The sequence below is a fragment of the Ambystoma mexicanum genome, chromosome 3p (assembly GCF_040938575.1).
Source record: "Ambystoma mexicanum isolate Mex_15411 chromosome 3p, UKY_AmexF1_1, whole genome shotgun sequence".
NCBI classification, from domain to species: domain Eukaryota; kingdom Metazoa; phylum Chordata; class Amphibia; order Caudata; family Ambystomatidae; genus Ambystoma; species Ambystoma mexicanum.
This window is the reverse complement of record NC_090925.1, coordinates 90884896-90956984: the sequence shown is the minus strand read 5'-3', so window position 1 is coordinate 90956984 and position 72089 is coordinate 90884896. Positions and strand designations below refer to the sequence as shown.

At 45.0% G+C, this 72089-nt stretch overlaps 1 long non-coding RNA gene across 1 annotated transcript; it reads left to right on the top strand.

Moving 5' to 3' along the window:
• The first annotated feature begins 32444 nt into the window (after positions 1–32444).
• On the top strand, positions 32445–62632 carry LOC138580125 (uncharacterized). Its single transcript, XR_011304179.1, has 2 exons — positions 32445–32718; positions 60815–62632. It is a non-coding gene; the product is annotated as an uncharacterized lncRNA (long non-coding RNA).
• The last annotated feature ends 9457 nt before the right edge of the window (positions 62633–72089 follow it).

The following is a 72089-nucleotide window of genomic DNA, read 5'->3' as shown; positions in this document are numbered from 1 at the left end:
TTTCCAAATATGTGCACTTATACGTATTATAAATGCAGAAAGAGTTGTTTAAATGTTACAATAACTGTCGACAAACACCACACTCAATACCCATTAAATAAAATCCACATTATATATTTTTTCAAACATTTTCTATAGCCGCGGCTATCAACAACCCCATGGCTCCCCATGCTATTTTGCTGTGCCTATAGCAGCGCCTGTATTTCTTTTGGTAAATTGAGTATAAAACATTAAAGGCAAAAGAGACACTAAAAAAGGTACATAAAAAGAGAGTTCTTTTTCTGCATTGCATCTTTAGCCACGGGTATAAATAATCAAATTTGCGGCTAGGACCCCCCAGTCATTGCTGCGATTATTTGCATCTCCAACATCCAACAACCTATGGGACAATAACATAGCCACAGATATTCATATATATTTTTTTAAATAATATATTTTCATCTGAAATAAAAGAAAACATGATCAGTTCAACAACACACACTTTCATAAAGACAATTTAATACACACGTTGTTATGACCCTCATATTTTGTATGCAGTGTATCACATGCACTATGTGAGATACAACATTTGTGCATACAACTGTTTTGTTCTCTTTGCACATTTTAATCATTGGGTCATCGGAAAAACAAAATCCAACTTGGATTGAAAAAGACCATACAACAATGTAAAAACGTAATAAACAGGAATATATAAACTGGGTGAAAATATACACAGAACATTATACTCGCTATTTGCAGCACAAAGAATGGGGAAGGTTGAGTAAACTTGGAGAACAATGATATATACACTGGGTGAAAATAAACAAAGAACATTGTACTGGGTGGTTGCAGGAAGAATTATGGGAAAGGTTAAGTAAACTTGGATAGCAAGACAGAATAGGGTTGGACAAGTAAACTTGTAGGGATCGAAATTTTAAAAAAATAACACCGCACAGATACTTGACAATATTGAGCCATTCTCTTTTTAAAGTTGTCATTTTCATATTCTTCCCAAGTTGAACATTCCAACATGCCAACCACACGAGTAGCTATAGTGATAATGTCATTATTTGGGTTCCAAATCCATTGACATCCAGAATGAAACCCACTTTTTTAAAGTCCAAGAACACTGTTCCAGAAAAGATGCAGAGGACATATTTTGCATTTATATAGCGCCTTATATACCATTGGTATGGTCTGAAGGCGCTGGTAGGTTGAACGCCCTTGGGAACTGAAGTTCAGATCAGTAGAGAGAGTAGCGCGAGTCAAAAAGGTGCGTGTGAGCACCGGGTATGTGTGCAGCTCGTGCAGTATCCGTGTAATAGCTGCTTTTTAGCGGTAGGTGTGGTGGTTGAGCGATCAGGAGTATGTGTTCGTTCCGGCCGGGTTTATCCAGGCCGGATGTGGCTGCGTTATGCCTGAGGAGAACGCCTGGCTGGGGGGTGTGTAACCAGCAGTGATTACTTAGAGTGATGTGGAGTGAGCGGTGGATGTTGGTATGAGAACAGTTATACAGAATGGTGTCATAGTATCTCTGTGTTCTAGTTGAGTGGTGATGTAAAGTAGAGAGTAAGCGTGGTGGTGTGATATGATGGGTTATATGCTCTTTCCAACGTTCTCTGCATTCTAAACCATACTATATACGTCACGCAATTCTATGCGCTCCAGTCCGTTCCATGCACTCCTATCCACTCCATGCATCCCAGTCTGCTCCATACACCCGGTCCGTGCCAAGTATTTATGCATTCCGGCTCGTGCACGGGTCCGCTCCGCTCGCTCCAGTCCGCATGCGTACTCGGGTCGGCCCCATGCATGTACTATTGTCTGCCCCACGGATGTACTCTTGTGTGCCCCAAGCATGCATTTTTGTCTGGGTCACGCATGCACTCCTGTCTATCCCACGCATTCACTCCTGTCTGCCCCATGCTCTACGCATTCGGCAGCTCTACGTATTCATCTATTCTACGCACTCATCAGTATTGGATGCAATTTGTGCTTGTTCGTTCTACGATCTCGTCCGCTCTACGCAACACGTCCGTTCACTCTGGCACTCATTCACTCCGGTATTTATCTGTTTTAAGCCCTTACATGTACTATGCATTCACCTGTTTTACGCACTCATCCCCTCTACGCACTCGCCCCCTCTATGCACTCGCCCCCTCTACGCACTCGCCCCCTCTACGCACTTGCCTCCTCATCCGCTTTCAGCACTCATGCTCTACATGCATTCGCCAGCAATATCTTGTTCTATATATCCCTCCCTACACTCATCTGTTCTATACTTTCATCCGTTCTGAGCACTCATCCTCACTGAACACTTGTCCACTCATCCACTCTATCCATTCGTCCACTCTATCCACTCATCCACTCTATCTGCTATATCCACTCATCCGCTCTATCCACTCATCCGCTCTATCCACTCATCCGCTCTATCCACTCATCCGCTCTATACACTCATCGGCTCTATACACTCAGCGGCTCCATACACTCATCGGCTCCATACACTCATCGGCTCTATACACTCATTCGTTCTATCCACTCATCCACTCTGTACATTCGCCAGGTCTGTACAATAATCTGCTCCAGCGATCTACATGCTCTCCGCACTTCCATATTCATCCGTTATACACACTCATGTGCTCTGCATACTCATCCGCTCCACATACTGACAATAACAACATACTTTGCACATTCTGCAACAAAACTTGTGGTCCTTCTGATGTTCCATCTCAAAGCCTAGGAACATCAATAATAATAAACCATTCAATGCGAGTCCATTAGTTTGAGATGGATGATAACTATCAGAAAGCATATGAACATCATAAAAGAAGAATGCTTGGAGCCCATTCTTTGCATAGACAGAGATCAGCGCCTCCTTCCACCAGTGCAACAACATTACCAACCGTAAATGAAACCTCATCATCAGCAACAAAGTCAAGTAGACACACTCTTCTTTTACTGACTCCCTATCCTTCCATGATGCAAGTCATGTGCAGACGATGCCACAAATGGGTAGTCAAGAGAGCAGCCACATTTGAGAAATGTCAAACCATCTGTTGCAAATCCACTGCAAATATGTGCATGATGCCTATCAATAAGCACACAAGCACCACAAAATAAAGATACACGGGGCTCAAGCATTACGTGCAGAAGAATCAGCACATCAGCCACACACCTGCCATCTCCACAGTAAGAATACTGGAATCAAACCATAGAATTGAAACAAATCCAATTCAACAATCATCAGACATGCTAGAGAGGCTCAAAAAGAAGGCTTTTCAAAACTGTCTACAGATGTGCTGCTCCCATCTCCAGCAGTAACACTATGTATTTAATATTGGTTGACCTTTCACAGACGTTAACTGTCCAACATCTGGTGCAAATCTCTGGATGATGAGAATGATACAGCTACAACAAAAACAAAAATATACAAAATTACTAAAAATGAATTTACAAAACACCATCAATTGTACGACCTTACAGAAAGCTCATGACAGCTAAGAGTACTTATTTATTTTTTATTTATACTTGTGTATAATCATTAAGATTTTTACAAGTTCATTTGTAGATACAGAAAGAAGAAGGAAGAAAGAAGAAAAAGAAAAAAAAGAAAAGAGAAATGAGGGAGCAGAAAAGCGGGAACAAAAACGATGTCTCCTTGTGGGACATTTTTAGTGATCGAAAGTTTACATAGGGAGGGTCAAGTCTTTAATGGTCATGTTGTTATGCAGCCTAGTTTCCCTGTTTGATAGTATGCTTTCAGTCCTCAGGTCTCAAATCGGCTTGGCCCTTGTCATTTTCATTCCCGCTTCCAAGATCTTGACGGTCGCTATAGTCCATCTCATTTTCTCCCCTGCTATCAGACGACCCCACCATGTCTCTTCTTCACTGGTGCTCACGTCTCCAAAGAGGGGCGATAAGAATGCTACGCGAAGTTGCCTTGTTCTTGGGCAGGTCATTAGTAGATGTCTTAAAGATTCCCGTTTTGACTCGCCTTCGCACAGTCTGCATTTGAACCCGTGCATTATTGCTCTAATGGTGCACATTTCTTGCGTTGTTAATAGGTTCAAGCGTATTCTCAATAACATTTTCTGAAACGATTTATCAGGAAATTTTGAGCAATATGCCAGGGGTACTTTCAGTTTGTTCGTGGTGGGGGGTAGTCTGTTTGCTGATGCCTTTTCACACGTAGTGATTCAATCTTGGTTCTCCATTTTTGTTTTGACTCTTTGGGGATTTAAGATCAAGTCTTCATGTGAACAGGATAAGTTGTTTAATTTGCTGTTTAGGCTCAGCACCCACCGGTTAAGTGCTTTACAGCAACGATTTTTGTTTTCGTTGTCAATAATTTGGTATATTGGAAGGCTGCCTGGAGTTAGAATTTTTCTAAGCAGCTGCATTTGGCTTTGCTCAACTGAGGCCGCAAGGGATAGGAGGCCCAATTTGCACCTGATGGCAGCCATCAAGGTTGACTTCGGGAGGCCCAGGACTGATTTCCATAAATGACCTTCCAGCTTCGGCCAAAGTGTGGCATCAGTCGAGTTTGAGTTGTTAAAGTTTTTGTTTTGTTCCACAGGGCCTGTTGCATAATCTTTTCATTTCCCGAGGCGTCCACCACTATCCCCAGGTATTTGAAGTGGGGGACTACTTCTATTTTTGTGTTATCAAGTGTCCAGTGCCATTTTTCCATTTTCATTTTTGTTTTTTTCTCCAGGATCAGTATTTTCATCTTGGATATGTTTCTTTCAAGGTTGTTATCGTTTTTATATTGAGCCACGTTGGTTAGCTAGCGCTGGAGTCCAATTTGAGTTTGATCTAGTAAGATCAAATTGACTGCGTAGAGAATTCGGGATATGATACACTGACTGATTTTTGGAGGAAAAGAACTCACGGTCTCTTCAAGGTCTTTAAAGTCCCCCAAGAGAGGAAGACAGAAAGCAGAAGCATAAAGGAAAGTCTTGAGTTGCTTCCGGAACCGGAGGTGGTTCTGCTCAAGTTTGAGGGAGGCAGGGAGACTGTTCCAGAGGGAGGCCCCTGCTGAGGAGATAGATCTGCCCCCAACTCTTTGCTTGGAGAGTTGGAGGTGGATCAGCGCAGAGCTCAAGAAGGAAGATGTTTTGGAAGAGAATGTTGGAGGTAGAGTGGTCCCAGGCCCCAGAAAGCCATGTAGACAATGCATAGGGTCTTGAAGTTAACACTTGCAGCCATGGGGAGTCAGTGGAGAGATTTCAAAGCTGGAGAGATACGATCCCTGGGCTTGAGGCCAAGGACAAGTCTTGTAGTCTGGTGCAGGATAAGTTGTGAAGGTCGTAGAGTACAGGGTGGATGATTTAGAAAGAGGATGTTGCAATTGTCCAGCCTAGGGAGGACCAGAGCTCTGGAGACAGTGGGGTCATTCCGAGGTTGGAGGTAAGGGATTACCGGCACCTGTAGGGGCACCGATGGCGGTAATCCCTTACCTCCGTATTCCGAGTTCCCTTTGCGGGTCCCTCTTTACCTCCTGCTTTTAGCAGGAGTAAATTACGGGACCCGCAAAGTGACCTTGGAGTAAATTACGGCACCGTAATTTACGGTGCCGTAATTACCTCCTTCCCCATTCCCATTGAGCCCTATGGGGGCAGAAATGGGGATGGGGAAGGGCTATGGTGAATGGGGAATTACCGGTCCATCCAAACTTGGAATGGACCGGTAATTACTCCATTCACCATGCCGGTATTCCATGGAGTAAATAGCTCCATGGTTGCCAACCATGGAGCTATTTACTCCATGGTGTAGTCCTAACTCGGAATGAGGGCCAGTGTCTTCTGAGGGAAAGTGAGAAAAGTAAGAATACCTCTGTGGAGGTGCAGCTGATAGTTTGACTTCTTAGAGACATCAGATATGTGAGGAGAGAAGGAGCGGGTGGAGTCGAATATGACACCAAGGTTCTTAGCCTCACAGGACCGAGAAGGAAGAGGGCCCAGAGTGGGCAGCCAGAGAGAGAGAGGAAAGGAGGGAGCGAGTGTCCCAATGCGGAGGATCTAAGTCTTAATGGCAGCACACCATTTCTGAATTGCAGCCAGAAGATGTGGTATGAGAGAAAAAAGCAGAGGTGGCGGAGGGGAGCATGAAAGGAGACTAATGCCCTTGCAATTGACTTGGCAGTCACAGTCTTCAGTGGGATGGCTTCAGGATATCTTGTTGCATGATCAATGACCACAAGGATAAACCTACTGCCAGAGGATGTAAGAGGTGCAGTGGGACCAATAACGCCTTCCCAAATGGTATACCCACTATTGGTCATGGAATGAAGGGAGCCTGGATTAATTCAGCATGTTTGGCAGAAATCTGACAAGTAGCACAACTTCTGCAGTGACTTTCTCCCTGTGCTCCCATTTTAGGCCAGTATAAGTTAACCTCTCCCTAGTCTACTTGATGCCTAGATGGCCTGCAAGGTGAACCTCATGCACCAATTGCAGGAGGAAGGTATCACCTGAAGGGGAACCACCAACCTCGTATATCTTCTTCAAAGGGCCCTGTGGACATACTGTACATGCGTTCACTTTCCAAATAAATCCTGTACTTCCCTGGGCTTCTCCCACCAACTGGGAACGTGCCTGTATCCATAAGCTCTCAAGTGATGGACACTCACACTGGAAATTATGATAATCTGCACTTGAGGGACTCTGAGGTTCACGGTGATCTTAGGGGTTGAGTATTTCAGTAACCCCACTTCCTCATCAGGCTCAGAGGCTCGGCCAACAACCTCCACCTCAGTGGTGGATAATTTGGGGGGAATATTCTGTTTTTCTCTTCTATGTTTTTTCTCTTCTTAACCTTAATTTCCCCTTTGGACTTGGCTGGGTCTTAGGCTTGTCTAAGGCAGCCTTGGTCTGACACCTAGTCTGTGGACATTCTGCAGTGCCCCCCACAAGACCCAGGTCTCTACCAGAACCTTTACAGGGTCTTGCCTCTGCACACTAACAGGTATCCTGACCACCCCACCATTCACAGCTACGGTGACTGGCATACATGGAAACTTGAGAGCGGGTCCATCAGCCAACATGAGGGCATCCGAGGAGATCTGGTTGGAGCCTCTGTGTTTACAAAATTGGAATCCTCTACAGTTCTGGTGGCCTGAGTGTCCCTATTGGCATATGTATATACCTTATACTAATAACACACTATTTGTAAAATAATGCTTGGGAATATTAGGTTTGGAGGCATACGTTTCAGCAATTCGAGGTTCCAAGGATCCCTTGGAAACTAAAACTACATCAAATCCTATCCCACAGGGTAAGGAGTCTGGGAGGAAGGATTCCTCTGTCAGGATATCTTTCTCCTCATAAGGAAAAATGAATGGGCAATAGCTTTCTTTGTTGTTGACGGGGGTCCTGGTTCTAGAAAGCAAAGAAAACATAGGAAAAGAATAGGAACCAGACTGTCCCACCCTTAAACGCACAAGGCGGAATATTGGCAGCTAGAGATTATTCAAACTAGCTAATGAGGATCACACTTGTAGTCATACAGATAAAACAAAGTTTAATTACAAAAGCATAATGTTAAAACAAACAAACAACAGGACAGAAAGTTACTGTTGTCAACCATACAGACAAACATTCATGTGTCATGTCATAGATGCTGAATCAAAGGACAGAGCGATGTGTAATGAACAATTCTAAATACATTTTACTGTCAACACATTTAGGGCCGATTCATGGAACACATGTGTGCCGAAATTCGTGGTGCAAGCTGGCGCTAGCGTGAAAAAGCAAGCGCATGCACACAAGTGCGATTCATGGAAGGCCCTGCGCGTGTTTTTCACGGGATGTGTGCCAAATCCGTGGGTGGCGCACACTGGCGCACAGCGAAAGTGCACAACATGTAGCGCCCACAACAAAAAGGGTGCATAACATGCGGAATGCGGAACAACGTGTGAAAATGAAGGCGTTACTGGGGAACTACTGCTGGGAAATACATGGAACGCCCACACCCGTGCGAACAACACGTATTCATGGAATTGAATATGGGAAACCTGCACAAGCCAAAAAAACATGCGCAGGTGTAAACACGTCCGCCATACGAAGGCAGGTGGAAGCATCCCCACGCAGTATAAAAGTGCGCGCAAACAACAAACACATATATACAGCTAAAATGAATGTCCCACTCCTCTCAGCACTGATCGTGGAACACCGCAGGAGGAGGAGAATAGCCAGGCCCCGCATTTTCTTGCCCAGGACCAGACTTTTGGGATGTCTGATGATCAGGTCTATGGCAGGTATAGGTTTCCACCTCGTAGCAGCCTAGACCTGGTCACTGAATGGGAGGATGACCTCACATCACCCACCTTGTGCTCCCAAGCACTGAGCCCCTTGGAAAATGTACTCAAATTTCCTGCATTTTTTGGCTACTGGGTAATTTTAGCGGACATCTGCCATAGTTGGGGTGTCTCACAGGCCACTCAGTCACGCTGCCTACACCAGGTTTGGCAATCATGACTGCGCGCCCCTCAGTCCGCAGGCACATATGCATGCCCAGAACACCTGCAGAAAGGCAGGCCGTGGTCCAGGACTTTTACAGGGTGGCACACTTCTCCAAAGTGCTCAGTGCCATAGATTGCACCCATGTGGCCCTGCGTCCACCTAGGGCCAATGAGCACATCTATCGAAACCGAAAGCACTGGCATTCCATCAACATACAGGTTGTATGCGATGCCCATGGAATCATCACCTCTGTCTATGCAAACTATCCTGGGTCTACCCATGACAGTTTCAAATACAGAATGTCCACCCTGAGCCGGGACCTGGAAGCTTGGAAGCATGGCGACACATGGCTCATTGGTGAGTACAAATGTCTGTGCACATGCATGCATGTCACACACAGACACATACACAAACCCAACTAAAGACAACCATCCTCACCTCTCCAGGGGACAATGCCTACGCTCTGAGCAACCACATGATGACGCCAATATGGAACCCCACCACACCACCCCAGGTAAGATACAACGCTGCCCATATTGCAACCAGGGGCATAGTGGAGCGCACATTCGGAGTGCTCAAGTAACGCTTCCACTCCCTAGACCGCTCTGGCGGGCAGCTACTATATGCACCCCCAGTAGTGTGCAGGATCATTGTGGCAGCACATGTCCTGCACAATGTTGCAACACGGCAGGGTGTACCGGTGGACATGGTGGTGTCCCCACATCCCCAACCACAGGCACAGACGCTGCCCATGGGAGGGAAAGGGCACGTGGCGAGGCAGCCCGGACCCAGCTTGTGGCCACATTTTTCACCTAAACTCCCACCCCTGCGGAGTGCACACAGGCCTGGCACATACCAGGTGACAATCGATGATGACAAAGAGACAGTCAACTGTCACAAGAATGTTGCCACAGAAGTGATACATTGTGTGCATCCCTAGCTACTTAAACATAACCAATCCTGTGTGACCAAAAGGAACACATGCAAGGTGTATATCGCACCACCCCCTTGCAAAACAGGCCATGGCAATCAGTGGTATGTCATCCAAACCCTCCCAACCCACATCAACCTTGTCCGCCACACCATGACATGGCATGCAACAGCAAAAGAGCAAACCAAAAGCACAACACATGACCAATTGGATACAAAGTGACATGTGATAAATGGAAAGAGGCCTGAGACAATCACGCCTGGCATGGAATCAGATGAAATGACTGACCAACAACCTCCCACACATACAAAGTCATAAACAAATGCATGCCACCAGTAGTACCATCAACAAAAGACAGAATGCCTGTTGGCATTCACATTGGCCAAGCCAAATCTGCAAATCCCAAACCTGTGTGCTGTGTGTGTCTCCTGCAACGCACCACTCAGCACACAGCACAGTGAGCAGCCATTGTGTTGGGGATACACCTTGAGCATCATATAAAAAGGATAAGCAACAAAAATAACCTATTGATGCATGTACACGATCCCCAAATGGTAAGTGATCATGCGCTGCAGGGACTCAGCATGCCAGAGAAGGCAATCTGTGTGCACGTGTGGGCGTGGAAGGGTGGTTGTATGTGTGGTGGAGCATTGTGTAAGTGTGTATGTGAGTAGGGACATGCACTCAATACATGCATGTGAAATCTAGGGACCCTCAGTGTCTTGTACACATCACATGTGAACATTGGCCACGTGTACACCCCAGTATGTCAAACCACAACAATTCCTTGACACCTGAAAAGTAAACACAACACAGGAACAGCCATTGACCAGCAGAACACATCATGTACATAGTACCCCACAATGACAAAGTCAGAGAGTGCCCAAACACTGTAGACCAAGCGTACTGTCCGACAACAAAAGGCCCTCCCTCATTTACTCATCACCATGACCTTCAGAAGAACTGTGTCTGGGATCCATTGGCTTCTTCCTTCTAGTCTACCTGGCTTCAGGATCCCCCTACCCTTGGTTTCCTTGTTCCACCTTTCGTGTAAATAGGGTCCAGACCCCTCAGAGGCCACCTTGACTGGTAAAAATACCAAATTGCAGAGAACTCCAAGGAGCCAAACCCCCAAACCAGGGAAAAAGCCTGTAGCCACCAAAAAACCCTGGAAGAGTCTCCAGTAGATGACTTGAAGTCGCTAAATATGGCCAAGCACATGTCAAAGCAGAATGATGGAATAATTACCAAGGTAGCACAGTTGAACAATGGTTCAACAGGATGGGGAGCAATTTCAGTACACAACCCAAAAGAGGCACATGCCTCTAATGTGGCAAATATCCTTACAGAACAAGGTCTCACCCAAAAAGTACTGGATCCTACACATTCTAAAGGAAGAACTCTGGATTGGATAGCGGACCATAACTGTAATGCGACCATCTCTTCCAACTCACGTGTGTTATGGTCAGACCACCATCTGATAACCTTCACCATCAACACTGAGAAAACTATTGCCCCGCCCGCACTACTAGCTCCCTCAGTCCCTACTTGCAACAAAAAAAACATCACTTGCGATAAACTACTCCCCTTCATCTTACCCACCCTCAATGCCCTCCCAGAAAACTTGGGACCAGATGCCCTGATCAAAGTTTTCAACAATACCATGACCACCTACCTGGATACAATTGCGCCACTTAAACTCAGAAAAAGCAAACCTAAGGCGCACCTCAACTCTTGGTACACACCCCACCTAAAAACATTACGTACTAAAAAAAGATCATGCCAATTACTATGGAAAGCTCACCTTTCTGAAGAAAATAAAACTAATCTGCACGCTATCTCTGCCCTCTACAAAAAAGAAATTCTCTTAGCCAAACGTGAATCTTACAATTCAAGGATAGCCCAAGCTAATTCCAGTACTAAGGAACTCTTTGCTATCCTCAAAGAACTTGAAGCACCCATCCCCATACCTGACAACTGCATTAAGGACAAACCTTGCTGTTCGAATATCCAACAAGCATTGACAGGTAAAGTTGCTACTCTTCAAACAAAAATTAAGAATAAAAAAGCCTCACTATTAACCAACTTGCCCAACAATACCATTATAACCCCGCCCACTATTTCTGACACACTAACACGATTCAAATTCTAAAAAGTTACTATTCTCGAAACAGAAAAGACAATACTCTCACTCAAACCCTCTAACTGCCATGGTGATCAGTGCCCTGCCCAACTCATAAAGGATGCAGCCAGAGAACTGTCACCTTTTATCATTAAATTGATCAACGCATCATTTAGGACCAACAGCATCCCCACTAACCTTAAGGAATCCTGGGTGCTCCCTTTACTAAAGAAACAAACTTAAGACCCTCTAATTCCCACAAACTACCGACCCATTACCACGGTACCATTCCGTCTGAAAATCATAGATAAAATAGCCTATCTACAAATTCAAAAACATTTGGAATCCAATCACCTGCTGGGATCTAGACAATCAGGCTTCTGGCCCCAACACGGGACTGAAACTGCGTTAATTGACTTGAAGGCCCAGATCAATGACCTCAGGGACAGAGGCGACCTAGCTCTCCTCTTGCTTCTGGACTTATCGGCCGCGTTCGACCTGGTCGATCACCAGGTCTTGTGCAGCCACTTGGACTCGGCAGCACACTTCTCCCCAGAAGCTATAGCTTGGATACAATCCTTCCTCAGTGATCGTACCATGAGAGTATTCTCTCCCATTGCTTCAGCTGACCCTATCCCTATCACGTGTGGTGTTCCCCAGGGTTCATGTGTCTCGCCTACCTTATATAATATTTTCACTAAGCCCCTTTTTGATGATTTGGATCATCTGGGTATCACCTACACTAACTATGCAGATGATACGCAGATCCTCCTACCAATTACCAGTGATTATGAAAAGGATTTGGCCTTGGTAAATAAGGTTTACCTCATCATCCAGGCATGGATGGCCTCTCATGGACTATGCCTGAATGATGACAAGACAGAGATCATCATCCTAGGTAAACAACTATCGTTAAAGAAACTAAGCCCAAATTATTCTGCCTTTAGCGTCGACAATAACATTATTACAACTGCTAAGGAAGTAAAAACATTAGGTTTTTACTTGGATTCTGCCTCAACGTTTAACAAACAGGTAAACACTTTGTCCGCGGCCACAGCCTATACCTGTAAATTAATCAGAGCTGGCAGAGCCTTCCTCTCTAATGACAGCTGTATCACCCTTGCTAGAGCTCTTATATTATCAAGACTTGATTACTGCAAGGACATGTACATTGGGGTGAGCAAGCAAACCACTAAGAAAATCCAACTCCTGCAAAACAACGCCCTTAGAGCCGCGCTCGGAATTGCCAGGAGAGACCATATCTCGGACACCAGAAGAGCTTACAACTGGATGTCGACAATGGACAAAATAAAACTTAAAGTCGCCTCCCTTACACATAAATGCGTAAACAAAGCGGCCCCTCGCTATCTTATGGACAGAATCATCACTAAATCTGAGACAAGACCAACCAGACGGTCAAATACTAATTGCCTCCTGACCCCTAGATTCAAACTGGCCAAAGTGGGAGGTAACAGCTTCCAGGTCAAGGCTACCCAACTATGGAATTCACTCCCTACCCTACTCAGACTAGAACCATCCTACACAAAATTTCGCAACATCCTTATAAAAATGTTCAAAGATTCTGATGGCTAAGCGTGATTTTGGCGTTTGCCCTCTTCACCTAGAACCTACCCTCCTCTACTCCGGACCCCACTCGGTATGCCGCTCGCAAAGATTTTGCATTAATTCATTTTGTATATAATGTATAAATATTCTCTGCGCTATTACAATGTAAATTGTAAAAAATTGTAAAAGTGCATTTTGTATATAATGTATATTGTTTTGTATTGTATATTATGTACAACTAAGCTGTGAGCAATCTTATATGATGCGCCCGACTACCTGTGGGTTTGGTGCGCAATACAAATAATAAACTAAACTAAACTAAACAACAATCAATGAGGATGCAACAACTTATGGGTAGTGTCACAGCTCCTGTCTCCAGGTGTAGGAGTGGCAGGAACCAACCACCCCCTCCGTGGTCTGGGCGCCTGCAAGGTAAAACTTACACAGGCCTCCGACACCCCGGCAGGGCAAGAGGGTTAGGGATCCATTGGTTGGATAGGCATCAGTATTTAGGCTAACCGGAAATAGGGTTAGGAGAGGGGAGGTGGATGGGCAAGGGAAAGTAGTGAAAATACAAAATACAACTATTGGCAATTACACATACTCAATCATAGAAACCATGTACTTCATGCACATTGTATAAAATGGCTGCAAGGTGAGCTAAAGAGAGACTTATCTCTGGGATGAGTGCTGGCCTACTGCCTGCGCACTCTCAGGTCCGGTAACAGGAGCAGTTCAATGCTGCAAAGAGAGCGTGAGTTACTATTCTGTGTGTGTTTTCCCCACACACACATAACACCATTCATGCCTCCCATTTAGATACTCCTCCCCAAACAAGCACTCTTGTCTGCTGCTTTGTTCGTATAGGTTTGCTTGCCCCCGTTATGGTTTATACACGGTTAATGCGGTAAGGTAGCCGCGTTAAATGGAGGACCATGTGTTAAGAGTCACACATGATAGAATGTACCTTGGATGTGCAGCTAGACGCGTGTGGCGAGGTGCGACTTCAGTACAAGTTGCGTTCTGCCAGCCGCGGCTTTCTATAGGCAGCGCATGTTGCTAATTGCATATGCTAATGATATGCACTGCACTCGAATTTGTGCGTCACTGGGTTGCCCCCCTAGCTGTATTAGTTTGAGGCTAGGAACGCTACTGCGCTAATAACTTAGCTTCTATGGAGCAGGGGGGACTCAAGGATATGGGCGATGCCCCCTTCGTGTGCCCCTGATAACTTGGAAAGCTTCTTGGCATTTGCTTCTCAGCACGGCTTAGCTGTACTGTGTGCATCTTCCCCAATGCCTGGCTAAGCTCCCCAGCACTGGAGAAGGGACGTTGAGCTGGAACATGGAACGCAGGGGCAGCCGGGTGACTATCATGTGAGTAGGGTGCAAGTGTGGTGATGAGGACAGTCCCTGTCTGCACTACATGTCCAGCATGCTGCACAGCAGGCAGGCATCAGTGAAGCATTGCATGACTCGCACATGAGAACCATGTACACATAGCATGTATTTGCAGTCAAGCTCAACACATCGCACAAGCAAAACACACATGGGCTGGACAAACACGCAACAACACTCACTGGATGGGGCATCAAAATCCAGCATCTCTCCCACACCTTTGACCAATTTTACCGGTATGAACTCTGCAGCAATCAACTCATGTGGAGTGAGGTCTTCCTCTTGAGGTGGTGGCCACTGCCAGTCACCTCAGTCATGGCCTAATTGGAGGCACGCTTTAGCTTAGCACAGCGTCGGAGGTCATCCCAATGCTTTTTGCACTCCTGAGCTGTGCACACCTCATGTCCGAATGCACTAACACTCTCCGCAACACGCTTCCAGTGGTCCCAACACTGGGCAGCCATAGTGTGACAATTTGGGCCCACTAGCATATCAAGTTCATGTTCTGACACGTAGCCCACAAGGAAGTCCAGTTCCTGTTTGCCGAAAGGCTTCTTCCTCAACAGGCCCGAGGCCAGAGCCGTGTCTGGGGTCCCAGCCTCTTGTGCAGGTGCAACCTTCCTCCTCTTGGGCAGTGATCCAGACCCTGACTGGCAAATGCTGCCCTGATCAGTAGGGGCAGTGGCGCTGGTGGATTGAACTGGGGAAGTGGCAGGTGGAACTAGGACAGAAGCCCTGACTTGCATCAGTGACTGCTGGGTGCCCTTGACTGGACCCTGCGCATCAACATCCGCTGTGCCAAGGTCATTGACCGGGACTGTCCTGGATGGTAGACTCACAGCCGGGGTGGTGTCGGTTGCATCTGCCCATGCACTTGCCAACACCCGACTGCTCGGGGAAGCAGATGACAATACTGCCCAGGGACATGTGCTTCGGTCAGGGCAGCCCTGCGTGCACTTACCACATGCCTCCTGACCTCCTGGAAATTATCCTGGGACTCTTCAGGTGCCAACGCAACATGCGCTGGCTGACCCTGAGCCTGGGTGGTGGTGGTCACAGCTGCACCTGCAGCTACCACTACCCATGGGCCCATGGCAGTTGATGAAACAGACTGCCGGGTCACATGGCGCCAGTGCCAGATGCAAGAGCTGCATCTCCCAGAACCACAGGGGGTGGTCGCATGAATGCACCAAGACGTGGCAGAACATCCGGCCGAAGTGGCGCACCCCTGCCTCTTCCCCCTCTGCAGCCTCCCCGGACACCCTGGAGTCACCCCAGCCACGTGCCTGACCACGCCCGCCACGTAGAGGACGCCCAGCTGATGTGCCCCTCACCTTTCGTGGCCTCCCAACCATGGCACAGATGTAGTAGTGCTGGCACAGATGTAGTAGTGCCAATGGGAGGTGTACACAACAATTGTCCTGGGCAATTGGGGTGAAGGGGGTGGGGTACTAGATGTTAACAGCACGCCTGTGTGCCTGCAAGGCTGTATGTGACCCCAGTGATGAAGTGATGGGTGACGCAATGCTCAGGCACCCCAAAACTGCAGTAAAACCGTGCACGCAACCCCCAGTAGCCCACGTGTGTGGAATGAACCTCCTGCAGTATGCGGTGGCACCCAGGGACATGAAAAACACGTATGCGTGGGACACACAGGCTACTATGACCCTGAAAATGGGTAGGCGATAAACAGGGTGACCCACAGTGGGAAAAATAGCATGCACGACTCACCGTCTGACTAGCGTGGTAATGGAAAACACGCGTAGCCAATACCCCCGCCAAAAGAAGAGATACGTCCTTGATCTGCTGTGAAGCAGTGATGGCGCGTGAAACAACCAGAAGTAGCAACACACGCATCGGATTCCACGAAAAGCACGTACAGTGAACTGCTGGCCCTGCTCACCTTTAAACCATATTGAGGGAAACGCCAGCACATGTCACACCACTTACACGGTTAGGCCCTTTCCTCGAATTACATGTATTAACACACGGACGTGCTTATTATTCACGTGCTGAATCACTATGCACCCATGGGAGGGAAACACCAGCGCATGTTACGTCACATACGTGCTTACGCGCCAAGGGCCTTTCTTCGAATTACATGCTGACGTGCTGTTTTTTCACGTGCCAAAACACTCCGTATCAAGCTGACCACGTGACAACACATGGAAGACCACGCTCCTGCCCAGAATGCCATTTTCCTGTCCTCCAGAGCCCCGAGCTGACTCCCACCAGCCATCTGCTGCTGCCTGCCTGCTGGCCACGTGCCCTGCTATTTGGATCCTGCACGTCAGCCATCTGCAGGGGTCCAGTTGCTGTGACCACCCCTGCTGGAACAGAAGACTCCTGACTGCAGTTCCATCGCTCCACAGCCCAGCACCAGGACCCAGTTGCCCACCCACACTTGCCTCGGGGTTTGCCATGTCCGGGGAAACACCATCAGAGACCACTGGCAACCCCCAGCCATAGAGGCAGAGGGCTGGCAGCTTCACAGCAGGAGAGGTTGGCACCTTGGTGGAGCAAGTCCTGGTGCATTATGATGCCCTCTTCGGAAGAACACGTGCTGACAAGGATGGACGGAAAGGATCTGGATGGACATCGTGGTTGCCATCAACGTGGAGGGGGTGGCAACCCGTGACCTACCACACGTCCGTAAGCGCTGGGAGGACTAACAGGTCCAGGACCCTCAGGAAGGCCCACCGCCTCTTGAACTCGACGGATGCAGAGGGGTGCCGGGCCACCTTACCAACGACCAGATGAGGGTCCTGGAACGCATACGCATGAGGGTCCTTGAGAGGCAGACCCGCCCGGAGTCGAGCGGTAAGTGTCCATGCGTACTGATTGGACGCAGTGCATGTTGAGGTGTGACAGGAGTGTGCAGCTTGGAGATATGTCTGGAAAGGCCCATGTATGGATGTGTATGTGCAGGGACATGAGCCTGCCGCATGTGAGTCCAGTCATGTGTGATGCACATCAATGGTGTATGTGTTACAAAGCATGATGCACAAATGCATATGGAGACTCACACATGTTAGCATTTATGTGTATGTACTATGGCATGGTTGTGGTGTGACACATGGATGCTGGTTCCACCTTCATGTATGTGCACGGTGTACATGTGGCTGTGTGTGTTTTTGACATGTGTGTGACTATGATACACCATGGATGCATGTGACACAGACATGTAGGAAGCTGATTGGCAGAAGTGACATAGTTGCAGATGATTGCACTGTGACAGGTGGTGGAGATGTACAGATGCATATCTGTCTGCTGGCGTGTGTGCATGTGTTGGCCACTCCCCATGTTGCATGTGACGTCATGCCAACCTTCGGATGGTCATGCTGGTGTGTGTGTATGGACGCTGCTACCTGCTGAACGATTCCTGTTAATTTGTGCATGTGTGTGGGTTCTAATGATATGAGTGTTAGGGAGTGTGATGCCATCTGTGAAGTTTGACACTGCCACTCATGTGCAACTGTCATGTGTGTATCCGACCATTGTACAGTGCCCTGATGCCAGTGTTCTGTCTCTCCCTGTCTGCAGCATCGAGACAGTGCTGTGGAGCACAGCGGCAGGGATCCCACCACCAGCCGGAGATGCAAGGCCCAGCTCCCCTCCCACATAGTGATCTCTTCCAGGAGTGAGGAGTCTGGTGCCGCGTCCACGGCCGCAGCTGCCAAGGGGAGGTCCAAGAGACAGAGTTTGCAGGTGCCCGTCACTGGGGGTGGGGTGGGGGACATAAATCGGGACTGCTGGCAGGTGCCCAACACTGGGGGTGGGGTGGGGGACATGTGTCAGGGCTCCCAAGTGCATGGTGCCATGTCGGCTGCCTGTGGGGCATGGGGAGGGTGGATGGGCTGCCTGTGGGGCATTCCCAGGGGTGATGGGCTGCCTGCGGGACATGCCCAGGGGTGATGGGCTGCCTGCGGGCCATGGGGAGGGTGGATGGGCTGCCTGCATGGCATTCCCAGGGGTGGATGGGCTGCCTGCGGGCCATGGGGAGGGTGGATGGGCTGCCTGCGACGCATGGGAAGGGTGGATGGGCTGCCTGGGTGGCATGCCCAGGGGTGAAAGGGCTGCCTGCGGGCCTAGGGAAGGGTGCATGGGCTGCCTGCGGGGCATGGCCAGGGGTGATGAGCTGCCTGCGGGCCATGGGGAGGGTGGATGGTCTGCTTGGGTGTATTCTGGGGTTGCGCAGGGAGTTTTTCACGCGATTTCGCTGGCGCGAGCGAAGTACCCGTATTCTGAGGGGTGCGCAGGGAGTTTTCCACGTGATTTCGCTGGCATGAGCGGGGTACCCGTATTCCGAGGGGTGCGTGGGGAGTTTTCCACGTGATTTCGCTGGCACGAGCGGGGTCCGCGTATTCCGAGGAGTGCGCAGGAGTTTTACATGCGATTTCGCTGGCCCGAGAGTGTTACCGTATTCTGAGGGGTGTGCAGGGAGTTTTCCACGCGATTTTGCTGGTGCGAGCAGGGTACCCTTATTCCGAGGGGTGCGCAGGGAGTTTTCCATGCGATTTCGCTGGCGCGAAAGTGGTACCCGTATTCCAAGGGGAGCGCTGGGACTTTTGCACGCAATTTCACTGGCTCGAGTGGGGTACCCATATTCTGAGAGGTACATGGGGAGTTTTGCATGAGATTTCGCTGGCACGAGCGGGGTACGCGTATTCCGAGGGGTGTGCGGGGAGTTTTCCATGCGATTTCACTGGCGTGTGAGGGCTGTGTGGCATTTTTTGTGCGTTTTCATGGTTGCGGGCTGTATGTTGGTCGACTGGCCTTTGTGCCATGTATGGGATTTGTGCGATGTTTTTGGCGCACAGGGCGGGTTGGGGCGTAGTTGGCACTGCTGCAGGGAGGATGCGCCACTTTGCGCCACGGCTCGTTATTTATGTTAATATCCATGAATACGCTGTGCGTGAAAAATCACTCCCTCTGTTCGCCAGCCGCGTGCGCCACTTCTGCACTGAATTCTATGAATTACCCCCGTTTGTGTTTCTGGCTCGAATTGCAATATTTCAACCAAAGAAAGTCTATTTGATGGAAAATGGCTTTCAGGAGGTATCAGGTAATAAAACCACGGCAAAAGTGTCGCTGGTGAAAATCACAGCAAAAATGCTGTAGTTTGACCCGGTAAAAGGGTACCGCATTATGCCATTTAAGGGGAGCGGAGGTTGCGGGGGTGTCCCCCGCTCACCTTAAATGTTAAATGTTATAATGAGTCTGAGGGTTGCGGGTGTGTCCCCTTCATCCTTTACATGATTGTGGCGCAAAAAACCACAGCATTTTTGCTGCAATATTTTGTATTCACGGCCATTTTTGCTGCAATTTTAAGACATGGAACCTTTCAGGAACTCCAAGCTTTCTTCAGGACTAATTAAAGGGTGTTAAATGTAACAGTTTAGATCTATAAAATTAAGAAACAGCAAAATAGTGTAAAAAAGGAGTGTGTTAAAAAATGGGTAGTGTTAAAAAGTGTGATCTTCCCTCAATTAATTGAAGGAACAAGTGAGATGAAATAGGTTGAAACCTCACCTTTCAGTTATTCATTGCGTTTTGGGATAAGGGGTGAAAACATTACAGCTGTCTTGTATATAGTTCAAGGTGTCTCTTGTGCACAAAGGCTACATATAAATTCAAAAGACGGAAAAAATGAATATTAGATGCTCTAGTTCTAAAATAATAGATAGTTTATAGCAAAAAGGGGGTAAATAATTACCTCAAGGGGATTGTTGATCACGTAAGTGGTGTTAGTCCACAGTCAACAGGTCTAGTTGGAGACAAGATGAAGAGGTGATCAAAGAGAAGTGTTACCAAAGTCAATGGACGCTTCTGAAGTCATCCTAAAGAGCAAAAAACAACAGCAATTAATGAAAAAGGATGGGGCAGTCTGGTTCCTATTCTTTTCCTATATCCTCATAAGGAAGTGCCAGATTCACAAAGTGGAGCCCCAAGGTCTGACCCTTATATCTGGGTTCCACTGGATCTGTGTATGTAGGGAGGTTTAGAGTTTTTACTCTCATGCTTGGGATGGTAATGCCCACTATTCTTTCCATATTCCTGTGACTTATATCCCTTATGAAACTTTTTGTGGGCCATATGGGAAGATGTTGTATCTGTAGACCCAGCTTCTTTCTCTTTTTTCTTTTTCCCTACCTGATGCTTAGCAGAAGCATGCTTATCCTTATGGGACACTCTATGGGAAACCCCAAGATCAGCAGCAATCGCCCACAGGGAACTATGTTGTAAATGTTTATTTCATCTACATTCATACTGCTGTTAATCCATTACCGTATTGAATCTTTATCTTGAGGATTATGAGTAGCATCTGTTCAATATGATGGTTTATGCTTCTTCTGTGAAACTGAGCCAGCTGGCTCTCATTGAATTTAAATTAAGTTTCGTCTTTCAAGATGGTACCCTCGCTGATGATACACAAATACAAGACAATCAAAAGGAAAACACAACATTAGAGAACTGCCTTCATGATATATTCAACTGGATAAACACAAACTACCTTAAACTCAACCTAGGCAAAACAGAAATAATGATCATCACAAAAAAACGGAGGAGACGACCAAAACATCTCTTGGCCAATGGAACTCGGTACAACCCCAGCCCCATTGTTGACTGTAAAAAGCCTGGGTGTCCTGATGCACAACAAACTTACTCTAGAACCACAAGTAAACGCTCTACTCAAGAAATGCTCTTTCTCCTATGAGCTGTAAAAAGGATCCTACCATTCCTATCATTCGCCAACAAAACATTTACCGTCATCGCTCTCGTCGTGTCCAGAGTAAATTACGCCAATAGCCTTGACCTGGGTATGATATGATATGGCATTTGTAACGCGCCTATACACAAGTGTTTCAGGTATGCCTGAACGACTTCTAAAAAACTACGACTCATACAAAAAGCTGCGGCCAGATTACTCCTCAAACTACCCGAAAAGGAAGACATCACACCAGTGCTAAAAACACTACATTGGCTGCCAATACAACAGCAAATCAAATTCAAATCAATGTGCATCACTCACAGAGCAATCCACAACCAAGGTGCAGAGTTCCTGAGGGACAAATTAAGCCTACATCACCCAAAAAGGATGCTGAGATTAAGCAAACACATCCGCTTGCAACCGAAACCCTACAACAAAAGAAAACTCAGAGGATCTTCTTTCTCTCACCTTGCACCAAAAACGTGGAACGACTTACCAAAGAAAATACGTAACACAAGACATCACCTTCTATTCAGAAAACTCCTGAAATCCTGGCTCCTCACTGGATAACTGGGCATATACATAGCTAAAACAATGATGAGTGAATAAACGGATCTTGGATTCCATTAAGCAATCAACTACAAGCAGAATATAAGGAAGACACTCTACGACATGCCAAACTCACCAACTGAGAGAAGGCTATGCCAGGACAAAACCAAAGATTGAATACATAGCTAGACCAGGCCAAAAGACTAGAACGATTATCAATAGCACCTTGGCCCGAATTACACACAAGCTCCAACAGACCACTGACATAAATAGATAGCGGGGGAGTAGGGGAATGCTAATGTAAAGCGCCAATAACAGAGAGGGGTACTAGACAGCACCCCAACCCATTACACTATGTTCAAATACAACACAGCTGGGAACATGCCACGCCATCACTCACAATGATTAGATGGACAAGAAATGAAAATGGCAATTAATTTACCTACAGGAATGCCAGTTAAATAGAACAAGAAGTGCAATGGCCTAGGATATATAACCTACTAACCCAACCTCAAATCTCTGCCAACTTAACTCACCTGAAAATCCACACAAACATTTCTCGTGCAGCAAACCACACGCAAAAACAACTAACAAACAACACATAAACCCCTCCAACAGCACACAAGGTCTCGCATTGGTCCGATACCCACACCAAAGCTCAGCGCATGGTGAAAACCAAACTGAAGCCGACAACAGCACACAACTTCTTTCACTTTCCTACTCCCTCTTCAACCGACTAACCTAACCCTGCCTTCTCGCTTTACAGATCCGCCTGGGGACCAATTCTGTTGGTGACGGTGTGGTAGAAATACCTTTAACATTTAACATTTAACATTAGGGCTGCCTATAGACTTGAGTGCGATGATGACCGCATAACGTAAACATGTAAAACACGTAACACAACCTGCCTTGGTTTTGCAATCATAGACCGCTAAACAATGGTCTCGGAACACACGCATTTTGGTTATTTAACGCTTTCTGATCCAGTATCCAGCTTTTAGTGAGTTTCACAAAAGCGTTTCTTTTGCTAACATGGTTACAATACTGGCCTATGTGCTGCGGCCATTCTAATATTGACTTGAGATATTGTTGCAGGGTATATTCTCCTACTGTTAAAACATGGAATTGATCACTTTAGGAGTGACACATTTAATTGGAGAGAAGACATGCACAGTAAATACCCTTTGAGTGTATCTCTGTCACATGTATGAGAGTAACCTGCAGGAGCTTCAATTTTGGGCAGTCTATATTGAGGGAGTAAAAGATTTGTATGGCACTTTGCAGACATACTGGATTGAGGAGCGTCTGTTGGAAAGCATGTCTTTGAGTTTGTATTGAGGTATGTGTTTTTCCTGAATAGTTGGTATTTTCATCAATTCGTGTTTATATTACTCTGTGATGGTAACTCTCAACATTACATATTCGTCTTGGATACTACTAGGTATTTGGCACGGTTTACCCCCTGAAGATGGGACTAGTTCCTGAAATGCATCGGGTTACGAACATAACCTTGCATTTAGGTGTTAAAAAGGAGTTAGGTTGACCACGGTTGAGTTAGGTTGTTTTGTTTTTATGTTCTGGTGCACTTTAGACACTATGAGGGTAAAGGCACGCCCATGAACACTAATGTCAAGAAAAATACAACCCACTAGGGAAAAAAGGGCAAGAGATTTCTTGCAAGGATAACAAGTTTAATAGCACAAAAAATAAGTATGCCAGCAAAGAACTCTGCTGCTCAAGAATGTTCTGCCGGAAAATAGTACAAGCAGAAGGTTATAAGGCATCACTTCGTCATTACTACATCATGCATACAGTAAAAAATCTGCATGGCTGTTTGGTGAGACCCAATACATGGGTGGCCTGATCCATAGGGGATGCCAGGCTGCAACTGTCCCCGGCCCTGTCCGTCCGTCTTCCATCACGTAGGGTCAGCTGTGCTCATCTCTCCAGGGAATGAAGGTCACGTTCATCATTAGTTACTTTTGTAAGACATTGCTACTCTATGATTATGGTGTGCACCTGGGAAACTCGGGGACTGGCACAGGGGGAGGCTCAAGATCATGCTGACCCACACATTCTTCACTTAGTTCATATCACACTCTCTGCACCCAAGGTTTACACCCTCACTTTGGACTATAATATATTCCGCACTGTACCTCGTATTATAAAATGTGCCATTAAGAAATACGGTGAAATGGTTGTGTTCTTTTATATCTATTATGAGCACTGGGTTTATGGCTGGTGGTCTCAGGTCACAGACTATTAAGGAATTCGGGGGTCTTGGATTGGGTCAGTTGTGGGTTTCATAACTCCTTGTGGGCTGGGTGGGGGTTGGAGGTCTGCTTTTGGCCTGGCTGTGATGAATGTGCACAGTGAGGCGCCTGGTGCTGTCTCACTGTCTTTCAGGGCGCATTCCTTTTTGGGATAATAAGTATTCACAACAGTTGAGGAACAAAGGGACGTTTTAATGGGAATTAGCAGCATGGGTCTTTCTACCATCAGTGCTTGGGCCTGTTCAGGTTTCTTCCGCAGGCCAGTGTTTACCGTGCAGCCATGCTGGGTCGAATATTTCTACCATAACTACAAAAAATTGGTGCTTTCTTATATGTGCACACTAAATCTACGCATTCATATTTAATATTGTGTCCATGCAGGGTTTTTCAGCGCACCCCTCCTCCCCCTGGTACAATGCAACTGTATCTATGGGATTCACCTCACTCTAAAGCGCCTAGTGGGGTGGCAGAGGATAATTTTGTTCCCAACATTTACCCCTTCCGTTACTTTTACAGTAACAAATTACTCTGCATACATGCATTCATTCTCCCTTCTTACTGCAGCCTCATATGGTGGTGCTCCCTTTATTGCCACCCATGCCCGACATACATCCCAAAGACTTTCTCCTGCTCGTGCATATTCTTTAGGAGTACATGTCATGTAGATACATCCCCCATCCCCTGCTGAGTTTATCCATACTTCTTTATAATTTTCAGGGTCAGCGGTAGGAAGAATAATCATGTGGTACAATCTGTCTATCTCATCTCCATCAGGTATGGGGACCATCCTGGTTCTTTTCTGCACATGCCAAATGGGACTCTGATGTTGTGCCACAGCAGTGCCTAGTATCCCAATGATGATGGTTTCAATTGGCATTTCAAAAGATCCTCATAATACAAAAGAGACAGAAATACAAACTGACCACCCTCAGTTCGCATTTCTGTCTCTTTTGTATTCATCATTGCGCTATTAGGCACTGCTTTGGCACAACATCAGAGTCCCATTTGGCACATGCAGAAAAGACCAGGATGAGCATGATGACAGGTACCAGCATCTTCACAAGAGCTCCAAGCTAGAAAGGCAAGATCAAACTTGTCTTTTCCTTGCATACTAGCTTATTCTTCATTCGCCCTCCTTGTCTGTGTACTACCGCTATTATGTCAGACAATGATCAATTTTCACGAACGTGCAACATGAATCTCCAATTTCTTGGCACACACCTCCTTCCATTGACGTCAGCATATCCCGGATATACCGGTTCTGCATCGTTGTCAACCTTAGAGCACGTAGCTCGACCTTTATAACGTTGAACCCATGTTTGGAGTCGTTTGCCAAATGGCCCAGTTCCCAGCATACAATGTGATGCCATTTAGCATTAGCTGATGCCTGTATGCCGGGTAAGAAGAGCGAGGCAAAAAAGGCTTCAGCAGAGCTAAACAATTGGTATTCTTCAGGTATCTCCCCAAGCAGTGCTCTTGATTCATTTGATAGAAACTTTGAGGCTATCTTTTTCCTTCACACTGTTTATCATATTGGCTCTTCCCAGTGAGGATGTGAAATTCTGGCAGAGGCATTGGGTTCTGTTCTTCGAATGCTGGGGAAACTGTTGGTGTTGTGTCAGGTATTGGCCCCCCTTGCAATTGTTCTCCTGGGACTACTAGTAGTGCTGAGTGCAGTATGTCCAGTGAACAATAGCCCCTCCATGATGTTGTGAGATGCAAGTCCGCTTGTTGGCCACATCCCAGTAGTACTTCATCTCTGCCGCCATGCCTCTTTTCAAGTATGGAATCAACAATGTCCTGTTGCTGAGCTGACAAAGAAAGTTCCTTCGATGTGAAAGCACAACTCATAGCTCTCCTCTCGGGGCACCTTCACTGGCTTCTCCATTGCTGCAATCCAAGTCATTTTTCTGATGTGCTCTGTCCATATTTGTACACATGTCTTTCCCATGAATGTCACTACTTCCTCTTGTTATGCCAGCCAGCCTTCAGCTAGGCAGCTGAGCATAGTGACCTGCCACTTGCTGTTTGCGTACTTCACCCCATCAATCACTAAATATGGTTGTTGTAAGCAGTTGAGGTATTTTGGATTGTTTTTGCATTGCAGGGTGTCTGTATCTGCAAGCTCTAGTCACACGCTTTGTGCCTAGAAGGAGCCTTTTATTCTACATAGCGCAAGATGAACCGGGCATTGTGCCTCTATAATTGGAACTTCCTGTGTTTTTAAAACCTTGGGTGCCCATGATGCGTGCGGTATCAATGAGCATACATAACAGCTACCATTGGTTGTTTGTCTTCCCAGCGCACCCATATCTGTATATCAACTATTACAGTGCTCGCATTGTCTGATATCTTCAATAGCATCCTGGCCTTGGTCATGGTATGCATCATATTTGGGCCTATGTGCTTGCCTATTCATTCTTTCATGGTGTGATATATATCTCTTTCTTAATATACTACTGCTAACATTTTTGCTATTACTAATATTTGTGTTACAAAACATATTTATAATTGTGGGAAATAATATTGTTAACATTTTGTTCATGCACACACTTATTCGGCCTGGTATTTTTGCTTGTGTGTTGACACTGTTGACACTGTCATTACTTATTTGGGAATTATTATACATATGTACATTTGCGTTGCTGGTTGCATTTATCAGTTCATTTGCGTTGAGCATTTAATGAGTTTGCTACCTACTCTACTATTATCCCCCAAACCGCACCTGCCTGCATAATTGCACCCCTCACCATTTGCCTTCTAGCCTCTGGCTACCACTGCATAGTACCTGGTCATTTCCATTACCTGCGGCTTGCTATACCTCTGAATGGTCTATTCCTACCTTGTAGCTCTTACGTTTGCGCTCCTTCCTCTAACTCTCCTCACCATGACAACTACGCATTTGCCCAACATCACCCCCACCATGGGTCTGATTCACCTGGACACCTTCAGCCATCTCACCCCCCAAGAATGGATCCGCTGCTTCGCTAACCACCCACTCCACTCATCCCATGCTCACTCATGAGAAATACCAGACTAGGGTCCCGCTTTAGGCGACATTCTTGCAGACAATACCAAAACTAAATCACAAATCATCCTATTAGGGGACTTCAACCTGGGTCTCCATGACCCCAATGATGCCACAGCACGCAATATCACCAGTATGTTATCTAATTTAGGCTTTACACAACACATCAGTGAACCGACACACATCAAGGGCAGAACCCTTGACTGGCTAGCTGACATAAATTGCAGAATCAATATGGAATCCACACCAAACTTGTGCCTGGACAGACCACCACCTAATCACCTTTAGCATCTTAGCCAAAAATGTCTGTACCACACAGGACACCCGCCTGCAATTTCCACGAGAAATAAGAGAGACATAACATGTGAAAAACGACTCCCACTTATCCTCCCAGTTCTCAACGAACACTGCTCCACTTGTACAGATCCTACTGTCTTGGTAGTCTAATCAGACTATGCTGAAGTCTCTTGACCTTATTGCTCCTATTAAATCCAGGAAACCTAAACCACATGCTCACCTCAACTCTTGGTTCACACCGCAGTTGAGAGTTCTACGCAAAGAAAAACGCAACCTAGATGCGCGCTGGAAAAGTAATCCTAATGAAATGAACAAAGCAAGCCTTACCTTAGTCACCATGAACTACAAAGAGGCTATGTTCTAGTCTAAAAAATACACATACAACAAGTGTATCTTACAAGCGCCAAATCGAACACCAAAGAATTGTTCAAGATTCTAAAAGAATTGGAATCCCCGGTCGCCCCACCCGATACATGTACTACAGATAGTACCTGGTGTGCCAATATTCAGAAGGTGCTCCTTGGTAAAATACCCACTCTCCAAGCCAAAATAACCGATAAAAAAACTGCCTCCAGATTGACCCGCAACAAAAGCCCCAAAATGATAGAACTAAATCTAGCATACACACTCAGAAATCATTCAGCTTTATGCCCCTCTCCACCACTCAAGTCAAAAATATTATTAACAATATCAAACCTTCCAACTGCCAGGGTGACTTATGTCCAGCCCCCATTATCAAGGAGGCTTCACATAATCTAGCTCCATTTATCACCGCCTTGATATATTCTTCTTTGAGCTCTGGTATTGTCCTTGACAACCGAAAGGATGCATGGGTCATTCTGCTTCTCAAAAAACCTACATTGGATGCTGGCATACCGACTAACTACAGGCCCATCACTACGGTGCCTTTCTTGCTATAAATATTGGATCCAGCAGCCTACCTGCAGATCCAAGACTACATGGAAACTAATAAACACTTGGGCCTCAGACAATCGGGCTTCCGTCCCCGTCACCGAACTGAAACCTCCCTTATTGATCTAAAAACAAAGATTGAAGACCTAGAAGACAAGGTCAAGCTGGCCCTTCTACTCCTTCTTGATTTATCAGCAGTGTTCGACCTAGTAAATCACCAAATCCTCTGTCGATACCTCAAACTAGCTGCCCACTTCTCTGATAAAGCCACGGCTTGGATCAGCTCATTTTTAGATAACAGATCCATGAGGGTTTTTTCCCCTTCTGCTGTCGCTGAACCCTCACCAGTTACCTGCGGGGTACCACAAGGATTGTGTGTCTTGCCTACACTTTACGTGTTTACTAAACCTCTGTTCGATAGCCTGGATTCTCTGGGTGTCACCTATACGAAATACGCGGATGACACCCAGATACTTATCCCCATCACAGGTGACCACACAGCTGACACACTAGCCGTAAGCACCATCTACGAAGTCATCTAAGCCTGGATGGCTCAACATGAACTCTGTCTCAATGACGAAAAGACAGAGCTTCTCATCCTGGGCGCTCATCAGAGACTTACCAAACTAGAACCATCTTTTAAATCTTTTGTCATTGATGGTAACATCATTAAAGTTACAAATGACACTAAAACTTTAGGAATATATCTCGACTCCACCCTTTCCCAATCTAGACAAAGTAAGGCAGTATTCTCGCCCGCAGCATACACGTGCAAGCTCATCACAGCATGCCGACCCTTCCTCTCACCAGCTAACTGTATGACCTTAGCCAGGACCCTGGTCATGTCCAAAATTGATTACTGCAATGCCCTTTACTTAGGCACTAACCAATGTAACCTCAACAAGCTACAGATTATCCAAAATAATGCCATCAGAGCCACACTAAATATCCACAAGAACCATCAAATAGCTGACACCAGACGGACCCTCTGATGGCTCCCAGTATCACAAAGAGTTTCTCTGAAAACACTTGCATTGACACACAAATGCCTTGCCAACCAAGCGCCCAGCTATCTGGCCAGCAGATTTGCTTCCCATACTACCAACAGACCACTCAGAAGTGCTCAGGCCAATTGCCTCGTCATACCTCGCTTTAAGCTACAAAGATCAGATGGAGTCAGCTTCCCAGTGGCTGCGAAACTCTGGAACTCACTTTCAAACACTCCTAAAGCGGAACCCTCGTTCCCTGCTTTCAAGAGCAAGGCTAAAGCATGGTTGTCTGCCCAAGACCTGCCCCGGCATTAACACGCCCCCTAGCCACCACCTTGGCCCTCTGCCTACTGCTTTAACGCTGATTGTGTATATACCTGAAAATAGCTGTTTTATATAATTAGAATCTGTATATGACTGTAAATTTTATGTTGCTTCCTTTACTGTTTATTTCCCTGTATCTTATGCTTATACTGTCATGTAACCTAAGTGACGCGCCCGGATGCCCCAGGGCCAGGTGCGCTATATAAATAAATACAATTTTAAAAATAGAAAGACCCTAACCAAGCACACACCAGAAACTACACTGGCCCTCAGATCACATCACTATCACTACACTAGATGCAACACACAGGCACCCCACTCTGAGGATTAGCCTCACTGCTTCACTAGATGTCAAAGGAGCCCTGATCAATGCCTGCTCCCTAGTAGCTCATTCCAAAGACATTGCTGATTTCATTATCACCAACAACTGGATTGTCTTGCTATCTCTGAAACTTGGCTCAACCAAGCCTCAGGATCAGCACTAGCACTAGCCCTACCATACAATTACACCATCATTAGAGCAGACATAATAACCTCAGGGAAAGGAGGTGTGTTAAGTTGTGGATTTGGGGTTAGAAATAACCACTCAGGAGCCTTGTTAGGTTTAGGTATCTTTAGTAAGTCCACAGGAACACAGGTAAGTACATCAGGTATAATACAGGACAAGTCCATAGGATAGAGGCATCCACCGGTCCCCCTGTGCCAAGCTTAAGTTTCCAACTGGCAATCCAGGAACACAGGCACTCACATCCAAACATTCCAACCAGAACACTCCATACCAAACATTCCAGACTCAGGCACACATACATACAGGGAATAGCCACATAGTCAGGATAGGTAAAACACAACACATCTCGCCCCATACATAACCATGCAATCAGAGGAAGAAACAGAAGGAACAGTGTTACTAACATGTAAGTATATAAAAACGATCCTTCTAAACATCCATCCAGCAAACTGCCCCTAGCATAAAGCTATCCCCTACCAAGTCCTTAGAGTAACTGCCAATTAGCTAACACACTTCCAAAACAATCACTAGAACCATAACAGGCCTATTATGGAACTCGCTACAAGGGAACCAGCCCGCAATCTCATTCACAACCATTACCACCTACATCACAACAATAACCCTGCATCATCATTCACCAACAACAAGATGTGCTAACACAATCTACAGGCTTCACCCAACTATCTGCCTAAAGCGTACTATTCTCCACTCCACTCCACTGTGGGTGTCCTCAAAACACCCTCTAAAGAAACCAAATGCTCGCAACTGAGCATAATACCATTTCCTCCACTCCACCACTCCAGGCACCGTGCCTGAGCTACTGAATGCTCACATTTGAGCATCCCATGCTCACTATAGAGCAATCAAAACACGCACTACTATTACCACCACTCCACCACTACATTGTGGCGTCCTAAAAGTAATGCCAGGAATCTAAGTCCCTACCATCATTTGACACCTCTAGTGTCGGGATTCTCCATCCCCACAATATTTGACACCAACAACGTCGGGATACTCCATCCCCCAAAGATTTGACACCACCAGTGTCGGGATTCTCCATCCCCCAAGAATTTGACACCACCAGTGTCGGGATTCTCCATCCCCCAAGAATTTGACACCACCAGTGTCGGGATTCTCCATCCCCACAATATTTGACACCAACAATGTCGGGATTCTCCATCCCCCAAAGATTTGACACCACCAGTGTCGGGAATCACAATCCCCCAAAGATTTGACACCAAAAGTGTCGGGAGTCTCATCCCTCCTTCCATTTGCACACCTCCACTCTCTCACAGAGTCACATCACACACTTGGCAATTTGCGCACAACATATTTGAAAAACAAGTGTACAAACATCAATTGAGTTCATCATATTTGGCTACAAAGTCCTTTGTGATGTTACCTGTAAAAAAAACATTAACCACAATTGTGCAATTGGAATTGTTCTAAGAAAACGAAACTACACAACATTTACTGGTGTTCAAAAAAAAAAAAAAAACTCCACTGCATTTCCCTATCTACAGAGGCTATGACATCCACTTAAAACTCTCACACCATAACTCAACCAAGGCCATAGCGCTTGCACATTGCAAATTGGGTGCATAGCAGAGAACAATCCAACAACAGCACAACAATTGCAGAAATATGACATCTTTCTTTTTGTGATGACCTTTGCATTACTAACAAAAATTTCATGAGCTCGTGAAATGTTGCTTTTAACCAATTTAAACAATAGGCCATATATAATGGTGATGTCAATTAAACTAGATGTAATAGCAATTCCGCCGTATAAATAGCCATCCGATCCTGGGAAAAACACGTTAGCACAGTACCTCATCACTCCGATGGCTTGACATGTATTAAGTGCAAAAAAAACAAGCTCGTCCTCTTTGGCAGCTAACACAGTTGATCCACTTATAAACTTGCACAATTTCCCCTTTTTTTTTTCTTCTTTTGAGTGCCACGAAACGAGCCCATTCCTCCAAATGTTGTTTCTATTTAAAGAGAGTACTAATTGTTCACTTAGATGCCGTAATAGATGCCGCAGCGAAATAATAAAAAGAATCACATCACCTCGTAGATTCGCGCTCTTCAAACTGTCCACAGTACCTTGCAATGATGCGGGCTATAATCTACAAATGCCTGCGATGTTTTCCTTTTTTTTTTTTTTATATTTCCGGCGCTGCCTCGCACTCAGCACGGCTGCTGTGCCTAATAAGGCTGCTCTCTGGTCTTCTGGCAATAACATTCCATTCCCATGAAACCCGATCACACCGCAAGCAAACGCAGAAGCTTTTCTCCATTGCAGAGGCATATCTCCATGCCCTGCTGTTCAAAACAAATACATTTTCTTTCCGGGCACGTCATCACGCTTACCCACGTCTCCAAGGCCTTTCCTTTGATGCGGGCCTCCTCTTGAAACACAAAACTTCGGAGCTCCTAACACGAAGAAAAACAGATGGCGCAGGCATTTTTCATACCAACACACATTCCATGTTCGCAATGGTCACCAATCCCTCCAGCCACTCAGTGACGTCACCAGAACAAAGATGAGTGGAGCCACGAACGGAGCTCTCTGGGCCAACCGTCACCTCGTCATGGCTGCACTCCATACCGGACCACACAGACTGCCCTCTCACACGGCGCTTCCAGAGAGGAATGTCAGTACGGTAAGCCACTTAACAAATTCCAAAGTGTTTCGTGTCACTCCAACCGCCTATTCCGCTGCTCTTCTGCAATGCTGGGCACTTTTATTCATGGACTCTCCCCCGGCCCTTTTACGCACTGTAACTACTGGCTACTGCACACCTCTTGGCCATTTCCATAATGATACAGCCGCGTAGCGCAGCCCCCCTTGAAAGTTCTGGGCCTGCCTTAAATAATGCAGGTGTGGGGCGTGCTTACCTTGGGGCCGGGGGGGGCCCGGTGGATGCCTCCGTTGTTCCTGCTTCTTCCTGGTGGGCAACTTCCTTGTCCCCTTTGTCTCCTGGTACCAGTCTTTATTTGTACAACCTGCGTCCTTGCTCCTTTTAGGTTTCTGCTCCCTTCAGTTTCCAAGATCCTTGTCACCAATGTTAAGTTGTGGATTTGGGGTTAGAAATAACCACTCAGGAGCCTTGTTAGGTTTAGGTATCTTTAGTAAGTCCACAGGAACACAGGTAAGTACATCAGGTATAATACAGGACAAGTCCATAGGATAGGTGCATCCACCGGTCCCCCTGTGCCAAGCTTAAGTTTCCAACTGGCAATCCAGGAACACAGGCACTCACATCCAAACATTCCAACCAGAACACTCCATACCAAACATTCCAGACTCAGGCACACATACATACAGGGAATAGCCACATAGTCAGGATAGGTAAAACACAACAAGGTGGCGTAGCATTCATCGCCAAAACCCACCTTGGCCTCAGAGAATTTACCAGTACGCAAAACCCTTCTGCAGAACTGCTCTCAGTCAAACTACCCCTGTCCCCCACAAGCACCATACTCCTGCATCTCATCTATCGTCCACCCGGCTCCATCTCTTCATTTGAGGAAGACATTTCAACCCTTCTCACCCAAAACACCAAGCCAGGATCTCAGATCATTCGACTCGGAGATGTGAACCTAGGCCTCCACGACACCAAAGACGCTAACGCCACTGCTCTAGAGAACACCATCTCACAGATTGGATTTAAATCACACATCCTCAAACCCCCGCATGATAAAGGCAGAATCTTGGACTGGCTGCCCGACCTCAATTTTACCACTACTATTCTCAACAACAAACCTTGTGTATGGTCCGACCACCACTGCATCACCTTTTCCATTCAGGGAAAATCTCCCCTTGAGCCTAACACTACCACAGTCCCTCCCACCCTAGCGAGGAATAAGCGTAACCTAACACCTAACTTATTTTTACGTCTGCTGCATCCTATCGACAACATCCCACTGAATGTTGATAAAGATCCGTCAGAGCTAGTCGATGGTTATAACAATACAATGAAGCAAGCAATCGATCAGATTGCCCCGCTTAAACTACGAAAGGCTAAACCTACCTCCCACCTAAACAAATGGTTTACTCCTGATCTAAAAGTACTCCGTAACGAAAAAAGCTGAATCTATATGCAAAAAAAAAAAAAAAAACGCAAATAAGGAAAACTATGTGACCATTGCCACTGCCTACAAAGCAGCAATTACTAAGACAAAAAAGGAAATCTATAATGAAAGAATTAAAAATGCTAAATCAAGTACCAAGGAACTCTTTACAATCCTGAGGGATCTTGAGTCCCCTGCACCTATTATCAACGCCTGTTCCAAATACGAGATCTGGTGTGCTAACATCCAGAAGGCTCTCTCAAACAAAATAGCTCTCCTACAATCTAAAATTAACACCAAAAAAACACAACCTACCCCCGAACTCACACTCTCCTATAGGCACTAATCACAAAGTGCCACCATGCACCCCCTTCCAATTCTGTCAAGAGTCCATTAAAGATGTGGAAAATATTATTCTAGGAATTAAACCATCTAACTGTCAGAGAGACATATGCCCCGGCAATCATCAAGGACAGTGCAAGAGAATTAGCCCATTTATCACCACCCTGATAAATGCATCATTCAAAAATTGCTCAGTGCTCGACAACATCAAGGAAACTTGGGTCATGCCACTATTAAAAAAGCCTAATCTAGACCCCAACGTGCCAACAAATTATAGGCCTATCACAACAGTCCCGTTTCTCTGAAAGATCCTGGACCATGCAGCCTATATACAAATACAAAGACACCTTGAAGACAATAACTTATTAGGCCTTCGGTAATCCGATTCAGACCTAGACATGGCACCGAGACGGAGCTGCTAGATCTCGAGATTCAGATGGATGAGCTTAAAGACAGAGGCAAGCTTGCCATTCTCATGCTCTTGGAAACACCTAATCTCAGCAGCCGCCTTCTCACCGAATGCAGCCAGCATTCGATCAAATCCTTCCTCTCAAACAGAACCACAAGTGTCTTCTCACCTATGGCCTATGGCCTCAGCACCCCCAGTGCCCATCACCTGTGGAGTCCCTAATGGATCATGTGTATCGCCCACGCTATACAAAACTCCTATTGGACCGCCTCGATAATCTGGGTGTCATGAATACCAACTATGCGGATGACACCCAGATCCTTGTTACACTCACTGGATGTTACACCCAAGACACTAAACTGATCAACAACATTTATCTAGAGATCCAAGCCTGGATGGCCACTCATAGCCTTTGTTTAAACAATGATAAAACAGAACTACTTATCATTGGCTCTCAAACTCGTCTAAACAAACTAGACACTTGCTATGAGTCATTCAACATTGATGGGAATGTCATTAAAGTTTTGAGGAAAGTCAAAACATTGGGTAACTACATCGACTCCACGTTGACATTAAATAAACAAGTAAATTCATTAGCTACCTCCACAGCCTACACCAACAAACTGATAAATGCGTGTAAGCCCTTCTTATCTACCACCAGCTGTATTACATTAGCAAGAGCTCTCATTCTCTCGAAGCTTGACTATTGTAACACACTACTCATCTGGACTTCCGTGCAGAATTTAAACAAACTCCAAGTTATGCAAAACAATGTCCTAAGATCGGCCCATAATATCCCGCGCTCCAGTCACATCTCTTCCCTCAGAAGAGAGGCTCAATGGCTACCCATCCGTGACAGAATAACACTCCGGACCCTTGTCATGACCCATAAGTGCCTAACCAACACGGCTCCCTCGTACCTGACAGCTAAATTCTCGAGACACCAGACCAGTAGACCTACCAGATCCAACTACCTCAACCAACTCTCAATCTCCAAATGAAACCTAAAAACAGCAGGAGGGTCCAGCTTCCCAGTGCTAGCGGCCAAATGCTGGAACTCCCTCCCCTCTGACATTAGAGCTGAGTCTGCTTTCTGGACCTTCAAAGCTAAAACCAAAGCCTGGCTCCTCAGCTCAAACAACTCCAGAGCATGTCTAATTCTCCATCCTGGAGAGCGCACCCACCTAGATTGTGCTGACCTACTGCCTGGTAGCTGGAACTACTAATTTTCCACCTCCTTTGTAAATGTATATATAAATGCAACTAAAAATTATTTTACTATAAATGTAACTTAAGTCTATGATACCTCTTCGTGTTTAGTCATTTGCTCAATTAGCTGTTCATTCTCGCTCTTGTGATCAACTGCTCACGGCCCCTGCCTACAAGGTGATCTGTAACACACCTCCAGTACCTTTATCTGCAAGGAAGGTAAACTGTGACTCACCTCTTCCCAGCTCAGCTATTCATTTTTATTGCTCTTGTGATCCACTGTTCACTGCCCTTGCCTACAAGGTGATCTGTAACACACCTCTAGTACCTTTAGCGGTAAGGAAGGTGAACTGTAACTTACTGCTTCCCGCCTTTATGGGCTCTGTGTATTATATGTGTAACCATGTTTCTACATATCTAGTAAAAAGCGCCCAGATACCCTTGGGTGGGGTGCGCTATACAAGTAAATAAACTAAACTAAATAAACTAAACTAAACTAAAATAAACTTTATTCTTCTACAATGGTGCACTATTATGCTCTGAATTTCAGGCGACTCCTTCCCCTCGACCCCCACAATTTTGTCTAGTGCTTTTAGCACTTCTTTGTATAGGTCTTGTTTCACAATCAAATAGAAAATGGGTATTGACTGGTCCCATGCGTTACCCATTTCTGCCCTCCAGATCTCTTAGACCTCATCATCACCCATGGTACACTGCATAACAGACTGCAAATCGGGGGTGTCCGGGACAGCTTGCCCCAGCGCATCTCACACTTTCACTCTAATTATTAAGTTGTTTTTGTCCATCTGTGCCCATGGCACATAGTGCAGTCTCCCAATTCCCTTGTGTATTTGGGGCATTTGCATTTTTAGTTTACTTCTCTCGCCCTTCTTCGCACTTCCCTTTTTCCTTGCCATTGCCATCCGGACAAACCTCTCCCTCAACCTGCCGTCTCATAAGTTCTCTAGTCTAGGAGTGCGTTGAAGTGCTTGCTCATCCTCATCGTCCTCGACGTCATTGAACATGCTCCACCAATCTTCCTCTAACCTACGGGAACTGACATTCTCATAACCCAAGCTATCCATTTTGCTGTCACGTTCTACGTGTAGAGTTCTTATGTGCGAGTTGTCTATCCTAAATAAAAAGTCTCCTGACTTCCACTCATACGTCCCCTGCTGTGCGGGTGTGTCTATCTTAGTCACATCATGTGCAGCCCGGAGTCTGTCGAGTTCTGTGCACGTCAACACCAGTACTACCTCTAGGTGTCTTGTATTAACGTCTGAGTGTGCTGTGACATCCGAAGGGGAGGCATATGGGGGTGGTGGGGCTCTCGCCGGTGTTATAGATAAGGTGGATTTCTTCATCCCACAGTAGGATGGGCTGCTAAGGGATATTCCCCTGTGTCCCGCTGACATCGTCCCATCTTCACTTAGGCTTGCGTCTTTGCTATCGCTGTGCAACTCTCCATGACCTCTGTATCCTAAAACATCTTCCAGAGGTTCTATATTTCACTTCTGCTTTGTAATTGTTTCCCTTGTACTTTGTTGTAAAAAAATATGGACATGTATTCCAGTATACTTCTGTCATAGGAGCCTTGCTATGGCCACGAGGGGGACATCCCCCTCCTCTTGATCCTGTCACAGTACAACGGCAGGGCCTTGCACTTTCTATGGGCGTTTCTCCTCCCATCGCCACTTTGGCCGTGCCCTTGCTGATGCTACCCCTGTGCTAATGCTCTTCACAGTTTTATATATTGTCAAAAACACATTCAATACCCCCAATTAAAAACATGTTCTTTACGTGCTCCCACCCCTTTTTTTCCTTTCAGTCTCCTTACTCACACAAACCACACTCTTTAAACACACTACAAACCACACAACACCCCCCCTGGGCCTCCTCCCTGCACAATAAAATATGCAAATAAAACAAACTAAATTATACAGGGCTCCTATGTTTTTCATCTTTTCTTCTTTGTTAATATAAGTGGTGCCACCTTCTCCCCTCACTCTTGGAGGTTCCCTACCATTCTGTTTTCCTTTGCTTATTATTCTGCTTAAAAAGTTAATAAAAACAAAAAACAAAACAATCCACATACATGCCACACTCCCAATTTAAACCTCTGCGTGTTCACACTGTTCCCACTTTCCCAAGCATCTGTCCCCTACTTGTTATCCCTTGCAAGGCTATACTCATGTGCACTTGTTCACCAAAACTCTTCCGTCATGGGGTTCCAACAACACCAGCCTGCACTTCTCGTCGGAGCCGTGCCACGCTCCAAAGGGCAGACAAGATTCTGCGAAGACGGCTCCTGTACAGCCACTTGGAAGTATGCATTTTTGGGGCTTGTCACTGTAGGCGGGTGCGACCACATTGGAGAGGCTGCCTGGTCACCTCCACAGACACAGGGGGCACTGGGAACACGTCATGGTTACCAAATAAAAGCACGCCCCTGGACGCTCATGCCAGAAAATACAACCCGCTGGGGAAAAAAGGCCAAGAGATTTCTAGCAAGGATAACAAGTTCAATAGAACACAAAATAAGTATGCCAGCAAATAACTCTGCTGCTCTAGAACATTCTGCTGAAAAATAGTACAAGCAGAGGGTTATAGGCATCACATCATCATTACTAGGTCATGCATACAGTTAAAACCAGCATGGCTGGTTGGTGAGAACCTATACATGGACGGCCTGCTCCATAGGGGATGCCAGGCTGCAATTGGCCCCAACCCTGTCTCTCCGTCGTCCATCACGTGTGTTCAGATGGGCTCATCTCTCCAGGGAATGAAGGTCACATTCCTCATTAGTTACTATTGTAAGACAATGCTACTCTATCACTATGGCGTGCACCTGGAAAACTCAGGGACTGGCACAGGGGGAGTGTCAAGATCATGCTGACTCACACATTCTTCACTTAGTTTATATTACACTCTCTGCACCCAAGGTTTCAACCCTCTCTTTGGACTATAATTTATTCCACCCTGTACCTCGTATTATAAAGTGTGTCATTAAGAAATACGGTGGAATGGTTGTGTTCTTTTAGATCTTTTATGACCACTGGGTTTATGGCTGGTGGTCTCAGGTCACAGACTATTAAGGAATTCAGGGGTCTTGTATTGGGTCAGTTGTGGGTGTCATAACTCCTGGTGGGTTGGGTGGGGGTTGGAGGTCTGCTTTTGGCCTGGCTGTGATGAATGTACACAGTGAGGCGCCTGGTGCTGTCTCACAGCCTTCAGGGCGCATTCCTTTTTGGGATAACAAGTATTCACAACAGTTGAGGAACAAATGGACATTTGCATGGGAATTAGCAGTGCAGGTCTTTCTACCATCAGTGCTTGGGCCTGTTCAGGTTTCTTCATCGGGCCTGTGTTTACCGTGCACCCACGCAGAGCCAACTGTTTCTAACATAACATAACTACAAAAAATGGTGCTTCCTTGTATGTGTGCACTAAATCTACACATTCATATTTAATATTGTGTTTGTGCAGGGTTTCTCCTCTGGTACATCACAACTGTATCCATGGGATTCACCTCACTCTAAAGCACCTAGGGTGGTGGAAGATGTGTATTTCCTTCCCAGTAAGGGTCATTACAGATTTCCGGTATCCCACTAGTAATTCCATTGGGATACTGGGACCGCTGCCCGATATCTTGGCATTACCGGGATATTAGGGGTGACGGGGTAATGGTAAGTTCTCATTCACATGGAGTTACATAGGACTTCATGGGATGGGAACTACTGAATCACTACTGGCCTTACCGGTGCTGGTGATTCCGTCATTTATTTGCCAGTGGGGGCCAGATATACCAGCTGGTGCCGGAATTACCCCCCTATATGTGCTTGTCACATGGTTTTTCTTCCAAATTTCTTTGTACATTGAGACTTATGTGAAACTTGTTATGACATTAATATTTCTTAAATATTTACCAAATGTGTGAGGCCATATCGCTTTGAAATCGCTGAATTTAGTGTGCATTGGTTCGGGACGGCTGTCCTTCAGACACTTCTCATGTTTTTTTTCTTGCGAGTACATGGGCTTCCTCCATCTGCAACATTGCACCTTCGTTGAACAGTTGCCAAACGGTGTATTATCAGTGTTTGTGATTTTGCTTTACCTCTTTGAGTGCAGCTTCCATCCTCTTTTACTAATGCCTGGCAAATGCTACATATGCCAACATAAGCCCAAGCTAGCTTTGCAAATGCTTCTTCTTGTTGCTTTTGTAAGAGCATAAATACACTCAGACTGGCAGTGACCCTTGCATACTGTGGCATACTGTGGCATACTGTGGTATACTGCCTGATCGTTGTCCCTTTTGTAGCAATAAATAAATACTAAATTGATGCCACTTGTGAAAAATGTTTGGTTTAGCGAATACGTTAAAAGTAACAATGGTGGGCCAGATTCACATCTTGGGACCCAGTTGATTTAGGGGTCACCAGGTTGAAGAGGCATTCACCCAGTTGCTGAGCCTCCCACCACGTGCATACTCTAGTCCTCAATCCATCATAGATGCACCAGGTAGGCTCTCAACCCTGCATCCACCGCTGCTACAGAGAGTGGCAGGCATCGGAATGCCTAAGTGCTGGAAAAGACGGCTAAGTCACAGTTACCTATCACTTGCAGCACACCTGAGGACGGGCCCAGGTCATCACTCTGTGGGTGCTTTCACTCCTGTTAAATGGCAAGCAGTCACTTAGTGTTGACATTTAAACAAGTGCTTTAAAAAGGGCCAAGCAAACATTGATATCTGCAGCCGATAAGAATGATTCGCCAAATAAAAAATGTATGAAAGTCGCTCTCGGGTACATTCTTACCACGCAACCCACTGTGTTTTGTTTGTAAAGGTTTTGAACTTGAGTTCTTGTCTCATGTATTTTCTTGGTTACTTCACAAGTCATGTTACCTGACCTAAAAAGTGAAAACCTAGCTTGGAATAAAAATAATACAGAGCACCCATTAAAAATGTGTTGCTACAAAATCCTTGATATACAGATGCAATATACCTTTTGCCACCATGTCTCCCCTGCTTTACACTTTCCTTTACATACATTTAACCAGGACACAAAACATTGAATAACCTTAAAAAATCCATGTATTAATAGAGAACTCTATGCGTAAAGATTGCATATGGAAATCATTGATGATAACAGTAGGTGATTTTTTATTTAACTTCAGAAACGTCTTACTGGAGGGAGGGCATGCACAACTTTAAATGACCATGCAGCTGTTAATTGCTAAAGTTGTGCAAGTGTGCAGCTGCATCTTCTACATCTAACTCTGGTAATATGCTCCCTGGTGGAGCCAGCTGATGTAGAGCTGTCTATATAAAGGGACACTTGAAGAAGGTGCAGGGTGCAAGAGGTTCTCCATACTGGAGCTGAACTTCAATTTTCATCTTGCATTTATTTTAAGAATAGACACCTGTGGGTCTTCGCTTTTTGTATAGTTCCACTCCTCTTCTCCCTCTTGACCAGCATGCCATTGCCAGCGTGGCACCACTGCTGTCATCCTAAAGTGGCTGCTCTTTGTACAGCAGTGTTTGGTGACAGATTGGGACATCCTTCCAGGGCAGGTGTTGGAGGCAGATTAGGACATCTTTCCAGGAGTCTGATTTTGGGAAGTGTTCAAGCTCCTTAGCTTGTAACTAACCTCATTGTTTTCAGTCTATTAAGGTAGGAAGAATGATCCATGTGCACAGTACATAAGGTGATTGCCATTCAGTGTACTTTCTCAAATGTTTGAAGACATGCTGGGGATGATGGATCTATGTATATATGCAAGGAATGTTTGAATACGTTTTGAGACACACAAGTGCCGTTTTTTGAAGAGGTCTACTTTTGCAGACTAAGGGCCTCATTACGTGGTTACCAGTAAAACCCACCAGTAGACGGTGGACGGTGGGCTACCAGCAACCCCGTAACACTGTGTGCTCTGCTTTACTTACCAGTGCTAGTTATGGCAGGCGGCGGAAATGGTAAATCCCGATTCCCGTGGAGTCCAATAGGTTTCCACGGGAATGGGGTCATTGAAGCACTGTTGCTAACGGTGCCAGTGCTTCAGTGAAAACTCTGGTGGTAAGGGTCTTAGCCACCAACATCAAATACCACATCCATAGAGACTTTAACATCAAGATAATCAGACACCATCGTTGTGGGGACTTTAACATCAAGATAATCACACACCATCTCTGTGGGGACTTTAGCATCAAGCTAATCACACACCATCTCTGTGGGGACTTTAATATCATTATTATCACATACCATCACTGTGGGGCCTTTAAAGTTATTATAAACACACACCAGTTCTGTGGGGACTTTAACATAAATATCACATACCATCTTTGTGAGGACCTGGATATCAGTATCACAAAATACAATCTCTGCTGGGACTTCACCATCACCAACATCAAACACCATGCGTATTAGTACTTTATCATCATGTTAATCACACACCAACTCTGTGTGGTCTTTAACAACAGTATTATAAAACAACATAGGAATGCTGTCTTAAACACGATTATTCGTACAAACCATCTCTGTGAGGATCTGAAATCAGTATCATGACAGACAATCTCTATTCAGACTTCAACATCACCAACATCAAACACCATTTTAATGGGGACTGTAACATATTCGTCATCAGACCAATCATAGAGAGATGTTTGAGTGGACAAGATGGTGACTGTGAAACAATGAAACCTGTATTCAAATCTCTGCTTCTCCACCTGACCACATTGTGTGATGCTGAGCCATTCACCTAATATTTCAGTTCCCCAGTTCTCCTTTCTGACACACTGAGTTTTTTGTAATATGGTCGCATGACAGATTTAGGAAATGTTTAGTGAGGTTCTTATGGAAAATACACCACCATTACAATCCATCTATTGTGTATACCTACGGTGTGGGTAGGTACACATATGTAGAAATAGAATTGTGCAATTTACAAAGATGCCTATGAAACAAACATTTAGCTTTTGCATAGGGATACATTCAATTCCAAATAAGAATAATTAAGTCCTCACAAGGATGGTAACACGCGTTCAGGTCCCCACAGAGATGGTACCGGACACGCGATTAAAAATTAGCATTTTTGCACATTTGAAGCTGGATCCTATATTTGCATTTTTTTCTGAATATATTTCTGCTGTTAGCATATTTTTAAAACATTGGGAAAGGTTAGTCCCCACAAGGCTGGTTTCCACACATAGTCCCCACAAGGTAGGTAAAACGTGTATGTGTGTGTGTGTGTGTGTGTGTGTGTGTGTGTGTGTGTGTGTATATGTAAGTCTGTTTCATATTTTTTGCTAATATCATTTTAATGTCTATATTTCTACAACGCTACATTGCATCTCAAGTCTGCAGGGTGAAGCTTGGAAAGACAGTGGGCCTGTGTTAATTAGTGAGTTAATGAGGGGTGAGAGGGAGGTACAGAGTCCTGCTTGCTGGCTGCAGGCGTGCAGACAGGGAGAGGGAAAGTGGTGCTGTGCTCATGATGGGAGACAAGTGACGATTGAATATCATTTCACTGCAATTCAGTTGATGTACAAAATCCGTCTGTCAGCAAATAGATCCTGTAGAGAATGTTAGCAAATGGCCAAGTGGAATTTCCACAAGGACACCCTGCTCTCAATTGAAGTCCTGAGGAAGAAAAGCTGATTTCCAACAGGGGTGGTAGATCTGAAGGGATGTCATGCCAGTTATGAGTAGCCTGGCAGTTCATCAGTCAGAGCAAATCCACTTGATGTCTAAGTCTACCAAAAGTGTGTGCCCCTCTACTAATAACAAACAAGGTGAAGTCAAATATCCTGGTCTATTGAATGGTGCCCGCTCACAAGGTGCTGCTTTCATCTAACTTTATGTGCCAACAGGGCCATCTTAAGGAATTATGGGCCAACGGTACAGGAGCCTTTGGCTGTCCTTCGCCCTGAACCAAACAAATGAATGGATATACAATCGCTGATCATGCATCCTGCCATATGACCACAACCCATAGATGTATATCAGGCCCACGGCAATCAAAATATGTGTGGGTACTCCATTCAGTCCTCTTACCCTCTTCAAACTTGTGGGAATCAGAATAATAAACAAGTGGTATAATGGTTTTTCAAAGGCAACATTAGAAGTCCACGGCCAGGGGACAGGACACATTTGAACAATTTTAACAACCATTGTGAATAGTGGTGTGTATGCATGAGACAGGCATTCACCCCACACTGCCGTAATAGTACCCCCTGGCCATGAGCTGGCAACAGCTGGGAAATGGTGTGAGTTTAGTTTAGTTATTTGTATTGCGCTCCAGACCCGAGGGTATTCAGGCCCAAGGCATAAGGATATTCAAAGCTTGGTTACAACATGTAAAATACAATTATGTGCAAGTGCCGCTTGGTTACAAGTTGGCACAATGAAGTTACGATATATACAGGCGGTTACATTGATGGCATGCATAGTTTTAGACAGTGGTTGGTGCATGCGGTGTAGAGAGAGGTGCCGGGCAAAGTCAGCAAGGTATATGCCTAGATGTCTGCATCTTTGAGCCAACTAGTGATGCTTTGATGGAACTTGTGATAGGATTGATTGATTCTTAGAGGGGAAGGTAGTGAGTTCCATAGGAGTGCTGCCTTGACCTGGAAGCTGCTGCCTCCTATTTTGACATGTTTGTATCTGGGGATCCAGAGGTAGTTAGTGTTGGCGAGTCTGGTGATTCTTGTGGTAGGCTTCAAAGTGAATCTGTCGGATAGGTAGCGGGGTGCTCCATTGTTCAAGCATTTGTGCGTGAGGGAGGCAGTTTTTAGTTTTATTTTGAGTGGAGAGCCAGTTGTTGGCTCTTCTGGTGTTAGAGATATGTTCTCTCTTGGGGATTCCTAGGGCTGCTCTTAGCGCATTATTTTGTAGGAGTTGGATTTTTTTGATGGTTTGTTTATTGGCTCCTATGTATAGCGTGTTGCAGTAGTCCAGCATGGATAAGATGAGGGCTCTGGCTAGGGTGATGCAACTGTCCTGAGACAGGAAGGCCTTGCTTACTCTGATCAACTTGCATGTGTATGCCGTGGCCGAGGCCAAGGCATTGACCTGCTTGCTGAGGGAGAGAGTGGAGTCCAGATAGAAACCCAGTGTTTTGACCTCCTATTATTGTCTATGTTGAATGCTGAGTATTCAGGGCTGAGTTTTGTTGAGGGTCGAGGGAGTGCCCAGGATGATGATCTCTGTTTTGTCATCATTCAGGCATAGACCGTGGGTGGCCATCCATGCCTGGATGATGAGATATATCCTGTTCACCAATGCCAAATCCTTGTCGTAATCACCGGTAAGCGGTAGGAGAATCTGAGTGTCATCTGCATAGTTATTGTAGGTGACACCCAGAAGGTCTAGATTGTCGAACAGGGGCCTGGTAAAGATATTGTAGAGGGTGGGTGAGACGCAAGATCCCTGGGGCACTCCGCAAGTTATGGGGATGGGGTTGGCTGCTGCCATAAGAGAGAAGACTCTCATAGTCCTGTTGGTTAGGAATGATTGTATCCATGCAGTGGCTTCTTCGGAGAAATGAGCTGCCGAATCCAGATGGCTGTATAGGACCCTGTGGTCGACCAGGTCGAAGGCAGCTGATAAATCTAGGAGCAGAAGGAGGGCTGATTTTCCTTCATCCCGGAGTTCATCTATCTGTGACTTGAGGTCTATGAGAGCTGTTTCTGTCCCATGTTGGGGCCGGAAGCCTGATTGCCTAGTTCCTAGTAGAGAGTTGGTTTCCAAGTATTTTTGTATCTGGGAGTATGCCATTTTATCTAGGATCTTTAGGAGAAACGGCACTGTAGTAATCGGGCGGTAATTAGTGGTTATTAGTGGGTCTAGGGACTGCTTTTCCAGTAGAGGAAGCACCCATGATTCTTTGAGGTTGGATGGGATGGTATTGGTGGAGAAGGATGAGTTGATGAGTTTCGTGATAAATGGGGCCAGATCTCTGGCTGTATCCATTAGAAGTTGAGCGGGGCATAGGTCTCCTTGACAGTTGGTGGGTTTGAGAGATAGTATGGTATTTTCTGTTTCTTTTATGGTGACTTTGGAAAACTTGAATCTGGGGTGATTGGTACTTCGTTGTTCTAGGTTGACGCTAATGGGTTTGTTGCCGGCGAGTGTGGCTTTTTTCTTGGCTATTTTTATTTGAAGGGTAGTGACTTTGTTGGCTAGAGCTTGTTGTATGTTGGAGCACCAGAGTTGGTCTTTGATGCAGTTGTCTGGCACCGGGATGGGCGCTTCTAGCTCTTTGAGGATGACAAAGAGTTCTTTCATGCTAGAATTAGCTTGGGCAATTCTAGCGTTGTAGGTTTCGCGTTTAGCTAGGATGATTTCTTTTTTGTATAGGGCTGTGATGGAGCAGAGGAGCAGTGCCTTGGTATATCATAACTATGTCTGGAAAATGACTATCAAATACCTATACTATACACAAGTTAAGACAGTTGTATTTGCCAATTGTTGTTTTTAACAGGCCTTCAATGCAAGGGCATGTCCACTGCTTATACATTAAGTGGCTGAAAGCACACTTGGTAAATACATGTTTATTGCAACAATTACACATTTACAATGAAATTAAGACATTAACTCTCAGTTTAATCTTACAACTTAATATCACTTGCTCAAAGAGCTCCTGAGAGGGTGTGCTTTTGGCATGGAGGGCTTTGTGGTGTGCATGGTCAAGGCAGTCAATGGGTTAGTAACACACCACACAACACTCACAGGCTGTGTATCCCTCCTCACATGCCAGCTCCCTTCTTGCTGTTCTCCATTGCAATAGTTTTGCCTTATAAGTGGCGCTAATGCACAATGTATTAGTCAAAATTAAAAATCGCAGTCACAAGGAGGGTGTCGTTTTAGATGCAGCACACAGCTCAGTAGCTGTATCAAAAGGTACACATACCCTAGTGCAGACATATGACACATATTAACAGAATTTAAATGTTAAAGCATGTAGACAGATTGGAAGCAAGGGCAAGGTGCATGCGCCATTGCATGTGCCATTGCATAAGAAGAGATAGTGGATATACGTTAGAAGCTACCAGAAAGGTACATGTATGCTAACATAGACTGATGATAAAAAGAGAGCTATGGTTTTCAAGCTGTATTGATATTAGTCCGAGAACAAACACATGTGCAATATATGGAGGCCACTATTATGAAATGTGAAGCAACACTATAGCTAGTTAAACCATGAGTGAGACTTCTTTGAATAGCATATGCTGAGAACTAAATCACTTTTAGGGAATGGAAACTTGAAATTCTAAGAGAATGGTAATTTTGACAGGTTAGGCACCACAAGATTAAATGAATTGCCCAGGATCGCACCGATTGGTTATGAGGTGAAGGTGGGATTTCCACAAATCTACAATTTCTACACTTGACACATTGTTTCACGGTTCACACAATAGAGCAAGGCACAATTCGTTGTGCATGTTTGACTTTCATTAACTAATATAATACACTGTTTTAAACAACTGACTTGGAAAGTAAACAGATTACATAATAACCTGATTTGACAATATTTAAAAACAGAAATGTATAGAAGCATGTTATGTAAAAGGAGAAACATTCCAGTTCAGCATCATGTATACAAGTACCAGAATATCAATCAGTCAGAGTTTTAAAAGATTTATTCTGGGGTATTCTATTGTATTGTAAAGCTTTAAATGCACCCAACACTCAGACATGTTGACTGTTATATATGAGGTGCAGAAGTACCATTGAAATTGTATCTGAAAGCAACCCTTTCCTTGTGCTAAATAAGCACATCTGACAATGTTCTCACCAGACGCTGGTGACATTTGGTTTACTCTCTTCTGTATATGGCCCCTTGACTCAAATGGCCTACATAAAAAGAAATGTCAGGCAAAGGGCTAAACAATGACACAAGTATTTGAGAATTCAAGCCTTCTAACAAAAGGCAGCAGAGAACTGTACATTGAAATACGTTGATTTGTCCACAATGACCATGACTGAATCACCTTTCCCAGTTGACACTTTATGCTCTTAATTGGGTTGATTGCTAGTGTTTACAGGCCTCTTGTTGAGGAATTAAGCTCTAGACCTGCATCCTACTGATTCTAGGTGACTGTTTATAAATACCACGGTCTAATGAGATGCCTTGTTTTTTAAGTGCAGCAATAGTTACACTCACACAAGCTTATATATATACATGGGAGTTTATCAACATCATAATTTGGACACGCTGAGTCTACCGTGCTGGAATTTGGTATTGCGGCATCTGGTATATGAAAAATCATGGAATACAAATTTATCAATCTTTCAGGATGGCCCATGATCAGTATATTCCCCGCAGCAGGGTGAACATTCTACAGCAGTTGTGATCTAGTGAACAGTCAAACTGGGGCAGTTCTCCACAATTGAGTGCAAATGAAAAATAACACTGAGGAGGTGATTTTTTAATTTGTGCGCATTTTACAAACATGCAGGTCATCTTATTCTCAAAGGTTACTTGCACATTTCAGAGCTGACTGAACAGCATAGCAAAATACAGTGCCCAGCACCCTTATATATATTAGTTTCGGGAGCGTGCTCCCCACACTTTTGTATCACCAGCTCCCAGCACCCACGTGGGCGACAGGAGTATATCTCAGAGAAACAGGCCCTCCTGCCACTCTGAAATGTGGTAACGCACAATAATGCATTTGTATCCTTGTTTGAAGGATAGAAATTGAAGTGGGAGAGCAGCAGTTAACACCACTGCCTCTCTTAAATGCATAAAACGTTCAGAAATTAACCTATTTTCCTTGAGCCTTCTCATTAACTTGTTCATGTGGCGTCCAATAAAACAGTTGGGGGATAAAGTCATAGGGGTTCTCAAAATGTGCATTTTCAATAGCATTTCTTATGAGCCATGTTTTGCTCTCACCTGCAGCGATTATCTCAAACCTGTATGAGAAGCTTGTGTATGGTCTGACTCTCAATCCTTTGTTGGTCTGGTCAAAATATGTACTATTTTCTTTTTTAACATCCCCCAAAATTGGCTAAAATCCTTTGAGTAGATAGCCTGGCTAGAAGATAATACCTACCAACCCACAGGGGAGAAATGTAGGCCCTAACTTGCTATTTATTTTAATCAGAGGAAACCAGATTGAATAGTCATTAAGATTGTTTTGGGGATTGGAATTTTATTTTGAAGGGCCTCAACATGCCCACAGTTTTCCTATGAAGTTTTGCTGAGTTCAAAGTGAGCCATTTATAGTGCATTCAGAAGGGGCCTCAGATGGGTGCACCAATGCACCACAAAGTACATCATAAATTACCTTGTCCATGAACTAATGGTAGTATGTCATACCTGGTAATTGGCTGGGTGTGTGTGTCCTACGAGAGGGCCATGCAATTGAGGGGGGCCCGTGATCAAGCTCCACCATGGCTTCAATCCATGGCCTTGGTTCAAACCCATGTGCAAGTTCCATGGGTCCTTTGATTGCATTCAGACCTGCCAGGTTCACTGTGGTGCATGGGGCATAGCAATGGACAGCCACCGTCAAAGTACGCACTTGGTATGAAGGCTTGTGTTATGGTTGTTAATAGGGAACCAGCCTATGTAAATGGCGTCCCTCAACTGGAGGGAAAACGCCGACAATCACTTTCTCAATTTTACACGAGTATAAGAACAAGGCGTCTCCTACCTGGTCTTCGGAGGGTATTCGGAGGAAAGGAGTGATTCCCCTGACACCCTCTCTCGGCGCTGATTGATCGGCGCAGAGTGAAGACGCCAGGGAAACCCTCAAGGGGGAGAAAACCCTCGCTGGTGGAATCCAACGGAGAAGAGGCTGGACGGGACGGGATGCAGATGCGTTTCCCCGTAGGGTCGGTTTGGCGTTTTGCTCCTTAATATTAAATTCAATGTCTCCTTCTTTCAGCTGTCCGTGTTGACTGAAATAAGAGGGGAGAGATTAATCCTGATAGAACAGTACGTGAAAAAAGGAAAAGAGGTTCAAGCTAGTGGAACCTACCCTTGGATTGAGAATGTAGAGAGATGCTGAGAGATCGGACCACAGTGGCAGTCGGGAGGTGTAGTCCGTGTGCGTGGAAGAAGTGGGTTGAGCTATACAGAGAGAACGGAGGAGAGGGTTAACAAGTGCAGGTGGAGGGAATATATCATGGAGGACTGATGAGGAATGCTGCCTACCTAATGTGGAAGGGTCCCGGAGATTTCCGTGTTGAGTGGAGCTACGAAAAGGATGGCTAAAGAGTTCCGGGGGGTGGATGTGAGGATTCCTAACGGAAGGGAGTAGAGAAAAATGGCAGTGAGATAAAGTCCTATTGATGTTCGGGTTCCGAGAAATCTAGAAGCGATACTCACGAAGCGTGACTTCTGTGTACAGTAGCAACGCGATGCTGTGATGGATTCGGAACCGAAAATACGTTCCTGTGATGAATGGGAGGAGCTTGTTCTGCGGTCTCCCGAAACACTGCACTGTTCACCGGTAAAACCCCGGCCATCTTGGATTGGGGGAATTGTATATTCGATATACGCCGCCAACGGCGCCAGACTGACCATTTGCCAAGAACACTATGATTGTTCGTAACAGTATGCCCCCTTTTATGTGCGACAAAGCCGGGTTTACCTGGATGGAAGCGATAAAATGATCGCACCAGTCTAGGGGCGTGAACTGCAGAAGCCGGTTCCCAAGATCGTTCTGCCAGGGAATACCCCTTCCAGTCCACTAAAAACTGTAACCTCCCTCTATTGTAGCGGGAATCGCAGATTCCGGACACCTCGTATTCAGGGCCGGTGTCCGTAAGCACGGGAAGAGGATTTTTAGTGGTTTGTAAATGGAATTCATTCCGTATGTCTGGTTTTAACTGAGACACATGAAATGTGGGATGTATACGTTTCCATGAGTAAGGAAGTTTCAATTGAAAGGCTGCCTGACCCTTTTGTTTGACAACTTTAAAAGGGCCAAAATACTTGGGGGATAACTTGGAGATGACCAGTCTCTTAGGGAGAAATTTATTCGATAGCCACACTTTATCCCCCACTTGTATTGGGGGGGCTGGAGTTCGATGCTTATCGACTTGTATCTTGCCTTTGAGTCGTGCCTCTATCAAGGCTTCCCTTGCCTCTTTCTGTCCTTTCTGAATGATGTCTATCATCCCGTTGATGTCCGGAAAGGATGACGGAGGATAGGAATGCGGTGTGAATACCGAAGGGTGAAATCCGTAGGTACAAAAAAATGGGCTGAGACGTATTGCTGAATGTGGGGCATTGTTATAAGCAGATTCGGCTAGGGGTAATAGGCTCCTCCAATTATCTTGTGCGGCTGATATATAACATCGGAGGTAGGCTTCCAGGGTTTGGTTGAGTCTTTCTGTCTGTCCATTTGTCTGGGGATGGTACCCAGAGCTTAGAGCTCTGGAGATTCCGAGTATATGACATAACTGTTTCCAGTATTTGGATGTGTACTGTGAGCCTCGATCTGATATGATGACTTCCGGAAGTCCATGCAGAGAGAATATGCGATCCAAGAATACCCTAGCCATCACAGCAGTGGATGGAATATTGTGGAGTGGAATAAAATGAGCCATCTTAGTAAGCGAGTCTACTGTCACCATGATGGTATTACATCCTTCCGAGATCGGGAGGTCCACTATAAAATCAGTGGATATGATTTGCCAAGGTTTGGAAGGTATCTGCATGTGTACCTGTTCTCCCAATGGAGGTCGTCTAGGGCTCTTGGTTTGAAGACAGATAGGACATGATGCTATGTATTCCCGGACGTCCTCTTTGACCTTTGGCCACCAGAACTGTCTTTGAATAAGATCTAATGTACCTGCCCAGCCTCGATGACCTGCCGAGTTAGAATCGTGACAGAGACGTAATACTTCTAGATGCAAATCTCTGCGAGGGATAAAGATTCTTTGATCTTTGAGGAACAGGCCTTGGCGGGAAATCAAGTGGTATTTCCCAATTAAGTCTGACTGTGAGGCTTCCCATTCTCTTGACGCATCTATGATCTTTTGCAGGAAGTCTCGGATCACTGTTACCCTCATGGGTTTAGGGAACATAGGTTCGGACCTGAATGGAGTCTTCTCCACCGGGTCTCTCCGAGATAATGCATCTGCCTTCAGATTAGTTGAACCTGGGATGAAAGTAAACTTGATGCGGAAAGGAGAAAAAAAATGTGCCCACCGGGCTTGGCGACTGTTACAAGTTTGAGCATACTGTAATATGCGGAGATTGTGGTGATCCGTTCTCACCTCAACTGGGAATCGGGCTCCCAACAACAGATGTCGCCATTCCTCAAAGGCACGTTTGATGGCCAGTAATTCTTTTTCCAGGACGGTATAATTAAGTTCAGCTGGAGTAAGGGTCTTTGATAGATAGGCTATGGGTTGTTCCACGTTATTATTCCCTGGTTGGAGGAGGACAGCTCCCAGAGCCTGATGTGATGCATCCGATTCCACAATATACCTCTTCTGTTGGTCAGGCATGGATAGTATCGGAGCTTTGGTAAAGAGTTCTTTCAGTTCCCTGAATGAGAGTTGTACTTCTGATGACCAATGGAAGGGCACTCCTTTCTTTAGGAGATGAGTCAAAGGATGTGTAAGAGAGGAAAAATGGGGAATGAAACGCCTATAAAAATTGGCGAATCCCAGGAATCTTTGGATGTCTTTGACTGATTTCGGAATTGGCCATTCTGTGATTGCTGAGACCTTGGAAGGGTCCATCGCAATGCCTTCCCCTGAAAGTATGTATCCTAGATAAGCGACAGAAGGTTTATGGAACTCGCACTTCTCTATCTTACAAAAAAGATGGTTTTGTTGTAAGCGGGAGAGCACTTCCTGTACATGGTGGATATGTTCAGACAATGAGGGGGAAAAGACCAGGATATCGTCTAGATAGACTATTACATAGTGTAGGGAGATATCTGCAAATAGGTGATCCATAAACCGCTGAAACACGGCTGGTGCGTTGGATAAACCAAAAGGCATAACTCTATATTGGTAATGGCCAAATGGAGTGCGGAAGGCCGATTTCCATTCGTCTCCTGGCTTAATTCGGATAAGGTGGTAAGCCCCCCGCAGATCGAGTTTGGTGTAAATGCGAGCGCCCCTTACGGCCTCCAATATGTCTGGGATGAGTGGCATTGGATACTTGTCTGGCACCGTAATCTTGTTCAAGCCGCGATAGTCAATGCACGGGCGGAGCTCTGAGGTGTTCTTTTTAGGTATAAAAAAGAGGGAAGCTGCCGCCGGGGAAGTTGATTCCATGATTAGTCCATTTTTGATATGGGTTCGGATATACTCCTTCAGCACCTCCTTCTCTTTGGCTGAGAGTATATACATGCGTCCGAATGGGAGAGGACTGTTGGGTACTAAATCTATGGCACAGTCATCTCTTCGGTGAGGAGGTAATTCCGTGTATTCAGAGTGGGTAAAGACAGGTTGGAATTGCTGGTATTCTGGAGGTATAATGGAGATTTGGTTTAGTAGGGTTCCAGGAGGCTTCGAGTTTCCTGCCTCACAGGTTCCAGAATCGGTCTTTCTTCCCGTAAGGCAATGCTGGACGCACCTCTCGGAACCCAAGAATAAAGTCCCTGCTGCCCAATTAATGTACGGGTTATGTTTCTTTAACCACGGAATCCCCAATATGATGGGATAGTGAGCTGTCCGTATGAGGTCTAACACAATTGGTTCTTGGTGTGTCGCAATTGTCAAGACCAGGGAACCCGTATGATCTTTAATGGGGCCTGAAATGAGGGGACTACCGTCTACACTCTCTACAGGGATGGAGACAATTTTTGCGGTTCTTGGAATGTTATGCCTTTGAGCCCAAGAATCATCTATAAAATTACCCGCGGCTCCGCTATCTACCAGAGCAAGAACGTTTTCCAGTCGGATGTTATTCCAGGCGATGGATACTCCCAAAACTACCATACCGTTCTCGGGATTTGGGCTCTGGGGATCAGGAAAAGCACTAAAGAGGGAACTATTTGAATGGAATGGGCCCTGTACCGTCGTTCCCCTTACGGCCGGGCACTGGCGTTTCCCGCCTTTTTGCTGGGGATCAGAAGACATTCTTTGACTGTATGGGTGTTTGCCCCGCAATACATGCAGAGCCCAAGAGACTTTCTTCTAAATCGTTCTTCGGGGGTAAGCGGTCCGCGTGAAGCCCCCAACTGCATGGGTTCTTCTGTGGAAACGGATTTGTGTGGCATAACGTTTCCCTCCAGGTGGTGTCTACTGTTCCTACCCTTTCGTTTCTCTCTGTTTCTCTCCTGGAGTCTATAGTCCAACTGCATTACCAGGGCTATGAATTCACTCATGTTGTATGGTCGAGGTACCCTGGAGACCTCATCCTTTAATTCCTCAGATAGACCTCTACGGAACAACGTTATTAAGGCATCATCTGCCCAGGCCGTATCCGCCGCCATCTGTTTGAAACGGGTGATATATGTCAGGATATCTTGAGAGCCTTGCTTTAGGTCCAACAGACGTTCTTGAGATGCGATAGTCACCTCTTGTCTGCCAAACATGTTCTTTACACTATTACAGAAGGCAGTGTAGGAATCCAAAATAGGGTTGTTACTGGTCACTAACGGAGTGGCCCAGGCTAAGGCTGCTCCGGTCATTTGAGAAATCATATGACCTACTTTATCACGGTCTGTTGGAAAAAAGGCTGCCTTAAAGGCAAATTGAACCGTGCATGATTCCAGGAACTCTTTAACAAGATGGGGGTTTCCATCGAACCTGCCAGAGGAAAGTGGACCTGGGGGTACCTCTGAGCATTGAGCCGATCTACCCACTTGACTTTTTAAAGAGGCATTTTCCTGTTTGAGATTCTGTACCTCGGCGGACAAGGCCTGCATGGCTGCCGCGAGTTGTTGGATCTGTTGATCCATGGTTCGTAGAGATTTCCTGCCTGGATACTCGTGGGGAAGGTGATCGACCTTTTCTTTTAGGGCGTTGCTAACTGTTATGGTTGTTAATAGGGAACCAGCCTATGTAAATGGCGTCCCTCAACTGGAGGGAAAACGCCGACAATCACTTTCTCAATTTTACACGAGTATAAGAACAAGGCGTCTCCTACCTGGTCTTCGGAGGGTATTCGGAGGAAAGGAGTGATTCCCCTGACACCCTCTCTCGGCGCTGATTGATCGGCGCAGAGTGAAGACGCCAGGGAAACCCTCAAGGGGGAGAAAACCCTCGCTGGTGGAATCCAACGGAGAAGAGGCTGGACGGGACGGGATGCAGATGCGTTTCCCCGTAGGGTCGGTTTGGCGTTTTGCTCCTTAATATTAAATTCAATGTCTCCTTCTTTCAGCTGTCCGTGTTGACTGAAATAAGAGGGGAGAGATTAATCCTGATAGAACAGTACGTGAAAAAAGGAAAAGAGGTTCAAGCTAGTGGAACCTACCCTTGGATTGAGAATGTAGAGAGATGCTGAGAGATCGGACCACAGTGGCAGTCGGGAGGTGTAGTCCGTGTGCGTGGAAGAAGTGGGTTGAGCTATACAGAGAGAACGGAGGAGAGGGTTAACAAGTGCAGGTGGAGGGAATATATCATGGAGGACTGATGAGGAATGCTGCCTACCTAATGTGGAAGGGTCCCGGAGATTTCCGTGTTGAGTGGAGCTACGAAAAGGATGGCTAAAGAGTTCCGGGGGGTGGATGTGAGGATTCCTAACGGAAGGGAGTAGAGAAAAATGGCAGTGAGATAAAGTCCTATTGATGTTCGGGTTCCGAGAAATCTAGAAGCGATACTCACGAAGCGTGACTTCTGTGTACAGTAGCAACGCAATGCTGTGATGGATTCGGAACCGAAAATACGTTCCTGTGATGAATGGGAGGAGCTTGTTCTGCGGTCTCCCGAAACACTGCACTGTTCACCGGTAAAACCCCGGCCATCTTGGATTGGGGGAATTGTATATTCGATATACGCCGCCAACGGCGCCAGACTGACCATTTGCCAAGAACACTATGATTGTTCGTAACAGCTTGCCATTCCCATTGGCTATTTCTAGTTGCTTTGGGTATCTGAGAAAATGGCCATTTTGGCATGGGAGCAGTCCATGCCCAGTGTGTAGAGCAGGTGGCCAAAGTAGATGGATTATAGGTGCCAGTCCTGTGAAAGGTATAACTGTGCATGGCTTCAGGCAATATCCTTTGGATTGGAGGTGCCTGGGCTATTATTGAAAGCCATACTTGTGGCAATGTGCAAACTGGCTACAGCCACAGACTATCCTAATTTGGCACTTAATCTTGTGTAGGGTTGTCAAGGCATGTTATCTGACATATCCTGGGAAAAGTGGTTGGCATGCCCATTGGGCCAACTGGATGGCTTGGGGATGCCCGATGCATGAGGAAAGGGCATACCATAGTGAAATAGGACAGTACCTGGGCAGGTGGTTTGATGGTCACCGATATGGTTTCATGTCAATGAACACATTGTGAGATTTCATGAGGAGTGCATGTCAGTGGCTAAGATATAGTTGCATTATGATGGTGGAGCATGATTCATAATTGGCATAGGAACTGCAACTGGAAACTGTGTTGCATATTTTTGCTTTTGCGCTGCAATTATCGCGCCCCTTTATGAATGTTTCATTTTGTTAATGTTTTCATTGCATTTTTGATGAGATCAAATTAACATATCCTCCCTTTAACCAAAGTGACTTCTCTAAATACAATCACCCTATATTACTCCCGCCACCTCAATGAAACCAGACGGAGTCAGAATTATTTTGTAAAGATGGAAGGGAGGGAGAGAGCTCCAAAACATAAAATCACATCACTTAAGAATCAGGGTCTCATATTCAAGCTTGTTGTGTTTTGATGCAAATCCATCCACTGATTTATTTTGAAAATGCCTGAAGAATAGGTAAAAACCAAGTGGTGGTTCATAGGTTTGACTACAGTTACCTTAACCCACAAATAGCAAATATGCTACCTTATTGGCTATTTTGAGTTTGGATTTGTGGGTGGTTCACTGGCCTGTTCAGGGATATAGTAAGATTCAACCAGATTGGTCAGTTGAGAAACTAATTATAGGTTTGAGAACATTTCAAATGGCTGTCATTGTGGCTAACAGACCTTTGCAGGGTCTGTAGATCAGGCACACATTGCAGTTCTCTGTGGGTTCACACATCCCTACGATGCATGACTAGGTGACAGAGGCTTGTATCGGCTGCTCCCATAACTAATGTAGGCAAGCCGCACTGTGTCTCTTAATCTGCATTGAAAGTGCTCATCAGCACGACGCATCCTGTCTGTGCTAACTTGCTCCCATAGTTAATGTGGGCAAGCCGCACTGTGTCTGTTAATATGCATTGAAAGTGCTCCTCAGCATGCCGCATCTTGCTTTTGCTAACTTGCTCCCATAGCTAATGTAGGCCAGCCACACAATGTTAATCTGCATTGAATGTTCTCCTCAGCACATCACATCTTGTCCGTGCTAACCTGCTCCCATAGTTAATGTAGACAAGCTGCATTGTGCTTTTGTTAAATCTGCATTGAAATATCACTTTGCTTCTTGTCCCCTTATTTACCCAACCACCTACAGACTCCCAATCTTGAAGTAGACACGTTACCACTCTGCCCTTCCAACCCGCCAAACACTGTACCCTGCGTCTTCATCAATCATTTGCTATACGCATGTCATTGCCTGACCTTATCCTACATCATGCCCAACCAGGCTACTTCCATGCTCCCGCACACGGCTGAGGCCAACCTCACCCTGCACACCAGGCCCCTCTTGACCATGCCCCACCTCAACTACACGTCGCTCCTGATAAGCACATCCTGGAACCTAAGACATCCCATCACTGTCACAACACAACAAACAGCCTCACTCTGCCTCTTGCCTTCAGAAACACTAACCTAGCACTCAGAACATACTCAACTAGAGACATATCATGCTCCACTGTCCCCTCCATCAGAAAAAGAAACTCACTCCTCACACTCCGCACGACACACACGAATCCACAACTACTCCCTCCCCCCTAACACACCTAACCATACCATTCTGGGAGCACTCATTAACGCCAGATCACTTCCTGCCCACGCACTTGACATCACAGACATCATCACGGCATACAATGATGCTGCAGGCTCAGCACTGCCAATTGCTGTTCCCAGACAGTTATTCCATATGCAGGAGGGACAGACCCAATACCAAAGGTGGAGGAGTGGCCATCATAGCTAAAACATCTATGAACATGAGCGTGGGTCCCTCAACTCCCCACACATCCTGCAAACTCCTATAAGTTAAACTGTCCCTTTCAGCAAAAGCTACACTAAATGTTCACCCCAGGGCTTGTATGCACCTTTGAGAATGAGGTCACGCCAATCATCTCATCCAATGCCAAACCCAAATCTCAAACCATCATTCTGGCAATTTCAACCTAGGCCTCAACAACCCACTCGACAACAATGCTCTATCCTTGGCCAACACCATGGCAGCTTTGTGCACAAGATTCAGAATCCCACGCATGTGAAATGTAGCATACTGAACTGGCTTTCAGAAATCAATTGCCTGTCCACCATCACTTCTAACTCTTCCTGTCTGTGGTCGGATCACCACCTCATAACATTTGTTATCAATACTAAGATCAGCCCAACCAACCTCCCAATCATAGCCCCAGAGGCACCATAGAGAAACAAAAAGAGTATTACAGCCAACAACGTGCTCCCACTAATGCTACCTGTCCTGGCAACACCTACCTGTGATAATGCCAACCCTACCACATTGACCAGACACTAAAACGACACAATATTGGCAGCAATAAATAAAATAGCTCCACTCGCGCTACGCAAAGTTAAACAAGAAGCCCTTCTAAATGGTTGGTTCACCCCTGAGCTAAAAACTCTAAGAATTACCTTTTTCCACTCCCTGACCTTTCGCAAACCCATCTTCAGGTACAAAATAACACCAACTGTATTTCCAGGTGTATTTTCTCACTGCACTGTCCACAGTGGTCTGCGAATCTAACATGGCTTCAGTTTCCAAAAATATGACGCAGCTCACAGTATTCAACATCCAACCAGCATGCATGCTTAATGTCTGTGACAACCACACCAGTACTTTACTAGCCAGAGGCATCCGCGGACACCAAACCATGTGATAAGTATGCGGACCGTCCAGCGGTTTAGGCTGTAAGCGTGAGCAATTTTTTTTTTTTCCATTATGTCTATGAGGATTTCAAAGGTTTGGGTTCCCCCTATAAATGTGCGCCACATTGAACAATCCTCACCAAACTTCACAAAATCATTTAGAGGTGACCATATACATTTTTTGCGGTTTTTGGTGAGGATTTGTCAAATGGTGCCAAAGTTTAAAGCCGCCCAAAAACTGATCTTCCTATGAATTGAACAACTTAAACATAATTACATGGCCGCTTCTGCGGGCTGGGTAATTCACTGAAAAAACTTTAGTTAAGGTGCAGTTGAGCTAATTTAACCTAACAATCACTGGATATTCAGTCCGCGGATATGGGAAGTTATGACAATCTTAACTGGCATTCTCGCATTGCATTGATATCACCCATAATGCCATGTCCCTCATAATGCCACTTTGTACATTATTGTGAATCTCTTCTCTTATAATATGTATGTGTTCATGTGCTTTGCAACCTGAAAGCGCCGAGTTAAACTGGTCATGCATTCCCACTTGCGCTGAATTTCAAGGGTTTTGTTGTAATAAATATGCTCAACTTAACTGCACCTTAACTACATGATTTTCAGTGAATTTCAAGGTTTTTTTTAGAACATCGTTTTTTGGGAGACATTGCTATAATTCTGGGAGAAGGGGTCACCCCTTCTCCATCAAATATTTTAAAAACTACTCGATACAAAAAACTCAGACCACACCTGAAAATTGTGTCAGCTTTTGCTGTGTGATGAACAGAAATGTGCACTTTTTCTCTATGAAACTTTGCTTTTTTATTTGTTCAATAACTTCTAAATGTATTAACAGATATTTCCCAAAATGTCCAGTTTGTTTGCAAAATTCAGCCAATTGGTTATAAGAGTCAAAAAGGTCCTTTTTCAGGTTCCCATGTATCTTGATACTCAACTTAACAACAGTGCAGTGAACTATATATGCAGCCATCCAATGGTGGAGGCCAAATAGTACTAAGAGCTCCTTGGACTTCTCTATAGAGAATATTTTGAATTGTGTCCCTTGGTAATTATGGACAAGGCACAGCCCCACTCCATGCAAGTGTCATGTCTCAATGGCATGTCATTCCATCTCAGAGAATTAGGTCATCATTGAAAAATGAATGGAAGGGAAGCACCGTCAGCATTGCAGAGAAGCTAGAAATGCAGCAAATAATCAGCACTATGGGAGAGTCAGAAGCTAGGTACGCAGAGCAAGGAGAGTATACAGGCCAGACAGCCATTGCATGATCGAGTCCATCTCTTTTGAAAGGAAAATGTATGTCATTAGATACTATATACATTTTAAAAGAATCCTCCTCTGGAAGCGGGTGTTACACCCTAAAGGGTCATACGAGCAATGATAAGAACACTAAATACCAAGCCAATGAAAGGGACATAACAAGGAAAGAAAGGTATAGGAGGCAAGACAAGTGTATACAAATATACGAAATGATGCTACTTCATTGAGAAAATGGTGTTTGTTTATTGACAGTCATCTAGAAATTAATTTATTTGAACACTGTTACTCATGCTTCCCTTTCCCCTCAGTCCTGCGTTATCTTTACATGTCTTCTGTTTGTGATTTCAGCCCAAAATCAAATTGCAGGAAAGCAGCATTGGTGGAGAAATGGATGGAGAAAATCAGAGCTCAGTTGACATTTTCCAGCTTGTTGGGTTTTCTGATTTTCCACGGAATAAAATCTCTCTTTTTGTTGTATTTGTGCTGATGTACTTGCTAACTCTGGTGGGAAATACTCTAGTCATGGCAATTAGTTGTTTGAACCGACATCTGCACAGTCCTATGTATTTTTTCATCACAGATTTGGCATTCATCGACATCTGTTACACAACAATCGTGTACCCACAAATGCTGATCCACTTCTTTCAGAATTATGCAGTGATTTCTCTCACTAAGTGCTTGCTGCAGATGTTTTTTTTCTAGTTATGGTGTCCATAGAAACCCTTCTGCTCGCAGTCATGGCTTTTGATCGCTATGCGGCCATCTGCAATCCCCTGCGGTACATGACCATCCTGAATAAAACTGTCTGCATCACGCTGGGTTCTGGAACTTTGGTAGTTAGTTTCCTAGTCCCACTAACACACATCATTCTGCTTTCCAGGTTCTCCTACTGTGAGTCCCACACAATCAATCATTTCTTCTGTGATTTGACAGCCCTGATGAAGCTCTACAACTATTGAGCATGAGAACTATTGAGGCACTAAGCTACACTGGTGGTGCTATAGTGGTGCTATGCTGGCAATGCTGTCATTCACTTTAATCATCACCTCTTACACCAAGATCATCTCATCCATCCTGAAAATGAAGTCTACGGCAGGGAGAGAAAAAGCATTCTCGACTTGTGGCTCCCACCTGACTGTTGTTATTATATTCTCTGCAGCGATTTGCTCTACATATATGCGACCAACATCTACATATTCAATGAGGGACAACAAAATAGTATCCTTGACGTACACTGCTATTACTCCTCTGTGTAACCCAATCATATAGAGTCTGAAAAATGCAGATTTTAAAAATGCCCTGAAGAAGGTGAAACATGCAACATAAAGTCAAATACTGCAACATGGTCTTTCACTGTTTACTGGTAATTATCCCACTGTTGTTCTTTTCAGATGATTTAAAAAAATGTAGTAATATGGTGTCTTATGTGCAAAATGTCAAAATGAAGGTTTGTTGCAATAGTTAAGGAGAAAATACATATCATGATTACACGATTTAAAAGAAGAAATGTGGACACAACAATAATCTGAATATTCAAAGGATAACATGAATTTGGTAGAGAAACACATATGAAAATATGTCATAGATAAAGACCAGAAAAAGGATATATGATTAATTTCACATTTAGGGTGGAGAGTGTTACGAATGAAACACATTAGTCATACCATAAGTATTCCACTTTGCCTCTCAAATATCTATATGGTGCGGAAGTCCTTCAACATTGATTTGATGTGGTACCATCCACATTGAGGAAGTGAAAGTCAGACACATGTACCATTGCAGACAAAGTGTTACAACATTTAGATCAATAAGCATCCATTCACATAGCAAAATGATTGTGGATGATTTTGACGTAACTAATGTGTTCATCTTGTAAATCTGTCCATGTAATATAGAAACCTGCCTAGCATTTGTTCCCCAGTTTAAATAATGTCTTTTCCACCTTGTACTTCTGAGCAGTTTGGTTTCAACAGTAATGAAGGCATTCTTTCCCTTTCTGGATGTTGATACGTACAAAAGGGCTTGCAGATATTTCTTACCACACCTGTGTTCATAACATTATAGGTACATTGTTTGATTGAACGCTATACATGAATGTTAATGTTAAATATTATGATGTCTGTCTTTTAGGGATTAAACATAAATACAGGGTCATTTTGCATCAGTTTTCTGAGAGCTGGATTCTTGATGAAATTGTGTTGCATGGTCATGCTTGATGCAAGCAGTTAAGAGAATGCACATTTTGTAATCCACTATTTCAGTTAAAGAGATTGAGAGAGTTGTGACCCAGAACATTGAGGTTATGATTAACAAGGGCATCTTGGGAAAAAAATAAAGAGATCCTTCAGGGATATGAATATTTAGTGGATGCAATGCAAAGTGTTCTTTAGGATACTTCGATCCCCATATATAGGGCACCTGGAGACCATGGGGGTCATTACGAGATGGTGGTAAGGGATTACCGGTAAGGAGATAGGTGCCGGTAATCCCTTACCGCCCAATTCCAAGGTGCCTTAGCGGGAACCGTAAGGAACGTGTGGTCAGATCACACGTCCCTTAATGGTCCTGCTAAAGGACCAGGGCACTAATAACAGGCTTGCCATTCGAGAGCCCATTATTAGCACCCTCCCCATTCCCAATGAGCCCTATGGGGACTCAAATGGGAATGGGGAATGGCTTGTTCAATGGGGACTTACTGGTCGCTCCAGGGTCAGAATGCACCGGGTCGTAAGTCCCCATTGAACAAGAACGGACAGGGACACGGAATGGGAGGCAGCCATGGTGTTAATAGCACCATGGCTACCGCCCGTCTCGTAATGACCCCACATGTAAATTGCAGTGGTGCACAGTATTAATCAACTTAACACAGCATAGCATAACACAACATAGCATAGCATATAGAACGTTTATGCAGGGATTTTCAGATTCTGATAGATTCTGGAGCCGTGCATTATCTGTGGAGGTCACATGTTCTTGGCTCAATGCAAGGCGAAGTATCTATGGTATGACGATGGACAGCATCTCATTCTAGAAGTGGAGATGAGCAATGCTCGGAACCAGGCCTGATTGTTTGCTATGTACGAACACGTTGTCAAATATTTCATATTCACCAATTATTTGTATCCTGCGGGTGGTGACTTCAGAATGGCGAGGTATGCGTTCTAGACAATGCTCCTTGAATTGCTCTTCTTTTAGCTTACATGTGACACAACATCATAGCTAAGGACATTAGTTCTCTAACCCCCTACTTTGTAACTGGCTCCTGCTTGTGCTGTGTACCTGTGAGTGGTCCTGACACTGTTGGCTGAGGATACTTGAAGTGATGAAATAGTGGAAGAAGTTTGCATGGCTTTGAAGTAATATTGTCCAGCATGACGTTATGGCTCCAGAGGCTTAGTGAGAAACAATACAACTTAATATCTTCCATCCTGGCAGCTATCAAATTCGTTTTTTTCAGGCATGCACCTAGTACAAATATACATGTTACATTTGACAATATGAAAGTAACAGGAACATGCATGACTGCACATATGATATAGGAAAAGCAATACAAAGAAAATCAAATGGAGAAATTGAAATATAATAACAAAGCACTTTTCCTTGAACTGCTGCTGAATTTGAATCTGTACCCCTCATCATGCGTTAATCGGTTGGTCTTGCAAAACGTCCCAGGGTAAATGATTTAAGGATCTGGCCCATCTCGCTGCGGTATTTGGCACATTGGCATCTGCACATTTGCGCCCCACACTCCCTACACACCTTTAGGAATCATGTATGCATACATGGGCCTGGAGGTTAGCCCAGCGGCAACATGTGCGTCTTGGAAGCAAGACAATGCCCAAGCCCATGCTTAGAGGCTGGGTTCCGGCAGGAAGTGCAATATAGGAACCCAATTTAATATGAGAACCAAATACATGATTGAATCCCAAAGCGGCCTCCACTTCTCTTACAAGACATGATCAAGCCAGGAGAGTGCTGCCCACTTTCTCCCACTCCATTTCTTACTGGACCATAGTTTATAGCTGATGTCTGGGTCTTTTGTGCAAAGGGAGATGGGTAGGGATTTTCAGTGGCTTTACCAAGGTCAGGGTCTGTTGTTTACATTCGCCACCTGTGGCAAAATGTGAGGATACCAAGAATCTTAACAAGCCTCGTGTTTCACATTTGTCTTGTTTTTGCTTTTGTGTTTATGCCTCACAGTAAACTACATGTATGCCTCCAGTCTACCCAGTTTTGGTGGGAGACGTAAATGGTATTGACACTGTTTGAAGGTTTCCCAAAATGTCAAATAAATCTAGTAGGATGTTGCTGTGGCATGAATTAACATGATAGCACCCTTTCATCCCAGAAGTAAGAGATATATCAACACATTCTCAAGGAGACCACTCTCAAGGCCATGTTCTCAGTGCTACCTCCCCAATTTACATGAATTGGGGAGTACTGGGTTTAGTACCACATCGGTAATTTGAAGGGTTATATAATATAATGAAACTACACCATTCTTATGTAAAACTGAATCACTAAATGAATCTCCCTCCCCCTATGGTGCTTTGCAGTCTAATGATAATAATAAAGAAGAAGAAGAAGAAGAAGAAGAAGAAGAAGAAGAAGAAGAAGAAGAAGAAGAAGAAGAAGAAGAAGAAGAAGAAGAAGAAGAAGAAGAAGAAGAAGAAGAAGAAGAGGAAGAAGAAGAAGGAGAAGGAGAAGAAGAAGAAGAAGAAGAAGAAGAAGAAGAAGAAGAAGAAGAAGAAGAAGAAGAAGAAGAAGAAGAAGAAGAAGAAGAAGAGGAAGAGGAAGAAGAAGAAGAAGAAGAAGAAGAAGAAGAAGAAGAAGAAGAAGAAGAAGAAGAAGAAGAAGAAGAAGAAGAAGAAGAAGAAGGAGAAGAAAACATGTGCACAATATAAAAGAATACGCAGAGTTGCTGCATAGTTCTGTAGTCTGAGCTGAGTGCTGGTGCAGTGACCCGGAGTCTTACCACTATTACACCTCTATCATGGGTGGAGCCTTTCATAAACCCTGCAAGGCCGTGGAGGGGCTGCAGATTTGCTGCAGAGTTTTGCAGTCTGAGCTGAGTGCTGGTGCTGTGACCTGGAGTCTTTCCACTATTGCACCTCTTTCGTGGGTGGAGCCTTTCATAAACCCTGCGAGGCCACGGAGCGGCCACAGAGTTGCTGCAGAGTTCTGCAGTCTGAGCTGAGTGCTGGTGCTGTTTCCCGGAGTCTTTCCACTATTGCACCTCTATCGTGGGTGGAGCCTTTCATAAACCCTGCAAGGCCGCGGAGAGGCCGCGGAGTTGCTGCAGAGTTCTGCAGTCTGAGCCGTCTCTGCAGCGATGGTGGTGCTGGTGCCCCCCCTGCCTTTGGACTCATTGCTGTAAGCAGAATCACTGAGCAGACTGAGGAGCGGTCACCTGAGGCAAGACGGGACGAATCCTCTGCACAAACCGGATCTGGCCTCGGAGTCTACTGGTCATCACATACCAGCAACGACAAAGTCCGACCTACAAGGTATTCACCACATGCAGGACCAATCGCATAAAAATGGCTACCCGAACATGTTCCCTTTTGTAACAACTGAAAAATTTAAGTCGGACCGGGATCAGCATCTGCCCCTCCTACCTTGACTTCCTCTGCCGAGGCCTCAGTCCCCCTGTCGCCTCGCTCTATATCATGCCCGTGCGGAGGGGTGGTGGTGGGGAGGGGGCAGGAGGGATGAGGGGACCATCTGATGTGCTCGAGCCCGGGAGGACTGGGCACGGCGGCGCTTCTCGTTCACAGTGGAGCAGACTTGGAGTCTCCACCCAGCGACGCACTGACTGTACCCCCCCCAGGATGGCAAAGCAAACATTACCATGCCCAGAGATGGACACACCCATAAACATCAGTGGGGGTAGGGGCTTACAAACAGCGATATTAGAGGAGGGGGAATGGAACCCCTCAGTGTCGCAATTTCCAAACAAAGATCCAAACCGAACAAATACAGCTTCATTTATCGCTATCTCAGAGGCCGGGGGGTCTACAGATAAAGAAATCACAGTCACAATACAGCCTCTAAACGCGATTGAAATCCACAGTGTGCTAGCTATGGCTGAACTAGAGACCGCCCCAGATAACATGAGTATGTCCAACACATCCTGTAGAGCTATGAGTACCTCATACGCTACAGATGATGAGACTGACATCTCAACAACTCAAAAAGAGGAACAGAAAGAAACTCCTGACCAGAAAGGGAAACTACATCTGCCTAACAATGTGGAGTCAAAACAAGTAATACTGCAAAAAAGGAAGCAAAGCTGCCTGAAACTTGGGAGACCCATCAAAAGTAAGAGAAAAATAAACTCCCTACCTCCCAAACTTTTACGACAACGCCTAACCCGGCCATACAAACAGGCCTGAGTAAAGAAAATGGCCAGCAGACTGACAAAGAAGATGAATGGGCCAGCATGAACAAGACCAATGGAAAAACACTCGGCCCACTCGACAACTTCTTCTACAAACAAACAAAAAAATTACTTACAGTTCAAACGAAATGTCTGACGCGGAACTCCTAGAAGGTGCAGTAGTTTCACCAACGAAACTAATACCTACTCAGAATTATGAGGATGAAAAATTCTAAAAACCAAGGAGCAACATAAGAAAACACAAGCGACTGATACAGTAACCCCGATCAGATGGCATTTTCAAAAAACCTGTGCAGCGGGCCATCCAAAACAACTTTGACTAGACAATTACAACTGAGCTACATAATGCCGGATTCAGGCCCAGAGACTCATGGGACCAAATTAACCCACCATGTGAACAAGCAAAAAAAAATCATAACGGATAAGAGAAAAAAAACAGGAAAATCAGAGCATGATACCTCAACCAGACAAATTAGCTGACCAAATACAGAAACCGGAAACACCAAAAACTTGCACAAACGAGCCAACCAAAGTTTTACCGACCAAACAAAGAGATATCAGCACAGAATATCCAGCTCTGGATGCTGAACTTGCTCTGGTACTACAAGAAGGGAACGAGGGAAAAAACAAACTGCCGCCAACTCTTATACCAGAAAATTACGGCACGCCAGTTAAAAATAAAAGACTCAGCTCATTTCAACTACACTAGCCAAAGAATTGCCAAGTAAAAAAACAAATCTGCTGGCGATAATGTCCACGGTCACCATAGCCTTGGCTCCCTTTAGTAAACTTTATGAATCAATCAATGACACACTATATGACCACTCAACCATGGTCGCCTATATGCAAACCAAACTTACGTACTTGGAAGTCTACCTTATGTCATTAGAAGCTTATAAACAAAACACCAGGGATTAGGGAAACCCAAACAAATAAAGAAAAACATGAAAAAAGCAAGATCCTTGGCGGTACAAACAGATCACTATGCGAAACCAACTCCTACTAACCAGGTAGAAGACTTATCAAGATCTTCCTCTAAGCTTTCCTACGTAGACCTCACCAAAGAAAACAGGAAAGATCCACAAGACAAATATATGATGGATAAAACACAGAGCCTGGTAAAATTCCCAAAGGAAGTCGTGATTAAAACAAGCCAGATCCTTCCTGGTGGATCGACTGGATCAAGTCATAATAAAAACACAGGGCCTCATTACGAGTTTGGAACGGAGAGAAGATGACGTCTGCCAACAGGATAAAGAGCAGTACCTCAACTTCCATACAAGGGCCCACTCACATCCCAGAGGAAACAAGGGAAATCAGAACCAAAGAAACCAGTGACACACTGATAATCGGGTTCTACGTTATTTCATCGCCGGATTTTTCATTGTGGGACTTTTCATCGCTGAATTTTTCATCGCCAAAAACCCTGTTTTTTTTTTTTATTTAAGGGGGGTTCCCCCCCGACCCCCCCTACTTAAATAATCATACTCCAACCCCTATAAAACCCCCCCAAAAAATAATTTTTAAAAAAAGGGTTTTTGGCGATGAAAAAATCGGCGATGAAAAGTCCCACAATGAAAAATCCGGCGATGAAATGTGTGCATACCGATAATCGGGACCAAGAAAAGGCTTACAAGTCACATTATGAAAACCAGAGTGACATAGGCCATGAAACGGAAAATAATAGAACCTCAAGGTACACTCCACCACCGAGACGAATGGAGTACAAGAAAAAATGTGTCTCTAGAACGGAATACCAATGCCAACAGGAGACCGACAAGGACATCAACAACGCAGAGCATGAATATACAGAAACGGATGAAGATCGACTCCCCCAGGGGCCTCTCCCAAACTGGAACATCACCATTACCAGGGACCCACTGAATTCAAAAACAGACAAATTAAGTCGAGCAGAATCGAAAAGAGATACAGCGTAAAAGATGGGATTGGATACTGGAAACGTTAGCCCATCCTGTGAGATCCTAGCCACGAAATAACACCCCAGAGACCATACAAATCCAACCAGAGAGACTTACAACGGAGCAAAACATCAACTTAGTGACTTTGTTATCCTAGAACACATAAGGCTTCTCTCACCTCTCCCAACCAGGGGATGTAAACATAGGAGCTTTTGATTTGTTATGCCTCCTGGAGACCTGGTTACTTAATTCCCCTACTGGATGGATTCAAGATCACTACCTCACAGCTATCAAAGGTTCAAAGGGGAGACCAGCAGCTGGCCTACTGATAGCAAAATGATCTGGCAGCTGCTAGAAGCTCGAATCCATAGTCAGGAACGATACATTTTTCTTGGCTGTAAGGATTTCGGGAAACCAGCCATATATAGCAGAGGGAAGAAAGACCAAAGTCCTCTTACTGTTAATTACCACATATTGGAACCCAAAAGCTCATTCTGACAAAACTTTTCTAAATGAGCTTGAACGCACAATTGACGAAGCAACAGCCAAACAGAACATCGGCCAAACCGTGATATGTGGAGACATGAACATTATTTGCTCATGCCTCACAAAAGACACTGGAAAGAACGATCATGATTCAGTGACCAAAGAGCCCCACTCTGACAACAAGATCACTGCAGCAGCCCAGAGGGGAACCAAGTTGTATCAGCTCTTGTCTACCCGAGACCTCCACAACCTCCAAATCACAAGGCCAAAAGAAAACTTCTTCGTCTCGACCTGGGAACAGGAAGGCTTAAGAGCTCATATTGATCACATCTACGTCTCAAGACACATTCTAGCACTGATTACCAAATTGGAGGTCAGACAGACCACAAAAGGTGACCACAACATCTTACTAACAGTCTGGGAGATACCGCCTATACCCTGACTCCATCACATGGAACATCAGATGGAACTAGAAAAACAGGGTACAAGATTCAAATTGACTAGTACAGCAATGACAAACATTACAGCTCAGTACCATAGAGACAAAGAAGAAATAAAAACTACCTCAGACTTAGCAAAACTCACTCTAAACAGAAGAAACACGTGAAAATCATAACTCATTTAAATACCAGGAATAACCTGCCGGTTGAAAAAGAAGAACCATGAGACAAGCAACAGGAACGGCCAAAAACTGGCGAACTATAAGTAATAAACAAATCTCAAAACAGGCTAAAAAAGCCTATAAATCCTGGTTGAAATACAATAGACTCAAACTATACCAAGAAGATTTGGAGGCCATGTTACGATGCCTAAGCGGAAAGAGAACAAAGACTTCTGGTCCCTAATCGATTCAACAGGCCACTCCATTCAAGATGCGCTAATGAACAAAAGTCGGAGAGCAAAAATTGATAGAGCATTTCACAAAACTATTTAAGAAGCCTGAAAATGCAAAACCACACAAAGATCCCTTGCTTATTACAACATGGCAACTGGAATACGATCGAGAAACGATTGAAGACAAAATTAAAAAACTAAAATCTTCTCGTGCACCCGGACCAGGCGGGATAACAAATCAAGACCTCAAAAGCAACCGGGAAACTTAGAATCCCATTAATAATGGACATCTCAACACCTGCATTAGATCAAAGAGCATCCCACCTTCTTGGAAAACCTCGAACATAGTCCCCATTACCGCCCTATAGCACTACTGGATGTGCTGGGCAAACTCTTTAGCACTTTCGTGCTGGAAAAAATGCAATCTTGGGTGAAATCTTCAGAATGCCTGGACCATTCAAGTCAGGCTTCGTCAAAAACTCAGGGACTCAAGCAAACAACCTGACACTGAGTGCAATGAAGGCTAAGATCCTGGTCGGCGGCCCAAGAATATTGTTGGCTTTTGTGGACCCAAGCCAAGCATTTGACCGTGTAAATATGGATAGGCTATGGGATAAATTAACAATATGGAAATGCCCCAATTCAATCCTAGATCCAATCAAAAGTCTTTAAAAAGGGACCACAATCCGAGTACGGCTTAGTGGCGCAGGTCAACTCTCCAGATGAATCCAGACCTCGCGAGGAGTAAAACAAGGCTGCCCACTAGCACCTGCATTATACAACGCCTACACGGGTGATTTTGGGCAGCACAAAGCAAACCTAAGAATGTTTCCGCCTAAATTAATCAATGACAAAATCAGCTGCCTACTCTACACAGATGACATCATCCTACTGCCTACTCTACGCAGATGACATCATCCTGCTGGACTACACAGCAATTGGTATTCAACTTTGATTAGAGGTTCTACAATAATATGCAAGGGTAAACGATCTGTAAATTAACATCAAGAAAACAAAAATCTTGACTCTGGAAAAACATTGTAAAAAAAGAACCTGGCCGATGGTTCATTGAGGGGAAGAAGGTGGAAAAAGTGACATCTTTTACATACCTAGGAGAGACCATCAACTGTAACCAATGCAGGAAACGCTTTGGGCAAAAACAAAGCTTTTGACAGCACAAGCAAGGAAAATCGACAGAAGATACAGTCGATTTTCCATGCAAGCGTCAATCAACTTTTACAAAGCAAAAGCCATCCCGGACATCACCTATGGCACTGAAGCAATGCCTGCCACACTAGATAGTATCTGGCTGAGACTTAAATGTTTTTATTGGAAACAAACACTGAACCTACTGCAATAAACACCAATCGCTTCTGTAAGGAGAAAACTAACCTTGGTCTCCCTAGAAGGAATGGTTTTGTTAAACTGGTTGATGCTCTACCGTAAAACCAGAACCTCCAAACTCAAACTATTCAAACTAAAGAGAGAGGAGGTGGAAAACAAACAAAACAAGATGCTGACAGCTTGGACCCAGAAAAATAACGAATCACTCCAAGAGATCGGAAGCTCGGAGACTGAGCTAGAAGAAAATCCCAACAAAGCAGAAACCAGACTAAAAGACTGGGACTGGATTCAAACTCTCCAAGATGCTTAAAAAAACAAACTTACTCAACATCTTCCATCAAACTTACTAAAAGTTAATGAAACAGTTGAATACCTGTTGAAATTGCCAGATAAAGGAATTTGTTCAACTTCCCTAAGAATTTGCTTACATCTCCTAAAAACAAATGAGATTTTAGCGATCCGAGGAATTTCCGAAAATAATACATGTCGATTTTGCAAGGTAGAAGAAATCGTGGAAACCCTAAGCCATCTACTCCTATCGTGTATAGGAACTACAACAAACAGACAAATTCACATGGAGCACCTGTTTAAAAACGTCTATACTTTGGACGAATCACACTGGTGGAACCATCCGATGAGT